The sequence below is a fragment of the Schistocerca americana genome, chromosome 10 (genome assembly GCF_021461395.2).
Source record: "Schistocerca americana isolate TAMUIC-IGC-003095 chromosome 10, iqSchAmer2.1, whole genome shotgun sequence".
Taxonomy (NCBI): Eukaryota; Metazoa; Arthropoda; class Insecta; order Orthoptera; family Acrididae; genus Schistocerca; species Schistocerca americana.
This window is the reverse complement of record NC_060128.1, coordinates 5,357,709-5,429,797: the sequence shown is the minus strand read 5'-3', so window position 1 is coordinate 5,429,797 and position 72,089 is coordinate 5,357,709.

The window sequence follows — 72,089 nt, the reverse complement described above, 5'->3', positions numbered from 1 at the left end:
ATTTCTGTGTTTCATCGTCAATAAGAAGGTCCAAGGGATACAGTAAACCTGAAGTGAAGCCTCGGCAACAAAAACTGGACTCTCAGGAGAGGTTCAAATCAGAGAAAGTTAGAGTGTCAGTCCTCTTGTACTTAAGTCGGCATTGTTCCTTTTTTATTAAAATCGGATGCAATTTCTGTGCTTCATCGTCAATAAGAAGGTCCAAGGGGTACAGTAAACCTGAAGTGAAGCATCGGTATATAAAACTGGACTCACAGGAGAGGTTCAAATCAGAGAAAGTTAGAGTGTCAGTCCTCTTGTACTTAAGACGGCATTGTGCCTTTTGTATTAAAATCGGATGCAATTTCTGTGTTTCATCGTCAATAAGAAAGTCCAAGGGATACAGTAAACCTGAAGTGAAGCATCGGAATCTAAAACTGGACTCACAGGTGAGGTTCAAATCATAGAAAGTTAGAGTGTCGGTCATCTTGTACTTAAATCGGCATTGTGCATTTTGTATTAAATTCGGATGCAATTTCTGTGTTTCATCGTCAATAAGAAAGTCCAAGGGGTACAGTAAACCTGAAGTGAAGCATCGGAATCTAAAACAGGACTCACAGGAGAGGTTCAAATAATAAAAAGATAGAGTGTCAGTTCTCTTGTACTTAAGTCGGCATTGTGCCTTTTGTATTAAATGCGGATGCAATTTCTGTGTTTCATCGTCAATAAGAAGGTCCAAGGGATACAGTAAACCTGAAGTGAAGCATCGGAATCTAAAACTGGACTCACAAGTGAGGTTCAATTCATAGAAGGTTACAGTGTCGGTCCTCTTGTACTTATATCGGCATTGTGCATTTTGTATTAAATTCGGACGCAATTTCTGTGTTTCATCGTCAATAAGAAGGTCCAAGGGATACAGTAAACCTGAAGTGAAGCATCGGAATCTAAAACTGGACTCACAGGAGAGGTTCAAATAATAGAAAGTTAGAGTGTCAGATCTCTTGTACTTAAGTCGGCATTGTGCCTTTTGTATTAAATGCGGATGCAATTTCTGTGTTTCATCGTCAATAAGAAGGTCCAAGGGAAACACAAAACCTGAAGTGAAGCATCGGAATCTAAAACTGGAATCATAGGAGAGGTTCAAATCAATGGACGTTAGAGTGTCAGTCCACTTGTACTTAAGACGGCATTGTGCCTTTTGTATTGAATTCGGATGCAATTTCTGTGTTTCATCGTCAATACGAAGGTCCAAGGGATACAGTAAACCTGAAGTGAAGCATCGGAATCTAAAACTGGACTCACAGGAGAGGTTCAAATCATAAAAAGTTAGGGTGTCAGTCCTCATGTACTTAAGTCGGCATTGTGATTTTTGTATTAAATATGGATGCAATTTCTGTGTTTCATCGTCAATAAGAAGGTCCAGGGGATACAGCAAAGCTGAAGTGAAGCATCGGAATCTTAAACTGGACTCACAGGAGTGGTTCAAATCATAGAAAGTTAGAGTGTCAGTCCTCTTGTACTTAAGTCGGCACTGTGCCTTTTGTATTAAATTCGTATGCAATTTCTGTGTTTCATTGTCAATAAGAAGGTCCAAGGGATACAGTAAATCTGAAGTGAAGCATCGGAATCTAAAACTGGACTCACAGGAGAGGTTCAAATCATAGAAAGTTAGAGTGTCAGTCCTCTTGTACTTAAGTCGGCATTGTGCCTTTTATATTAAAATCGGATGCAATTTCTGTGTTTCATCGTCAATAAGAAGGTCCAAGGGGTACAGTAAACCTGAAGTGAAGCATCGGTATCTAAAACTGGACTCACAGCAGTGGTTCAAATCAGAGAAAGTTAGAGTGTCAGTCCTCTTGTACTTAAGTCGGCATTGTGCCTTTTGTATTAAAAACGGATGCAATTTCTGTGTTTCATCGTCAATAAGAAAGTCCAAGGGATACAGTAAACCTGAAGTGAAGCATCGGAATCTAAAACTGGACTCACAGGAGAGGTTCAAATAATAGAAAATTAGAGTGTCAGTTCTCTTGTACTTAAGTCGGCATTGTGCCTTTTGTATTAAATGCGGATGCAATTTCTGTGTTTCATCGTCAATAAGAAGTTCCAAGGGAAACAGAAAACCTGAAGTGAAGCATCGGAATCTAAAACTGGACTCACAGGAGAGGTTCAAATCATAAAAAGTTAGGGTGTCATTCCTCATGTACTTAAGTCGGCATTGTGCCTTTTGTATTAAATACGGATGCAATTTCTGTGTTTCATCGTCGATAAGAAGGTCCAAGGGATACAGTAAACCTGAAGTGAAGCATCGGAATCTAAAACTGGACTCGCAGGAGAGGTTCAAATAATAGAAAGTTAGGGTGTCAGTCCTCTTGTACTTAAGTCGGCATTGTGCCTTTTGTATTAAATTCGGATGCAATTTCTGTGTTTCATCGTCAATAAGAAGGTCCAAGGGATACAGAAAACCTGAAGTGAAGCATCGGAATCTAAATCTGGAATCTCAGGAGAGGTTCAATTCAAAGAAAGTTAGAGTGTCAGTCCTCGTGTACTTAAGTCGTCATTGTTCCTTTTGTATTAAATTCGGATTCAATTTCGGTGTTTCATCGTCAATAAGAAGGTCCAAGGGATACAGTAAACCTGAAGTGAAGCATCAGAATCTAAAACGGGACTCACAGGAGAGGTTCAAATCATAGAAAGTTAGAGTGTCAGTCCTCTTGTACTTACCTCGGCATTGTGCCTTTTGTATTAATTTCGGATGTAATTTCTGTGTTTCATCGTCAATAAGAAGGTCCAAGGCATATAGTAAACCTGAAGTGAAGCCTCGTCAACAAAAACTGGACTCACAGGATAGGTTAAAATCATAGAAAGTTAGAGTGTCAGTCCTCTTTTACTTAAGTCGGCATTGTGCCTTTTGTATTAAATTCGGATGCAATTTCTGTGTTTCATCGTCAATATGAAGGTCCAAGGTATACAGTAAATCTGAAGTGAAGCATCGGAATCCAAAACTGGACTCACAGGTGTGGTTCAAATCATAGAAAGTTAGAGTGTCAGTCCTCTTGTACTTAAGTCGGCATAGTGCCTTTTGTATTAAATTCAGATGCAATTTCTGTGTTTCATCGTCAATAAGAAGGTCCAAGGGATACAGTAAACCTGAAGTGAAGCATCAGAATCTGAAACTGGACTCACAGGAGAGGTTCAAATAATAGAAAGTTAGATTGTCAGTCCTCTTGTACATAAGTCGGCATTGTGCCTTTTGTATTAAATTCGGATGCAATTTCTGTGCTTCATCGTCAATAAGAAGGTCCAAGGGGTACAGTAAACCTGAAGTGAAGCATCGGTATCTAAAACTGGACTCACAGGAGAGGTTCAAATCAGAGAAAGTTAGAGTGTCTGTCCTCTTGTACTTAAGTCGGCATTGTGCCTTTTGTATTAAAATCGGATGCAATTTCTGTGTTTCATCGTCAATAAGAAAGTCCAAGGGATACAGTAAACCTGAAGTGAAGCATCGGAATCTAAAACTGGACTCACAGGTGAGGTTCAAATCATAGAAAGTTAGAGTGTCGGTCCTCTTGTACTTAAATCGGCATTGTGCATTTTGTATTAAATTCGGATGCAATTTCTGTGTTTCATCGTCAATAAGAAGGTCCAAGGGATACAGTAAACCTGAAGTGAAGCATCGGAATCTAAAACTAGACTCGCAGGAGATGTTCAAATAATAGAAAGTTAGAGTGTCAGTTCTCTTAAACTTAAGTCGGCATTGTGGCTTTTGTATTAAATGCGGATGCAATTTCTGTGTTTCATCGTCAATAAGAAGGTCCAAGGGATACAGTAAACCTGAAGTGAAGCATCGGCATCTAAAACTGGACTCACAAGTGAGGTTCAATTCATAGAAAGTTACAGTGTCGGTCCTCTTGTACTTAAATCGGCATTGTGCATTTTGTATTAAATTCGGACGTAATTTCTGTGTTTCATCGTCAATAAGAAGGTCCAAGGGATACAGTAAACCTGAAGTGAAGCATCGGAATCTAAAACTGGACTCACAGGAGAGGTTCAAATAATAGAAAGTTAGAGTGTCAGTTCTCTTGTACTTAAGTCGGCATTGTGCCTTTTGTATTAAATGCGGATGCAATTTCTGTGTTCATCGTCAATAAGAAGGTCCAAGGGAAGCAGAAAACCTGAAGTGAAGCATCGGAATCTAAAACTGGAATCATAGGAGAGGTTCAATTCAAAGAAAGTTAGAGTGTCAGTCCACTTGTACTTAAGTCGGCATTGTGTCTTTTGTATTGAATTCGGGTGCAATTTCTGTGTTTCATCGTCAATAAGAAGGTCCAAGGGATACAGTAAACCTGAAGTGAAGCATCGGAATCTAAAACTCGACTCACAGGAGATGTTCAAATCATAAAAATTTAGGGTGTCATTCCACATGTACTTAAGTCGGAATTGTGCCTTTTGTATTAAATACGGATGCAATTTCTGTGTTTCATCGTTAATAAGAAGGTCCAAGGGATACAGTAAACCTGAAGTGAAGCATCGGAATCTAAAACTGAACTCACAGGAGTGGTTCAAATCATAGAAAGTTAGAGTAACAGTCCTCTTGTTTTTAAGTCGGCACTGTGCCTTTTGTATTAAATTCGTATGCAATTTCTGTGTTTCATTGTCAATAAGAAGTTCCAAGGAATACAGTAAATCTGAAGTGAAGCATCGGAATCTAAAACTGGACTCACAGGAGAGATTCAAATAATAGAAAGTTAGAGTGTCAGTCCTCTTGTACTTAAGTCGGCATTGTGCCTTTTGTATTAAATTCGGATGCAATTTCTGTGTTTCATCGTCAATAAGAAGGTCCAAGGGATACAGAAAACCTGAAGTTAAGCATCGGAATCTAAATCTGGAATCACAGGAGAGGTTCAATTCAAAGAAAGTTAGAGTGTTAGTCCTCGTGTACTTAAGTCGCATTGTTCCTTTTGTATTAAATTCGGATTCAGTTTCTGTGTTTCATCGTCAATAAGAAGGTCCAAGGGATACAGTAAACCTGAAGTGAAGCATCAGAATCTAAAACTGGACTCACAGGAGAGGTTCAAATCATAGAAAGTTAGAGTGTCAGTCCTCTTGTACTTACGTCGGCATTGTGCCTTTTGTATTAATTTCGGATGTAATTTCTGTGTTTCATCGTCAATAAGAAGGTCCAAGGCATACAGTAAACCTGAAGTGAAGCCTCGTCAACAAAAACTGGACTCACAGGAGAGGTTAAAATCATAGAAAGTTAGAGTGTCAGACCTCCTGTACTTAAGTCGGCATTGTGCCTTTTGTATTAAATTCGGACGCAATTTCTGTGTTTCACCGTCAATAAGAAGGTCCAAGGGATACAGAAAACCTGAAGTGAAGCATCGGAATCTAAATCTGGAATCACAGGAGAGGTACAAATCAGAGACACTTAGAGTGTCATTCCTCTTGTACTTAAGTCGGCATTGTGCCTTTTGTATTAACTTCGGATGCAATTTCTGTGTTTCATCGTCAATAAGAAGGTCCAAGGGATACAGTAAACCTGAAGTGAAGCATCGGAATCTAAAACTGGACTCACAGGAGAGGTTCAAATCATAGAAAATCAGAGTGTCAGTCCTCTTGTACTTAAGTCGGCATTGTGCGTTTTGTATTAATTTCGGATGCAATTTCTGTGTTTCATCGTCAATAAGAAGGTCCAAGGGATAAAGTAAACCTGAAGTGAAGCCTCGGCAACAAAAACTGGACTCTCAGGAGAGGTTCAAATCAGAGAAAGTTAGAGTGTCAGTCCTCTTTTACTTATGTCGGCATTGTTCCTTTTTTATTAAAATCGGATGCAATTTCTGTGCTTCATCGTCAATAAGAAGGTCCAAGAGGTACAGTAAACATGAAGTGAAGCATCGGTATCTAAAACTGGACTCACAGGAGAGGTTCAAATCAGAGAAAGTTAGAGTGTCAGTCCTCTTGTACTTAAGTCGGCGTTGTGCCTTTTGTATTAAAATCGGATGCAATTTCTGTGTTTCATCGTCATTAAGAAAGTCCAAGGGATACAGTAAACCTGAAGTGAAGCATCGGAATCGAAAACTGGACTCACAGGTGAGGTTCAAATCATAGAAAGTTAGAGTGTCGGTCCTCTTGTACTTAAATCGGCATTGTGCATTTTGTATTAAATTCGGATGCTATTTCTGTGTTTCATCGTCAATAAGAAGGTCCAAGGGATACAGTAAACCTGAAGTGAAGCATCGGAATCTAAAACTGGACTCACAGGAGAGGTTCAAATAATAGAAAGTTAGAGTGTCAGTTCTCTTGTACTTAAGTCGGCATTGTGCCTTTTGTATTAAATGCGGATGCAATTTCTGTGTTTCATCGTCAATAAGAAGGTCCAAGGGATACAGTAAACCTGAAGTGAAGCATCGGAATCTAAAACTGGACTCACAGGTGAGGTTCAATTAATAGAAAGTCACAGTGTCGGTCCTCCTGTACTTAAATCGGCATTGTGCATTTTGCATTAAATTCGGACGCAGTTTCTGTGTTTCATCGTCAATAAGAAGGTCCAAGGGATACAGTAAACCTGAAGTGAAGCATCGGAATCTAAAACTGGACTCACAGGAGAGGTTCAAATAATAGAAAGTTAGAGTGTCAGTTCTCTTGTACTTAAGTCGGCATTGTGCCTATTGTATTAAATGCGGATGCAATTTCTGTGTTTCATCGTCAATAAGAAGGTCCAAGGGAAACAGAAAACCTGAAGTGAAGCATCGGTATCTAAAACTGGAATCATAGGAGAATTTCATATCAAAGAAAGTTAGAGTGTCAGTCCACTTGTACTTAAGTCGGCATTGTGCCTTTTGTATTGAATTCGGATGCAATTTCTGTGTTTCATCGTCAATAAGAAGGTCCAAGGGATACAGAAATCCTGAAGTGAAGCATCGGAATCTAAATCTGGAATCACAGGAGAGGTTCAATCAAAGAAAGTTAGAGTGTCTGTCCTCTTGTACTTAAGTCTTCATTGTGCCCTTTGTATTAAATTCGGATGCAATTTCTGTGTTTCATCGTCAATAAGAAGGTCCAAGGGATACAGTAAACCTGAAGTGAAGCATCGGAATCTAAAACTGGAATCACAGGAGAGGTTCAATCAAAGAAAGTTAGAGTGTCTGTCCTCTTGTACTTAAGTCTTCATTGTGCCCTTTGTATTAAATTCGGATGCAATTTCTGTGTTTCATCGTCAATAAGAAGGTCCAAGGGATACAGTAAACCTGAAGTGAAGCATCGGAATCTAAAACTGGACTCACAGGAGAGGTTCAAATCATAGAAAGTTAGAGTGTCAGTCCTCTTGTACTTAAGTCAGCATTGTGCCTTTTGTATTAAATTCGGATGCAATTTCTGTGTTTCATCGTCAATAAGAAAATCCAAGGGATACAGTAAACCTGAAGTGAAGCATCGGAATCTAAAACTGGACTCACAGGAATTGTTCAAATCATAGAAAGTTAAAGTGTCAGTCCTCTTGTACTTAAGTCGGCACTGTGCCTATTGTATTAAATTCGTATGCTATTTCTGTGTTTCATTGTCAATAAGAAAGTCCAAGGGATTCAGTAAAACTGAAGTGAAGCATCGGAAACTAAAACCTGACTCACAGGAGAGGTTCAAATCATAGAAACTTAGAGTTTAATTCCTCTTGTAGTTAACTCGGCATTGTGCCTTTTGTATTAATTTCGGATGCAATTTCTGTGTTTAATCGTCAATTAGAAGGTCCAAGGGATACAGTAAACCTGAAGTGAAGCCTCGGCAACAAACACTGGACTCTCAGGAGTGGTTCAAATCAGAGAAATTTAAAGTGTCAGTCCTCTTGTACTTAAGTCGGCGTTGTTCCGTTTTTATTAAAATAGGATGCACATTCTGTGCTTCGTCGTCAATAAGAAGGTCCAAGGGGTACAGTAAACCTGAAGTGAAGCATCGGAATCTAAAACTGGACTCACAGGAGAGGTTCAAATCAGAGAAAGTTAGAGTGTCAGTCCTCTTGTACTTAAGTCGGCATTGTGCCTTTTGTATTAAATGCGGATGCAATTACTGTGTTTCATCGTCAATAAGAAGGTCCAAGGGAACAGAAAACCTGAAGTGAAGAATCGGAATCTAAAACTGGAATCACTGGAGAGGTTCAAATAAAAGAAAGTTAGAGTGTCAGTCCACTTGTACTTAAGTCGGCATTGTGCCTTTTGTATTAAATTCGGATGCAATTTCTGTGTTTCATCGTCAATAAGAAGGTCCAAGGGATACAGTAAACCTGAAGTGAAGCATCGGAATCTAAAACTGGACTCACAGGAGAGGTTCGAATCATAGAAAGTTAGGGTGTCAGTCCTCTTGTACTTAAGTCGGCATTGTGCCTTTTGTATTAAATTCGGATGCAATTTCTGTGTTTCATCGTCAATACGAAGGTCCAAGGGATACAGTAAACCTGAAGTGAAGCATCGGAATCTAAAACTTAAATCACAGGAGAGGTTCAAATCAAAGAAAGTTAGAGTGTCAGTCCACTTGTACTTAAGTCGGCATTGCGCCTTTTGTATTGAATTCGGATGCAATTTCTGTGTTTCATCGTCAATAAGAAGGTCCAAGGTATACAGTAAACCTGAAGTGAAGCATCGGAATCTAAAACTGGACTCACAGGAGAGGTTCAAATCATAGAAAGTTAGAGTGTCAGTCCTCTTGTACTTAAGTCGGCATTGTGCCTTTTGTATTAGATTCGGATGCAATTTCTGTGTTTCATCGTCAATAAGAAGGTCCAAGAGATACAGTAAACCTGAAGTGAAGCATCGGAATCTAAAACTGGACTCACAGGAGAGGTTCAAATCATAGAAAGTCAGAGTGTCAGTCCTCTTGTACTTAAGTCGGCATTGTGCGTTTTGTATTAATTTCGGATGCAATTTCTGTGTTTCATCGTCAATAAGAAGGTCCAAGGGATACAGTAAACCTGAAGTGAAACAACGGCAACAAAAACTGGACTCTCAGGAGAGGTTCAAATCAGAGAAAGTTAGAGTGTCAGTCCTCTTGTACTTAAGTCGGCATTGTTCCTTTTTTATTAAAATCGGATGCAATTTCTGTGCTTCATCGTCAATAAGAAGGTCCAAAGGGTACAGTAAACCTGAAGTGAAGCATCGGTATCTAAAACTGGACTCACATGAGAGGTTCAAATCAGAGAAAGTTAAGTGTCAGTCCTCTTGTACTTAAGTCGGCATTGTGCCTTTTGTATTAAAATCGGATGCAATTTCTGTGTTTCATCGTCCATAAGAATGTCCAAGGGATACAGTAAACCTGAAGTGAAGCATCGGAACCTAAAACTGGACTCACTGGTGAGGTTCAAATCATAGAAAGTTAGAGTGTCGGTCCTCTTGTACTTAAATCGGCATTGTGCATTTTGTATTAAATTCGGATGCAATTTCTGTGTTTCATCGTCAATAAGAAGGTCCAAGGGATACAGTAAACCTGAAGTGGAGCATCGGAATCTAAAACTGGACTCACAGGAGAGGTTCAAATAATAGAAAGTTAGAGTGTCAGTTCTCTTGTACTTAAGTCGGCATTGTGCCTTTAGTATTAAATGCGGATGCAATTTCTGTGTTTCATCGTCAATAAGAAGGTCCAAGGGATACAGTAAACCTGAAGTGAAGCATCGGAAGCTAAAACTGGACTCAAAGGTGAGGTTCAATTCATAGAAAGTTACAGTGTCGGTCCTCTTGTACTGAAATCGGCATTGGGCATTTTGTATTAAATTCGGACGCAATTTCTGTGTTTCATCGTCAATAAGAAGGTCGAAGGGATACAGTAAACCTGAAGTGAAGCATCGGAATCTAAAACTGGACTCACAGGAGAGGTTCAAATAATAGAAAGTTAGAGTGTCAGTTCTCTTGTACTTAAGTCGGCATTGTGCCTTTTGTATTAAATGCGGATGCAATTTCTGTGTTTCATCGTCAATAAGAAGGTCCAAGGGAAACAGAAAACCTGAAGTGAAGCATCGGAATCTAAAACTGGAATCATAGGAAAGGTTCAAATCAATGAAAGTTAGAGTGTCAGTCCACTTGTACTTAAGTCGGCATTGTGCCTTTTGTATTGAATTCGGATGCAATTTCTGTGTTTCATCGTCAATAAGAAGGTCCAAGGGATACAGTAAACCTGAAGTGAAGCATCGGAATCTAAAACTGGACTCACAGGAGAGGTTCAGATCTTAAAAAGTTAGGGTGTCAGTCCTCATGTACTTAAGTCGGCATTGTGCCTTTTGTATTAAATACGGATGCAATTTCTGTGTTTGATCGTCAATAAGAAGGTCCATGGGATACAGTAAACCTGAAGTGAAGCATCGGAATCTAAAACTGGGCTCACAGGAGTGGTTCAAATCATAGAAAGTTAGAGTGTCGGTCCTCTTGTACTGAAGATGGCACTGTGACTTTTTTTTTAAATTCGTATGCAAATTCTGTGTTTCATCGTCAATAAGAAGGTCCAAGGGATACAGTAAATCTGAAGTGAAGCATCGGAATCTAAAACTGGACTCACAGGAGAGGTTCAAATAACAGAAAGTTAGAGTGTCAGTCCTCTTGTACTTAAGTCGGCATTGTGCCTTTTGTATTAAATTCGGATGCAATTTCTGTGTTTCATCGTCAATAAGAAGGTCCAAGGGATACAGAAATCCTGAAGTGAAGCATCGGAATCTAAATCTGGAATCACAGGAGAGGTTCAAATTAAAGAAAGTTAGAGTGTCAGTCCTCGTGTATTTAAGTCGTCATTGTGCCTTTTGTATTAAATTCGGATGGAATTTCTGTGTTTCATCGTCAATAAGAAGGTCCAAGGGATACAGCAAACCTGAAGTGAAGCATCGGAATCTAAAACAGGACTCACAGGAGAGGTTCAAATCATAGAAAGTTAGAGAGTCAGTCCTCTTGTACTTAAGTCGGCATTGTGCCTTTGGTATTAAATTCGGATGCAATTTCTGTGTTTCATCGTAAATAAGAAGGTCCAAGGGATACAGTAAACCTGAAGTGAAGCATCGGAATCTAAAACTGGACTCACAGGAGTTGTTCAAATCATAGAAAGTCAGAGTGTCAGTCCTCTTGTACTTACGTCGGCACTGTGCCTATTGAATTAAATTCGTATGCAATTTCTGTGTTTCATTGTCAATAAGAAGGTCCAAGGGATTCAGTAAACCTGAAGTGAAGCATCGGAAACTAAAACCTGACTCACAGGAGAGGTTCAAATCATAGAAACTTAGAGTGTCAGTCCTCTTGTAGTTAACTCGGCATTGTGCATTTTGTATTAATTTCGGATGCAATTTCTGTGTTTAATCGTCAATACGAAGGTCCAAGGGATACAGTAAACCTGAAGTGAAGCTTCGGCTACAAACACTGGACTCTCAGGAGAGGTTCAAACCAGAGAAAGTTAAAGTGTCAGTCTTCTTGTACTTAAGTCGGCATTGTTCCCTTTTTATTAAAATCGGATGCAAATTCTGTGCTTCATCGTCAATAAGAAGGTCCAAGGGGTACAGTAAACCCGAAGTGAAGCATCGGAAATTAAAACTGGACTCACAGAAGAGGTTCAAATCAGAGAAAGTTAGAGTGTCGGTCCTCTTGTACTTATGTCGGCATTGTGCCTTTTGTATTAAATTCCAATGCAATTTCTGTGTTTCATAGTCAATAAGAAGGTCCAAGGGATACAGTAAACCTGAGTGAAGCATCGGAATCTAAAACTGGACTCACAGGTGAGGTTCAATTCATAGAAAGTTAGGGTGTCGGTCCTCTTGTACTTAAATCGGCATTGTGCATTTTGTATTAAATTCGGATGCAATATCTGTGTTTCATCGTCAATAACAAGGTCCAAGGGATACAGTAAACATGAAGTGAAGCATCGGAATCTAAAACTGGTCTCACAGGAGAGGTTCAAATAATAGAAAGTTAGAGTGTCAGTTCTCTTTTACTTAAGTCGGCATTGTGCCTTTTGTATTAAATGCGGATGCATTTTCTGTGTTTCATCGTCAATAACAAGGTCCAAGGGAAACAGAAAACCTGAAGTGAAGCATCGGAATCTAAAACTGGAATCACAGGAGAGGTTCAAATCAAAGAAAGTTAGAGTGTCAGTCCACTTGTACTTAAGTCGGCATTGCGCCTTTTGTATTGAATTCGGATGCAATTTCTGTGTTTCATCGTCAATAAGAAGGACCAAGGGATACAGTAAACCTGAAGTGAAGCATCGGAATCTAAAACTGGACTCACAGGAGAGGTTCAAATCATAGTAAGTTAGAGTGTCAGTCCTCTTGTACTTAAGTCGGCATTGTGCCTTTTGTATTAAATACGGATGCAATTTCTGTGTTTCATCGTCAATAAGAAGGTCCAAGGGATACAGAAAACCTGAAGTGAAGCATCGGAATCTAAATCTGGAATCACAGGAGAGGTTCAATCAAAGAAAGTTAGAGTGTCAGTCCTCTTGTACTTAAGTCGTCATTGTGCCTTTTGTATTAAATTCGGATGCAATTTCTGTGTTTCATCGTCAATAAGAAAATCCAAGGGATACAGTAAACCTGAAGTGAAGCATCGGAATCTAAAACTGGACTCACAGGAGTTGTTCAAATAATAGAAAGTTAGAGTGTCAGTCCTCTTGTACTTAAGTCGGCACTGTGCCTATTGTATTAAATTCGTATGCAATTTCTGTGTTTCATTGTCAATAAGAAAGTCCAAGGGATTCAGTAAAACTGATGTGAAGCATCGGAAACTAAAACGTGACTCACAGGAGAGGTTCAAATCATAGAAACTTAGAGTGTCAGTCCTCTTGTAGTTAACTCGGCATTGTGCCTTTTGTATTAATTTCGGATGCAATTTCTGTGTTTAATCGTCAATAAGAAGGTCCAAGGGATACAGTAAACCTGAAGTGAAGCCTCGGCAACAAACACTGGACTCTCAGGAGTGGTTCAAATCAGAGAAATTTAAAGTGTCAGTCCTCTTGTACTTAAGTCGGCGTTGTTCCTTTTTTATTAAAATAGGATGCAAATTCTGTGCTTCATCGTCAATAAGAAGGTCCAAGGGGTACAGTAAACCTGAAGTGAAGCATCGGAATCTAAAACTGGACTCACAGGAGAGGTTCAAATAATAGAAACTTAGAGTGTCAGTTCTCTTGTACTTAACCCAGCATTGTGCCTTTCGTATTACATGCGGATGCAATTTCGGTGTTTCATCGTGAAATAGGAAGGTCCAAAAGAAACAGAAAACCTGAAGTGAAGCATCGGAATCTAAAACTGGACTCACAGGAGATGTTCAAATCATAGAAAATTAGAGTGTCAGTCCTCTTGTACTTAAGTCGGCATTGTGCCTTTTGTATTAAATTCGGATGCAATTTCTGTGTATCATCGTCAATACGAAGGTCCAAGGGATACAGTAAACCTGAAGTGAAGCACCGGAATCTAAAACTGGACTCACAGGAGAGGTTCAAATCATAGAAAGTCAGAGTGTCAGTCCTCTTGTACTTAGGTCGGCATTGTGCGTTTTGTATTAATTTCGGATGCAATTTCTGTGTTTCATCGTCAATAAGAAGGTCCAAGGGATTCAGTAAACCTGAAGTGAAGCCACGGCAACAAAAACTGGACTCTCAGGAGAGGTTCAAATCAGAGAAAGTTAGAGTGTCAGTCCTCTTCTACTTAAGTCGGCATTGTGCCTTTTGTATTAAAATCGGATGCAATTTCTGTGTTTCATCGTCAATAAGAATGTCCAAGGGATACAGTAAACCTGAAGTGAAGCATCGGAATCTAAAACTGGACTCACAGGTGAGGTTCAAATCATAGAAAGTTAGAGTGTCGGTCTTCTTGTACTTAAATCGGCATTGTGCATTTTGTATTAAATTCGGATGCAATTTCTGTGTTTCATCGTCAATAAGAAGATCCAAGGGAATCAGTAAACCTGAAGTGAAGCATCGGAATCTAAAACTGGACTCACAGGAGAGGTTCAAATAATAGAAAGTTAGAGTGTCAGTTCTCTTGTACTTAAGTCGGCATTTTGCCTTTAGTATTAAATGCGGATGCAATTTCTGTGTTTCATCGTCAATAAGAAGGTCCAAGGGGTACAGTAAAACTGAAGTGAAGCATCGGAATCTAAAACTGTACTCACAGGTGAGGTTCAATTCAAAGAAAGTTACAGTGTCGGTCCTCTTGTACTTAAATCGCCATTGTGCATGTTGTATTAAATTCGGACGCAATTTTTGTGTTTCATCGTCAATAAGATGGTCGAAGGGATACAGTAAACCTGAAGTGAAGCATCGGAATCTAAAACTGGACACACAGGAGAGGTTCAAATAATAGAAAGTTAGTGTGTCAGTTCTCTTGTACTTAAGTCGGCATGGTGCCTTTTGTATTAAATGCGGATGCAATTTCTGTGTTTCGTCGTCTATAAGAAGGTCCAAGGGAACAGAAAACCTGAAGTGAAGCATCGGAATCCATAACTGGAATCATAGGAGAGGTTCAAATCAAAGAAAGTTAGAGTGTCAGTCCTCATGTACTTAAGTCGGCATTGTGCCTTTTGTATTAAATACGGATGCAATTTCTGTGTTTCATCGTCAATAAGAAGGTCCATGGGATACAGTAAACCTGAAGTGAAGCATCGGAATCTAAAACTGGACTCACAGGAGTGGTTCAAATCATAGAAAGTTAGAGTGTCGGTTCTCTTGTACTTAAGTCGGCACTGTGCCTTTTTTTTTTAAATTCGTATGCAATTTCTGTGTTTCATTGTCAATAAGAAGGTCCAAGGGATACAGTAAATCTGAAGTGAAGCATCGGAATCTAAAACTGGACTCACAGGAGAGGTTCAAATAATAGAAAGTTAGAGTCTCAGTCCTCTTGTACTTAAGTCGGCATTGTGCCTTTTGTATTAAATTCGGATGCAATTTCTGTGTTTCATCGTCAATAAGAAGGTCCAAGGGATACAGAAATCCTGAAGTGAAGCATCGGAATCTAAATCTGGAATCACAGGAGAGGTTCAAATCAAAGAAAGTTAGAGTGTCAGTCCTCTTGTACTTAAGTCGTCATTGTGCCTTTTGTATTAAATTCGGATGCAATTTCTGTGTTTCATCGTCAATAAGATGGTCCAAGGGATACAGTAAACCTGAAGTGAAGCATCGGAATCCAAAACAGGACTCACAGGAGAGGTTCAAATCATAGAAAGTTAGAGTGTCAGTCCTCTTGTACTTAAGTCGGCATTGTGCCTTTTGTATTAAATTCGGATGCAATTTCTTTGTTTCATCGCCAATAAGAAGGTCGAAGGGATACAGTAAACCTGAAGTGAAGCATCGGAATCTAAAACTGGACTCACAGGAGTTGTTCAAATCATAGAAAGTCAGAGTGTCAGTCCTCTTGTACTTAAGTCGGCACTGTGCCTATTGTATTAAATTCGTATGCAATTTCTGTGTTTCATTGTCAATAAGAAGGTCCAAGGGATTCAGTAAACCTGAAGCGAAGCGTCGGAAACTAAAACCTGACTCACAGGAGAGGTTCAAATCATAGAAACTTAGAGAGTCAGTCCTCTTGTAGTTAACTCGGCATTGTGCATTTTGTTTTAATTTCGGATGCAATTTCTGTGTTTAATCGTCAATACGAAGGTCCAAGGGATACAGTAAACCTGATGTGAAGCCTCGGCTACAAACACTGGACTCTCAGGAGAGGTTCAAACCAGAGAAAGTTAAAGTGTCAGTCTTCTTGTACTTAAGTCGGCGTTGTTCCTTTTTTATTAAAATCGGATGCATATTCTGTGCTTCATCGTCAATAAGAATGTCCAAGGGGTACAGTAAACCTGAAGTGAAGCATCGGAAACTAAAACTGGACTCACAGAAGAGGTTCAAATCAGAGAAAGTTAGAGTGTCGGTCCTCTTGTACTTATGTCGGCATTGTGCCTTTTGTATTAAATTCGGATGCAATTTCTGTGTTTCATCGTCAATAAGAAGGTCCAAGGGATACAGTAAACCTGAAGTGAAGCATCGGAATCTAAAACTGGACTCACAGGAGAGGTTCAAATCATCGTAAGTTAGAGTGTTAGTCCTCTTGTACTTATGTCGGCATTGTGCATTTTGTATTACATTCGGATGCAATTTCTGTGTTTTATCGTCAATAAGAAGGTCCAAGGGATACAGTAAACCTGAAGTGAAGCATCGGAATCAAAAACTGGACTCACAGGTGAGGTTCAATTCATAGAAAGTTAGAGTGTCGGTCCTCTTGTTCTTAAATCGGCATTGTGCATTTTGTATTAAATTCGGATGCAATATCTGTGTTTCATCGTCAATAACAAGGTCCAAGGGATACAGTAAACCTGTAGTGAAGCATCGGAATCTAAAACTTGACTCACAGGAGAGGTTCAAATAATAGAAAGTTAGAGTGTCAGTTCTCTTGTACTTGAGTCGGCATTGTGCCTTTTGTATTAAATGCGGATGCAATTTCTGTGTTTCATCGTCAATAGGAAGGTCCAAGGGAAACAGAAAACTTGAAGTGAAGCATCGGAATCTAAAACTGGAATCACAGGAGAGGTTCAAATCAAAGAAAGTTAGAGTGTCAGTCCACTTGTACTTAAGTCGGCATTGCGCCTTTTGTATTGAATTCGCATGCAATTTCTGTGTTTCATCGTCAATAAGAAGGTCCAAGGGATACAGTAAACCTGAAGTGAAGCATCGGAATCTAAAACTGGACTCACAGGAGAGGTTCAAATCATAGAAAGTTAGAGTGTCAGTCCTCTTGTACTTAAGTCGGCATTGTGCCTTATGTATTAAATTCGGATGCAGTTTCTGTGTTTCATCGTCAATAAGAAGGTCCAAGGCATACAGTAAACCTGAAGTGAAGCATGGGAATCTAAAACTGGACTCACAGGAGAGGTTCAAATCATAGAAAAATAGAGTGTCAGTCCTCTTGTACTTAAGTCGGCATTGTGCCTTTTGCATTAAATTCGGATGCAATTTCTGTGTTTCATCGTCAATAAAAAAATCCATGGGATACAGTAAACCTGAAGTGAAGCATCGGAATCTATAACTGGACTCACAGGAGTTGTTCAAATCATAGAAAGTTAGAGCATCAGTCCTCTTGTACTTAAGTCGGCACTGTGCCTATTGTATTAAATTCGTATGCAATTTCTGTGTTTCATTGTCAATAAGAAAGTCCAAGGGATTCAGTAAAACTGAAGTGAAGCATCGGAAACTAAAACCTGACTCACAGGAGAAGTTCCAATCATAGAAACTTAGAGTGTCAGTCCTCTTGTAGTTAATTCGGCATTGTGCCTTTTGTATTAATTTCGGATGCAAATTTTTGTGTTTAATCGTCAATAAGAAGGTCCAAGGGATACAGTAAACCTGAAGTGAATCCTCGGCGACAAACACTGGACTCTCAGGAGAGGTTCAAATCAGAGAAATTTAAAGTGTCAGTTCTCTTGTACTTAAGTCGGCATTGTGCCTTTTGTATTAAATGCGGATGCAATTTCTGTGTTTCATCGTCAATAAGAAGGTCCAAGGGAAACAGAAAACCTGAAGTGAAGAATTGGAATCTAAAACTGGAATCACAGGAGAGGTTCAAATCAAAGAAAGTTACAGTGTCAGTCCACTTGTACTTAAGTCGGCATTGTGCCTTTTGTATTAAATTCGGATGCAATTTCTGTGTTTCATCGTCAATAAGAAGGTCCTAGGGGTACAGTAAACCTGAAGTGAAGCATCGGAATCTAAGCTGGACTCACAGGAGAGGTTCAAATCATAGAAAGTTAGGGTGTCAGTCCTCTTGTACTTAAGCCGGCATTGTGCCTTTTGTATTAATTTCGGATGCAATTTCTGTGTTTCATCGTCAATAAGAAGGTCCAAGGGATACAGTAAACCTGAAGTGAAGCATCGGAATCTAAAACTGGACTCACAGGAGTGGTTCAAATCATAGAAAGTTAGAGTGTCAGTCCTCATGTACTTAAGTCGGCACTGTGCCTTTTGTATTAAATTCGTATGCAATTTCTGTGTTTCATTGTCAATAAGAAGGTCCAAGGGATTCAGTAAACCTGTAGTGAAGCATCGGAAACTAAAACCTGACTCACAGGAGAGGTTCAAATCATAGAAACTTAGAGTGTCAGTCCTCTTGTACTTATGTCGGCATTGTGCCTTTTGTATTAATTTCGGATGCAATTTCTGTGTTTTATCGTCAATAAGAAATTCCAAGGGATACAGTAAACTTGAAGTGAAGTCTCGGCAACAAAAACTGGACTCACAGGAGAGGTTCAAATCATAGAAAGAGTGTCAGACCTCTTGTACTTAAGTTGGCATTGTGCCTTTTGTATTAAATTCGGACGCAATTTCTGTGTTTCATCGTCAACAAGAAGGTCCAAAGGATACAGTAAATCTGAAGTGAAGCATCGAAATCTAAAACTGGACTCACAGTAGTGGTTCAAATAATAGAAAGTTAGAGTGTCAGTGCTCTTGTACTTAAGTCGGCATTGTGCCTTTTGTATTAAATTCGGATGCAATTTCTATGTTTCATCGTCAATGAGAAGGTCCAAGGGATACATAAAACCTGAAGTGAAGCATCGGAATCTAAAACTGGACTCACAGGTGAGGTTCAAATCATAGAAAGTTAGAGTGTCGGTCCTCTTGTACTTAAATCGGCATTGTGCATTTTGTATTACATTCGGATGCAATTTCTGTGTTTTATCGTCAATAAGAAGGTCCAAGGGATACAGTAAACCTGAAGTGAAGCATCGGAATCAAAAACTGGACTCACAGGACAGGTTCAAATAATAGAAAGTTAGAGTGTCAGTTCTCTTGTACTTAAGTCGGCATTGTGCCTATTGTATTAAATGCGGATTCAATTTCTGTGTTTCATCGTCAATAAGAAGGTCAAAGGGAAACAGAAAACCTGAAGTGAAGCATCGGAATCTAAAACTGGAATCACAGGAGAGGTTCAAATCAAAGAAAGTTAGAGTGTCAGTCCACTTGTACTTAAGTCGGCATTGTGCCTTTTGTATTAAATTCGGACGCAATTTCTGTGTTTCATCGTCAATAAGAAGGTCCAAGGGATACAGTAAACCTGAAGTGAAGCATCGGAATCTGAATCTGGAATCACAGGAGAGGTTCAAATCATAGAAAGTTAGAGTGTCAGTCCTCTTGTACTTAAGTCGGCATTGTGCCTTTTGTATTAAATTCGGATGCAATTTCTGTGTTTCATCGTCAATAAGAAGGTCCAAGGGATACAGTAAACCTGAAGTGAAGCGTCGGAATCTAAAACTGGACTCACAGGAGTGGTTCAAATCATAGAAAGTTAGAGTGTCAGTCCTCTTGTACTTAAGTCGGCACTGTGCCTTTTGTATTAAATTCGTATGCAATTTCTGTGTTTCATTGTCAATAAGAAGGTCCAGGGGATTCAGTAAATCTGAAGTGAAGCATCGGAAACTGAAACCTGACTTACAGGAGAGATTCAAATCATAGAAACTTAGAGTGTCAGTCCTCTTGTACTTACGTCAGCATTGTGCCTTTTGTATTAATTTCGGATGCAATTTCTGTTTTTCATCGTCAATAAGAAGTTCCAAGGGATACAGTAAACCTGAAGTGAAGCCTCGGCAACAAAAACTGGACTCACAGGAGAGGTTCAAATCATAGAAAGTTAGAGTGTCAGACCTCTTGTACTTAAGTCGGCATTGTGCATTTTGTATTAATTTCGGATGCAATTTCTGTGTTTAATCGTCAATAAGAAGGTCCAAGGGATACAGTAAACCTGAAGTGAAGCCCCGGCAACAAACACTGGACTCACAGGAGAGGTTCAAATCATAGAAACTTAGAGTGTCAGTCCTCTTGTAGTTAACTCGGCATTGTGCCTTTTGTATTAATTTCGGATGCAATTTCTGTGTTTAATCGTCAATAAGATGGTCCAATGGATACAGTAAACATGAAGTGAAGCCTCGGCAACAAACACTGGACTCTCAGGAGAGGTTCAAATCAGAGAAATTTAAAGTGTCAGTTCTCTTGTACTTAAGTCGGCATTGTGCGTTTTGTATTAAAAGCGGATGCAATTTTTGTGTTTCATCGTCAATAAGAAGGTCCAAGGGAAACAGAAAACCTGAAGTGAAGAATCGGAATCTAAAACTGGAATCACAGGAGAGGTTGAAATCAAAGAAAGTTAGAGTGTCAGTCCACTTGTACTTAAGTCGGCATTGTGCCTTTTGTATTAAATTCGGATGCAATTTCTGTGTTTCATCGTCAATAAGAAGGTCCAAGGGATACAGTAAACCTGAAGTGAAGCATCGGAATCTAAGCTGGACTCACAGGAGAGGTTCAAATCATAGAAACTTAGAGTGTCAGTCCTCTTGTACTTAAGTCGGCATTGAGCCTTCTGTATTAATTTCTGATGCAATTTCTGTGTTTTATCGTCAATAAGAAAGTCCAAGGGATACAGTAAACCTGAAGTGAAGCCTCGGCAACAAAAACTGGACTCACAGGAGAGGTTCTAATCATAGAAAGTTAGAGTGTCAGACCTCTTGTACTTAAGTTGGCATTGTGCCTTTTGTATTAAATCCGGACGCAATTTCTGTGTTTCATCGTCAACAAGAAGGTCCAAGGGATACAGTAAATCTGAAGTGAAGCATCGTAATCTAAAACTAGACTCACAGTAGAGGTTCCAATAATAGAAATTTAGAGTGTCAGTCCTCTTGTACTTAAATCGGCATTGTGCATTTTGTATTACATTCGGATGCAATTTCTGTGTTTTATCGTCAATAAGAAGGTCCAAGGGATACAGTAAACCTGAAGTGAAGCATGGGAATCTAAAACTCGACTCACAGAAAGGTTCAAATCAGAGAAATTTAGAGTGTCAGTCCTCTTGTAGTTAATTCGGCATTGTGCCTTTTGTATTAATTTCGGATGCAATTTCTGTGTTTAATCGTCAATAAGAAGGTCCAAGGGATACAGTAAACCTGAAGTGAATCCTCGGCGACAAACACTGGACTCTCAGGAGAGGTTCAAATCAGAGAAATTTAAAGTGTCAGTTCTCTTGTACTTAAGTCGGCATTGTGCCTTTTGTATTAAATGCGGATGCAATTTCTGTGTTTCATCCTCAATAAGAAGGTCCAAGGGAAACAGAAAACCTGAAGTGAAGAATCGGAATCTAAAACTGGAATCACAGGAGAGGTTCATATCAAAGAAAGTTACAGTGTCAGTCCACTTGTACTTAAGTCGGCATTGTGCCTTTTGTATTAAATTCGGATGCAATTTCTGTGTTTCATCGTCAATAAGAAGGTCCTAGGGGTACAGTAAACCTGAAGTGAAGCATCGGAATCTAAGCTGGACTCACAGGAGAGGTTCAAATCATAGAAAGTTGGGGTGTCAGTCCTCTTGTACTTAAGCCGGCATTGTGCCTTTTGTATTAATTTCGGATGCAATTTCTGTGTTTCATCGTCAATAAGAAGGTCCAAGGGATACAGTAAACCTGAAGTGAAGCATCGGAATCTAAAACTGGACTCACAGGAGTGGTTCAAATCATAGAAAGTTAGAGTGTCAGTCCTCATGTACTTAAGTCGGCACTGTGCCTTTTGTATTAAATTCGTATGCAATTTCTGTGTTTCATTGTCAATAAGAAGGTCCAAGGGATTCAGTAAACCTGTAGTGAAGCATCGGAAACTAAAACCTGACTCACAGGAGAGGTTCAAATCATAGAAACTTAGAGTGTCAGTCCTCTTGTACTTATGTCGGCATTGTGCCTTTTGTATTAATTTCGGATGCAATTTCTGTGTTTTATCGTCAATAAGAAATTCCAAGGGATACAGTAAACTTGAAGTGAAGTCTCGGCAACAAAAACTGGACTCACAGGAGAGGTTCAAATCATAGAAAGAGTGTCAGACCTCTTGTACTTAAGTTGGCATTGTGCCTTTTGTATTAAATTCGGACGCAATTTCTGTGTTTCATCGTCAACAAGAAGGTCCAAAGGATACAGTAAATCTGAAGTGAAGCATCGAAATCTAAAACTGGACTCACAGTAGTGGTTCAAATAATAGAAAGTTAGAGTGTCAGTGCTCTTGTACTTAAGTCGGCATTGTGCCTTTTGTATTAAATTCGGATGCAATTTCTATGTTTCATCGTCAATAAGAAGGTCCAAGGGATACATAAAACCTGAAGTGAAGCATCGGAATCTAAAACTGGACTCACAGGTGAGGTTCAAATCATAGAAAGTTAGAGTGTCGGTCCTCTTGTACTTAAATCGGCATTGTGCATTTTGTATTACATTCGGATGCAATTTCTGTGTTTTATCGTCAATAAGAAGGTCCAAGGGATACAGTAAACCTGAAGTGAAGCATCGGAATCAAAAACTGGACTCACAGGAGATGTTCAAATAATAGAAAGTTAGAGTGTCAGTTCTCTTGTACTTAAGTCGGCATTGTGCCTATTGTATTAAATGCGGATTCAATTTCTGTGTTTCATCGTCAATAAGAAGGTCAAAGGGAAACAGAAAACCTGAAGTGAAGCATCGGAATCTAAAACTGGAATCACAGGAGAGGTTCAAATCAAAGAAAGTTAGAGTGTCAGTCCACTTGTACTTAAGTCAGCATTGTGCCTTTTGCATTAAATTCGGATGCAGTTTATGTGTTTCATCGTGAATAAGAAGGTCCAAGGGATACAGAAACCTGACGTAAAGTATCGGAATCTAAAACTGGCCTTACAGGAGTGGTTCAAATCATAGAAAAATAGAGTGTCGTTCCTCTTGTACTTAAATCGGCATTGTGCATTTTGTATTAAATTCGGATGCAATTTCAGTGTTTCAACGTCAATAAGAAGGTCCAAGGGATACAGTAAACCTTAAGTGAAGCATCGGAATCTAAAACTGGACTCACAGGAGAGGATCAAATAATAGAAAGTAAGAGTGTCAGTTCTCTTGTACTTAAGTCGGCATTGTGCTTTTTGTATTAAATTCGGATGCGATTTCTGTGTTTCATCGTCAATAAGAAGGTCCAAGGGAAACAGAAAACCTGAAGTGAAGCATGGGAATCTAAATTTGGACTCACAGAAGAGGTTCAAATCAGAGAAAGTTAGAGTGTCAGTCCTCTTGTAGTTAACTCGGCATTGTGCCTTTTGTATTAATTTCGGATGCAATTTCTGTGTTTAATCGTCAATAAGATGGTCCAATGGATACAGTAAACATGAAGTGAAGCCTCGGCAACAAACACTGGACTCTCAGGAGAGGTTCAAATCAGAGAAATTTAAAGTGTCAGTCCACTTGTACTTAAGTCGGCATTGTGCCTTTTGTATTAAATTCGGATGCAATTTCTCTGTTTCATCGTCAATAAGAAGGTCCAAGGGATACAGTAAACCTGAAGTGAAGCATCGGAATCTAAGCTGGACTCACAGGAGAGGTTCAAATCATAGAAACTTAGAGTGTCAGTCCTCTTGTACTTAAGTCGGCATTGTGCCTTTTGTATTAATTTCTGATGCAATTTCTGTGTTTTATCGTCAATAAGAAAGTCCAAGGGATACAGTAAACCTGAAGTGAAGCCTCGGCAACAAAAACTGGACTCACAGGAGAGGTTCAAATCATAGAAAGTTAGAGTGTCAGACCTCTTGTACTTAAGTTGGCATTGTGCCTTTTGTATTAAATCCGGACGCAATTTCTGTGTTTCATCGTCAACAAGAAGGTCCAAGGGATACAGTAAATCTGAAGTGAAGCATCGTAATCTAAAACTAGACTCACAGTAGAGGTTCCAATAATAGAAATTTAGAGTGTCAGTCCTCTTGTACTTAAATCGGCATTGTGCATTTTGCATTACATTCGGATGCAATTTCTGTGTTTTATCGTCAATAAGAAGGTCCAAGGGATACAGTAAACCTGAAGTGAAGCATGGGAATCTAAAACTCGACTCACAGAAAGGTTCAAATCAGAGAAATTTAGAGTGTCGGTCCTCTCATACTTAAATCGGCATTGTGCATTTTGTATTAAATTCGGATGCAATTTCAGCGTTTCATCGTCAATAAGAAGGTCCAAGGGATACAGTAAACCTGAAGTGACGCATCGGAATCTAAAACTGGACTCACAGGAGAGGTTCAAATAATAGAAAGTAAGTGTGTCAGTTCTCTTGTACTTAAGTCGGCATTGTGCCTTTTGTATTAAATGCGGATGCAATTTCTGTGTTTCATCGTCAATAAGAAGGTCCCAGGGAAACAGAAAACCTGAAGTGAAGCATCGGAATCTAAAACTGGAATCACGGGAGAGGTTCAAATCAAAGAAAGTTAGAGTGTCAGTTCACTTGTACTTAAGTCGGCATTGTGACTTTTGTATTAAATTCGGATGCAATTTCTGTGTATCATCGTCAATAAGAAGGTCCAAGGGATACAGTAAACCTGAAGTGAAGCATCGGAATCTAAAACTGGACTCACAGGAGAGGTTCAAATCATAGAAAGTTAGGGTGTCAGTCCTCTTGTACATAAGTCGGCATTGTGCCTTTTGTATTAAATTCGGATGCAATTTCTGTGTTTCATCGTCAATAAGATGGTCCAAGGGATACTGTAAACCTGAAGTGAAGCATCGGAATCTAAAACTGGACTCACAGGAGTGGTTCAAATCAAGAAAATTAGAGTGTCAGTCCTCTTGTACTTAAGTCGGCACTGTGCCTTTTGTATCAAATTCGTATGCAATTTCTGTGTTTCATTGTCAATAAGAAGGTCCAAGGGATTCAGTAAACCTGAAGTGAAGCATCGGAATCTAAAAGTGGACTAACAGAAGAGGTTCAAATCAGAGAAGGTTAGAGTGTCAGTCCTGTTGTACTTAAATCGGCATTGTGCCTTTTGTATTAAATTCGGGTGCAATTTCTGTGTTTCATCGTCAATAAGAAGGTCCAAGGGATACCGTAAACTTGAAGTGAAGCATCGGAATCTAAAACTGGAATCACAGGAGTGATTCAAATCATAGAATGTTAGAGTGTCTTTCCTCTTCTACTTAAGTCGGCATTGTGCCTTTTGTATTAATTTCGGATGCAATTTCTGTGTTTCATCGTTAATAAGAAGGTCCAAGGGATACAGTAAACCTGAAGTGAAGCATCGGAATCTAAAACTGGACTAACAGAAGAGGTTCAAATCAGAGAAGGTTAGAGTGTCAGTCCTGTTGTACTTAAGTCGGCATTGTGCCTTTTGTATTAAATTCGGGTGCAATTTCTGTGTTTCATCGTCAATAAGAAGGTCCAAGGGATACCGTAAACTTGAAGTGAAGCATCGGAATTTAAACTGGAATCACAGGAGAGGTTCAAATCATAGAAAGTTAGAGTGTCAGTCCTCTTGTACTTAAGCCGGCATTGTGTCTTTTGTATTAAATTCAGATGCAATTTCTGTGTTTCATCGTCAATAAGAAGGTCCAAGGGATACAGTAAACCTGAAGTGAAGCATCGGAATCTAAAACTTTCCTCACAGGAGTGGTTCAAATCATAGAAAGTTAGAGTGTCTACCCTCTTGTACTTAAGTCGGCACTGTGCCTTTTGTATAAAATTCGTATGCAATTTCTGTGTTTCATTGTCAATAAGAAAGTCCAAGGGATTCAGTTAACCTGAAGTGAAGCATCGGAAACTAAAACCTGACTCACAGGAGAGGTTCAATTCATAGAAACTTAGAGTGTCAGTCCTCATGTACTTAAGTCGGCATTGTGAATCTTGTATTAATTTCGGATGCAATTTCTGTGTTTCATCGTCAATAAGAAGGTTCGAGGGATACAGTAAACCAGTGAAGCCTCGGCAACAAAAACTGTACTCACAGACGAGGTTCAAATCATAGAAAGTTAGAGTGTCAGACCTCTTGTACTTTAGTCGGCATTGTGCCTTTTGTATTAAATTCGGACGCAATTTCTGTGTTTCATCGTCAATAAGAAGGTCCAAGAGATACTGTAAATCTGAAGTGAAGCATCGGAATCTAAAACTGTTCTCACAGGAGAGGTTCAAATCATAGAAAGTTTGAGTGTCAGTCCTCTTGTACTTAAGTCGGCATTGTGCCTTTTGTATTAAATTCAGATGTAATTTCTGTGTTTCATCGTCAATAAGAAGGTCCAAGGGATACAGTAAACTTGAAGTGAAGCATCGGAATCTAAAACTGGAATCAAAGGGGAGGTTCAAATCGTTGAAAGTTAGAGTGTCTGTCCACTTGTACTTAAGCCGGCATCGTGCCTTCTGTATTAAATTCGGATGCAATTTCTGTGTTTCATCGTCAATAAGAAGGTCCAAGGGATACAGTAAACCTGAAGTGAATGATCGGAATCTAAAACTGGACTCACAGGAGAGGTTCAAATCATAGAAAGTAAGAGTGTCAGTCCCCTTGTACTTAAGTCGGCATTGTGCCTTTTGTATTAAATTCGGATGCAATTTCTGTGTTTCATCGTCAATAAGAAGGTCCAAGGGATACAGTAAACCTGAAGTGAAGCATCGGTATCTAAAACTGCCCTCACAGGAGTGATTCAAATCATAGAATGTTAGAGTGTCTTTCCACTTCTACTTAAGTCGGCATTGGGACTTTTGTATTAATTTCGGATGCAATTTCTGTGTTTCATCGTCAATAAGAAGGTCCAAGGGATACAGTAAACCTGAAGTGAAGCATCGGAATCTAAAACTGGACTAACAGAAAAGGTTCAAATCAGAGAAGGTTAGAGTGTCAGTCCTCTTGTACTTAAGCCGGCATTGTGTCTTTTGTATTAAATTCAGACGCAATTTCTGTGTTTCATCGTCAATAAGAAGGTCCAAGGGATACAAAAAACCTGAAGTGAAGCATCAAAATCTAAAACTTTCCTCACAGGAGTGGTTCAAATCATAGAAAGTTAGAGTGTCAGTCCTCCTGTACTTAAGTCGGCATTGTGCCTTTTGTATTAATTTCGTTTGCAATTTCTGTGTTTCATCGTCAATAAGAAGGTCCAAGGGATACAGTAAATCTGAAGTGAAGCATCGGAATCTAAAACTGGAATCACAGGAGAGGTTCAAATCATAGAAAGTTAGAGTGTCAGTCCTCTTGTACTTAAGCCGGCATTGTGTCTTTTGTATTAAATTCAGATGCAATTTCTGTCTTTCATCGTCAATAGGAAGGTCCAAGGGATACAGTAAACCTGAAGTGAAGCACCGGAATCTAAAACTGGCCTCACAGGAGTGGTTCAAATCATAGAAAGTTAGAGTGTCTACGCTCTCGTACTTAAGTCGGCATTGCGCCTTTTGTATTAATTTCGGATGCAATTTCTGTGTTTCATCGTCAATAAGAAGGTCCAAGAGATACAGTAAACCTGAAGTGAAGCATCGGAATCTAAAACTGGACTCGCAGGACAGGTTCAAATCGGAGAAACTTAGAGTGTCAGTCCTCTTGTACTTAAGTCGGCATTGTGCCTTTTGTATTAATTTCGTTTGCAATTTCTGTGTTTCATCGTCAATAAGAAGGTCCAAGGGATACAGTAAACCTGAGGTGAAGCCTCGGCAACAAAAACTGGACTCACAGGAGAGGTTCAAATCATAGAACGTTAGAGTGTCAGTCCTCTTGTACTTCAGTCGGCATTGTGCCTTTTGTATTAAATTCGGACGCAATTTCTGTGTTTCATCGTCAATAAGAAGGTCCAAGGGATACAGTAAATCTGAAGTGAAGCATCGGAATCTAAAACTGGACTCACAGGAGAGGTTCAAATCATAGAAAGTTAGAGTGTCAGTCCACTTGTACTTAAGTCAGCATTGTGCCTTTTGCATTAAATTCGGATGCAGTTTATGTGTTTCATCGTGAATAAGAAGGTCCAAGGGATACAGAAACCTGACGTAAAGCATCGGAATCTAAAACTGGCCTCACAGGAGTGGTTCAAATCATAGAAAAATAGAGTGTCGGTCCTCTTGTACTTAAATCGGCATTGTGCATTTTGTATTAAATTCGGATGCAATTTCAGTGTTTCAACGTCAATAAGAAGGTCCAAGGGATACAGTAAACCTTAAGTGAAGCATCGGAATCTAAAACTGGACTCACAGGAGAGGATCAAATAATAGAAAGTAAGAGTGTCAGTTCTCTTGTACTTAAGTCGGCATTGTGCTTTTTGTATTAAATTCGGATGCGATTTCTGTGTTTCATCGTCAATAAGAAGGTCCAAGGGAAACAGAAAACCTGAAGTGAAGCATGGGAATCTAAATTTGGACTCACAGAAGAGGTTCAAATCAGAGAAAGTTAGAGTGTCAGTCCTCTTGTACTTATGTCGGCATTGGGCCTTTTGTATTAAACTCGGATGCAATTTTTGTGTTTCATCGTCAATAAGAAGGTCGAAGGGATACAGTGAACCTGAAGTGAAGCATCGGAATCTAAAACTGGCCTCACAGGAGTGGTTGAAATCATTGAAATTTAGTGTCTGTCCTCTTGTACTTAAGTCGGCATTGTCCCTTTTGTATTATATTCAGATGTAATTTCTGTTTTTCATCGTCAATAAGAAGGTCCAAGGATACAGTAAACCTGAAGTGAAGCATCGGAATCTAAAACTGGACTCACAGGTGAGGTTCAAATCATAGAAAGTTAGAGTGTCGGTCCTCTTGTACTTAAGTCGGCATTGTGCATTTTGTATTAAATTCGGATGCAATTTCTGTGTTTCATCGTCAATAAGAAGGTCCAAGGGATACAGTAAACCTGAAGTGAAGCATCGGAATCTAAAACTGGACTCACAGGAGAGGTTCAAATCATAGAAAGTTAGAGTGTCAGTCCTCTTGTACTTAAGTCGGCACTGTGCCTTTTGTATAAAATTCGTATGCAATTTCTGTGTTTCATTGTCAATAAGAAGGTCCAAGGGATTCAGTTAACCTGAAGTGAAGCATCGGAAACTAATACCTGACTCACAGGAGAGGTTCAAATCATAGAAACTTAGAGTGTCAGTCCTCATGTACTTAAGTCGGCATTGTGCCTCTTGTATTAATTTCGGATGGAATTTCTGTGTTTCATCGTCAATAAGAAGGTCCAAGGGATACAGTAAATCTGAAGTGAAGCATCGGAATCTAAAACTGGAATCACAGGAGACGTTCAAATCATAGAAAGTTAGAGTGTCAGTCCTCTTGTACTTAAGCCGGCATTGTGTCTTTTGTATTAAATTCGGATGCAATTTCTGTCTTCCATCGTCAATAGGAAGGTCCAAGGGATACAGTAAACCTGAAGTGAAGCACCGGAATCTAAAACTGGCCTCACAGGAGTGGTTCAAATCATAGAAAGTTAGAGTGTCTACCCTCTCGTACTTAAGTCTGCATTGTGCCTTCTGTATTAATTTCGGATGCAATTTCTGTGTTTCATCGTCAATAAGAAGGTCCAAGAGATACAGTAAACCTGAAGTGAAGCATCGGAATCTAAAACTGGACTCGCAGGACAGGTTCAAATCGGAGAAACTTAGAGTGTCAGTCCTCTTGTACTTAAGTCGGCATTGTGCCTTTTGTATTAATTTCCTTTGCAATTTCTGTGTTTCATCGTCAATAAGAAGGTCCAAGGGATACAGTAAACCTGAAGTGAAGCCTCGGCAACAAAAACTGGACTCACAGACGAGGTTCAAATCATAGAAAGTTAGAGTGTCAGTCCTCTTGTACTTAAGTCGGCATTGTGCCTTTTGTATTAAATTCAGGTGTAATTTCTGTGTTTCATCGTCAATAAGAAGGTCCAAGGGATACAGTAAACTTGAAGTGAAGCATCGGAATCTAAAACTGGAATCACAGGGGAGGTTCAAATCATAGAAAGTAAGAGTGTCAGTCCACTTGTACTTAAGGCGGCATCGTGCCTTTTGTATTAAATTCGGATGCAATTTCTGTGTTTCATCGTCAATAAGAAGGTCAAAGGGATACAGTAAACCTGAAGTGAAGCATCGGAATCTAAAACTGGACTCACAGGAGAGGTTCAAATCATAGAAAGTAAGAGTGTCAGTCCTCTTGTACTTAAGTCGGCATTGTGCCTTTTGTATTAAATTCGGATGCAATTTCTGTGTTTCATCGTCAATTAGCAGGTCCAAGGGATACAGTAAACCTGAAGTGAAGCATCGGAATCTAAAACTGGCCTCACAGGAGTGATTCAAATCATAGAAAGTTAGAGTGTCTTTCCTCTTCTACTTAAGTCGGCATTGTGCCTTTTGTATTAATTTCGGATGCAATTTCTGTGTTTCATCGTCAATACGAAGGTCCAAGGGATACAGTAAACCTGAAGTGAAGCATCGGAATCTAAAACTGGACTAACAGAAGAGGTTCAAATCAGAGAATGTTAGAGTTTCAGTCCTGTTGTACTTAAGTCGGCATTGTGCCTTTTGTATTAAATTCGGATGCAATCTCTGTGTTTCATCGTGAATAAGAAGGTCCAAGGGATACAATAAACTTGAAGTGAAGCATCGGAATCTAAAACTGGAATCACAGGAGAGGTTCAAATCATAGAAAGTTAGAGTGTCAGTCCTCTTGTACTTAAGCCGGCATTGTGTCTTTGTATTAAATTCAGATGCAATTTCTGTGTTTCATCGTCAATAAGAAGGTCCAAGGGATACAGTAAAACTTGAAGTGAAGCATCGGAATCTAAAACTGGACTCACAGGAGAGGTTCAAATCATAGAAACTTAGAGTGTCAGTCCTCTTGTGCTTAAGTCGGCATTGTGCCTTTTGCATTAAATTCGGATGCAATTTCTGTGTTTCATCGTCAATAAGAAGGTCCAGGGGATACAGTAAACCTGAAGTGAAGCATCGGAATCTAAAACTTTTCTCACAGGAGTGGTTCAAATCATAGAAAGTTAGAGTCTCTACCCTCTTGTACTTAAGTCGGCATTGTGCCTTTTGTATTAATTTCGGATGCAATTTCTGTGTTTCATCGTCAATAAGAAGGTCCAAGGCATACAGGAAACCTGAAGTGAAGCATCGGAATCTAAAACTGGACTCGCAGGACAGGTTCAAATCATAGAAACTTAGAGTGTCAGTCCTCTTGTACTTAAGTCGGCATTGTGCCTTTTGCATTAATTTCGTTTGCAATTTCTGTGTTTCATCGTCAATAAGAAGCTCCAAGGGATACAGTAAACATGAAGTGAAGCCTCAGCAACAAAAACTGGACTCACAGGAGAGGTTCAAATCATAGAACGTTAGAGTGTCAGTCCTCTTGTACTTCAGTCGGCATTGTGCCTTTTGTATTGAATTCGGACGCAATTTCTGTGTTTCATCCTCAATAAGAAGGTCCAAGGGATACAGTAAATCTGAAGTGAAGCATCGGAATCTAAAACTGGAATCACAGGAGAGGGTCAAATCATAGAAAGTTAGAGTGTCAGTCCTCTTGTACTTAAGCCGGCATTGTGTCTTTTGTATTAAATTCAGATGCAATTTCTGTGCTTCATCGTCAATAGGAAGGTCCAAGGGATACAGTAAACCTGAAGTGAAGCATCGGAATCTAAAACTGGACTCACAGGAGAGGTTCAAATCATAGAAAGTTAGAGTGTCAGTCCTCTTGTACTTAAGTCGGCATTGTGCCTTTTGCATTAAATTCGGATGCAATTTCTGTGTTTCATCGTCAATAAGAAGGTCCAAGGGATACAGTAAACCTAAAGTGAAGCATCGGAATCTAAAACTGGCCTCACAGGAGAGGTTCAAACCATAGAAAGTTAGAGTGTCTACCCTCTTGTACTTAAGTCGGCATTGTGCCTTTTGTATTAATTTCGGATGCAATTTCTCTGTTTCATCGTCAATAAGAAAGTCCAAGGGATACAGTAAGCCTGAAGTGAAGCATCGGAATCTAAAACTGGACTCGCAGGACAGGTTCAAATCATAGAAACTTAGAGTGTCAGTCCTCTTGTACTTAAGTCGGCATTTTGCCTTTTGTATTAATTTCGTTTGCAATTTCTGTGTTTCATCGTCAATAAGAAGGTCCAAGGGATACAGTAAACCTGAAGTGAAGCCTCGGCAACAAAAACTGGACTCACAGGAGTGGTTCAAATCATAGAACGTTAGAGTGTCAGTCCTCTTGTACTTCAGTCGGCATTGTGCGTTTTGTATTAAATTCGGACGCAATTTCTGTGTTTCATCGTCAATAAGAAGGTCCAAGGATACAGTAAATCTGAAGTGAAGCATCGGAATCTAAAACTGGACTCACAGCAGAGGTTCAAATCATAGAAAGTTAGAGTGTCAGTCCACTTGTACTTAAGTCAGCATTGTGCCTTTTGCATTAAATTCGGATGCAATTAATGTGTTTCGTCGTCAATAAGAAGGTCCAAGGGATACAGTAAACCTGAAGTGAAGCATCGGAATCTAAAACTGGCCTCACAGGAGTGGTTCAAATCATAGAAAGTTACAGTGTCGGTCCTCTTGTACTTAAATCGGCATTGTGCATTTTGTATTAAATTCGGATGTAATTTCAGTGTTTCATCGTCAATAAGAAGGTCCAAGGGATACAGTAAACCTGAAGTGAAGCATCGGAATCAAAAACTGGACTCACAGGAGAGGATCAAATAATAGAAAGTAAGAGTGTCAGTTCTCTTGTACTTAAGTCGAGATTGTGCTTTTTGTATTAAATTCGGATGCGATTTCTGTGTTTCATCGTCAATAAGAAGGTCCAAGGGAAACAGAAAACCTGAAGTGAAGCATGGGAATCTAAATCTGGACTCACAGAAGAGGTTCAAATCAGAGAAAGTTAGAGTGTCAGTCCTCTTGTACTTATGCCGGCATTGTGCCTTTTGTATTAAATTCGGATGCAATTTCTGTGTTTCATCGTCAATAAGAAGGTCCAAGGGATACAGTAAACCTGAAGTGAAGCATCGGAATCTAAAACTGGAATCACAGGGGAGGTTCAAATCATAGAAAGTTAGAGTGTCAGTCCACTTGTACTTAAGCCGGCATCGTGCCTTTTGTATTAAATTCGGATGCAATTTCTGTGTTTCATCGTCAATAAGAAGGTCAAAGGGATACAGTAAACCTGAAGTGAAGCATCGGAATCTAAAACTGGACTCACAGGAGAGGTTCAAATCATAGAAAGTAAGAGTGTCAGTCCTCTTGTACTTAAGTCGGCATTGTGCATTTTGTATTAAATTCGGATGCAATTTCTGTGTTTCATCGTCAATAAGAAGGTCCAAGGGATACAGTAAACCTGAAGTGAAGCATCGGAATCTAAAACTGGCCTCACAGGAGTGATTCAAATCATAGAAAGTTAGAGTGTCTTTCCTCTTCTACTTAAGTCGGCATTGTGCCTTTTGTATTAATTTCGGATGCAATTTCTGTGTTTCTTCGTCAATAAGAAGGTCCAAGGGATACAGTAAACCTGAAGTGAAGCATCGGAATCTAAAACTTGACTAACAGAAGAGGTTCAAATCAGAGAAGGTTAGAGTTTCAGTCCTGTTGTACTTAAGTCGGCATTGTGCCTTTTGTATTAAATTCGGATGCAATTTCTGTGTTTCATCGTCAATAAGAAGGTCCAAGGGATACAGTAAACTTGAAGTGAAGCATCGGAATCTAAAACTGGAATCAGAGGAGGGGTTCAAATCATAGAAAGTTAGAGTGTCAGTCCTCTTGTACTTAAGCCGGAATTGTGTCTTTTGTATTAAATTCAGATGCAATTTCTGTGTTTCATCGTCAATAAGAAGGTCCAAGGGATACAGTAAAACTTGAAGTGAAGCATCGGAATCTAAAACTGGACTCACAGGAGAGGTTCAAATCATAGAAACTTAGAGTGTCAGTCCTCTTGTGCTTAAGTCGGCATTGTGCCTTTTGCATTATATTCGGATGCAATTTCTGTGTTTCATCGTCAATAAGAAGGTCCAAGGGATACAGTAAACCTGAAGTGAAGCATCGGAATCCAAAACTTTCCTCACAGGAGTGGTTCAAATCATAGAAAGTTAGAGTGTCTACCCTCTTGTACTTAAGTCGGCATTGTGCCTTTTGTATTAATTTCGGATGCAATTTCTGTGTTTCATCGTCAATAAGAAGGTCCAAGGGATACAGTAAACCTGAAGTGAAGCATCGGAATCTAAAACTGGACTCGCAGGACAGGTTCAAATCATAGAAACTTAGAGTGTCAGTCCTCTTGTACTTGAGTCGGCATTGTGCCTTTTGTATTAATTTCGTTTGCAATTTCTGTGTTTCATCGTCAATAAGAAGGTCCAAGGGATACAGTAAACCTGAAGTGAAGCCTCGGCAACAAAAACTGGACTCACAGGAGAGGTTCAAATCATAGAACGTTAGAGTGTCAGTCCTCTTGTACTTCAGTCGGCATTGTGCCTTTTGCATTAAATTCGGACGCAATTTCTGTGTTTCATCGTCAATAAGAATGTCCAAGGGATACAATAAATCCGAAGTGAAGCATCGGAATCTAAAACTGGAATCACAGGAGAGGTTCAAATCAAAGAAAGTTAGAGTGTCAGTCCTCTTGTACTTAAGCCGGCATTGTGTCTTTTGTATTAAATTCAGATGCAATTTCTGTGTTTCATCGTCAATAGGAAGGTCCAAGGGATACAGTAAACCTGAAGTGAAGCATCGGAATCTAAAACTGGACTCGCAGGAGAGGTTCAAATCATAGAAAGTTAGAGTGTCAGTCCTCTTGTACTTAAGTCGGCATTGTGCCGTTTGCATTAAATTCGGATGCAATTTCTGTGTTTCATCGTCAATAAGAAGGTCCAAGGGATACAGTAAACCTAAAGTGATGCATCGGAATCTAAAACTGGCCTCACAGGAGAGGTTCAAATCATAGAAAGTTAGAGTGTCTACCCTCTTGTACTTAAGTCGGCATTGTGCCTTTTGTATTAATTTCGGATGCAATTTCTCTGTTTCATCGTCAATAAGAAGGTCCAAGGGATACAGTAAGCCTGAAGTGAAGCATCGGAATCTAAAACTGGACTCGCAGGACAGGTTCAAATCATAGAAACTTAGAGTGTCAGTCCTCTTGTACTTAAGTCGGCATTGTGCCTTTTGTATTAATTTCGTTTGCAATTTCTGTGTTTCATCGTCAATAAGAAGGTCCAAGGGATACAGTAAACCTGAAGTGAAGCCTCGGCAACAAAAACTGGACTCACAGGAGTGGTTCAAATCATAGAACGTTAGAGTGTCAGTCCTCTTGTACTTCAGTCGGCATTGTGCGTTTTGTAATAAATTCGGACGCAATTTCTGTGTTTTATCGTCAATAAGAAGGTCCAAGGATACAGTAAATCTGAAGTGAAGCATCGGAATCTAAAACTGCACTCACAGCAGAGGTTCAAATCATAGAAAGTTAGAGTGTCAGTCCACTTGTACTTAAGTCAGCATAATGCCTTTTGCATTAAATTCGGATGCAATTAATGTGTTTCGTCGTCAATAAGAAGGTCCAAGGGATACAGTAAACCTGAAGTGAAGCATCGGAATCTAAAACTTGCCTCACAGGAGTGGTTCAAATCATAGAAAGTTACAGTGTCGGTCCTCTTGTACTTAAATCGGCATTGTGCATTTTGTATTAAATTCGGATGTAATTTCAGTGTTTCATCGTCAATAAGAAGGTCCAAGGGATACAGTAAACCTGAAGTGAAGCATCGGAATCAAAAACTGGACTCACAGGAGAGGATCAAATAATAGAAAGTAAGAGTGTCAGTTCTCTTGTACTTAAGTCGGCATTGTGCTTTTTGTATTAAATTCGGATGCGATTTCTGTGTTTCATCGTCAATAAGAAGGTCCAAGGGAAACAGAAAACCTGAAGTGAAGCATGGGAATGTAAATCTGGACTCACAGAAGAGGTTCAAATCAGAGAAAGTTAGAGTGTCAGTCCTCTTGTACTTATGTCGGCATTGTGCCTTTTGTATTAAATTCGGATGCAATTTCTGTGTTTCATCGTCAATAAGAAGGTCCAAGGGATACAGTAAACCTGAAGTGAAGCCTCGGCAACAAAAACTGGACTCACAGGAGAGGTTCAAATCATAGAACGTTAGAGTGTCAGTCCTCTTGTACTTCAGTCGGCATTGTGCCTTTTGCATTAAATTCGGACGCAATTTCTGTGTTTCATCGTCAATAAGAATGTCCAAGGGATACAATAAATCCGAAGTGAAGCATCGGAATCTAAAACTGGAATCACAGGAGAGGTTCAAATCAAAGAAAGTTAGAGTGTCAGTCCTCTTGTACTTAAGCCGGCATTGTGTCTTTTGTATTAAATTCAGATGCAATTTCTGTGTTTCATCGTCAAAAGGAAGGTCCAAGGGATACAGTAAACCTGAAGTGAAGCATCGGAATCTAAAACTGGACTCACAGGAGAGGTTCAAATCATAGAAAGTTAGAGTGTCAGTCCTCTTGTACTTAAGTCGGCATTGTGCCTTTTGCATTAAATTCGGATGCAATTTCTGTGTTTCATCGTCAATAAGAAGGTCCAAGGGATACAGTAAACCTGAAGTGAAGCATCGGAATCTAAAACTGGCCTCACAGGAGTGGTTCAAATCATACAAAGTTAGAGGGTCTACCCTCTTGTGCTTAAGTCGGCATTGTGCCTTTTGTATTAATTTCGGATGCAATTTCTCTGTTTCATCGTCAATAAGAAGGTCCAAGGGATACAGTAAACCTGAAGTGAAGCATCGGAATCTAAAACTGGACTCGCAGGACAGGTTCAAATCATAGAAACTTAGAGTGTCAGTCCTCTTGTACTTAAGTCGGCATTGTGCCTTTTGTATTAATTTCGTTTGCAATTTCTGTGTTTCATCGTCAATAAGAAGGTCCAAGGGATACAGTAAACCTGAAGTGAAGCCTCGGCAACAAAAACTGGACTCACAGGAGAGGTTCAATTCATAGAACGTTAGAGTGTCAGTCCTCTTGTACTTCAGTCGGCATTGTGCGTTCTGTATTCAATTCGGACGCAATTTCTGTGTTTCATCGTCAATAAGAAGGTCCAAGGGATACAGTAAATCTGAAGTGAAGCATCGGAATCCAAAACTGGACTCACAGCAGAGGTTCAAATCATAGAACGTTAGAGTGTCAGTCCTCTTGTACTTAAATCGGCATTGTGTATTTTGTATTAAATTCGGATGCAATTTCAGTGTTTCATCGTCAATAAGAAGGTCCAAGGGATACAGTAAACCTGAAGTGAAGCATCGGAATCTAAAACTGGACTCACAGGAGAGGATCAAATAATAGAAAGTAAGAGTGTCAGTTCTCTTGTACTTAAGTCGGCATTGTGCTTTTTGTATTAAATTCGAATGCGATTTCTGTGTTTCATCGTCAATAAGAAGGTCCAAGGGATACAGTAAACCTGAAGTGAAGCATCGGAATCTAAAACTGGACTCGCAGGACAGGTTCAAATCATAGAAACTTAGAGTGTCAGTCCTCTTGTACTTAAGTCGGCATTGTGCCTTTTGTATTAATTTCGTTTGCAATTTCTGTGTTTCATCGTCAATAAGAAGGTCGAAGGGATACAGTGAACCTGAAGTGAAGCATCGGAATCTAAAACTGGAGTCGCAGGAGAGGTTCAAATCATAGAAAGTTAGAGTGTCAGTCCTCTTGTACTTAAGTCGGCATTGTGCCTTTTGTATTATATTCGGATGCAATTTCTGTGTTTCATCGTCAATATATAGGTCCAAGGGATACAGTAAACCTGAAGTGAAGCATCGGAATCTAAAAGTGGCCTCACAGGAGTGATTCAAATCATAGAAAGTTAGAGTGTCTTTCCTCTTCTACTTAAGTCGGCATTGTGCCTTTTGTATTAATTTCGGATGCAATTTCTGTGTTTCATCGTCAATAAGAAGGTCCAAGGGATACAGTAAACCTGAAGTGAAGCATCGGAATCTAAAACTGGACTCACAGGAGAGGTTCAAATCAGAGAAGGTTAGAGTGTCAGTCCTGTTGTACTTAAGTCGGCATTGTGCCTTTTGTATTAAATTCGGATGCAATTTCTGTGTTTCATCGTCAATAAGAAGGTCCAAGGGATACAGTAAACTTGAAGTGAAGCATCGGAATCTAAAACTGGAATCACAGGAGAGGTTCAAATCATAGAAAGTTAGAGTGTCAGTCCTCTTGTACTTGAGCCGGCATTGTGTCTTTTGTATTAAATTCAGATGCAATTTCTGTGTTTCATCGTCAATAAGAAGGTCAAAGGGATACAGTAAATCTGAAGTGAAGCATCGGAATCTAAAACTGGACTCACAGCAGAGGTTCAAATCATAGAACGTTAGAGTGTCAGTCCTCTTGTACTGAAATCGGCATTGTGTATTTTGTATTAAATTCGGATGCAATTTCTCTGTTTCATCGTCAATAAGAAGGTCCAAGGGATACAGTAAACCTGAAGTGAAGCATCGGAATCTAAAACTGGACTCACAGGAGAGGATCAAATAATAGAAAGTAAGAGTGTCAGTTCTCTTGTACTTAAGTCGGCATTGTGCTTTTTGTATTAAATTCGAATGCGATTTCTGTGTTTCATCGTCAATAAGAAGGTCCAAGGGAAACAGAAAACCTGAAGTGAAGCATGGGAATCTAAATCTGGACTCACAGAAGAGGTTCAAATCAGAGAAAGTTAGAGTGTCAGTAATCTTGTACTTATGTCGGCATTGTGCCTTTTGTATTAAATTCGGATTCAATTTCTGTGTTTCATCGTCAATAAGAAGGTCCAAGGGATACAGTAAACCTGAAGTGAAGCATCGGAATCTAAACCTGGACTAACAGGTGAGGTTCATATCATAGAAAGTTAGAGTGGCGGTCCTCTTGTACTTAAATCGGCATTGTGCCTTTTGTATTAAATTCGGATGCAATTTCTGTGTTTCAGCGTCAATAAGAAGGTCCAAGGGAAACAAAAAACCTGAAGTGAAGCAACGGAATCTAAAACTGGAATCACAGGAGAGGTTCAAATCAAAGAAAGTTAGAGTGTCAGTCCACTTGTACTTAAGTCGGCATTGTGCCTTTTGTATTAAATTCGGATGCAATTTCTGTGTTTCATCGTCAATAAGAAGGTCCAAGGGATACAGTAAACCTGAAGTGAAGCATCGGAATCTGAAACTGGACTCACAGGAGAGGTTTAAATCATAGAAAGTTAGGGTGTGAGTCGTCTTGTACTTAAGTCGGCATTGTGCCTTTTGTATTAAATTCGAATGCAATTTCTGTGTTTCATCGTCAATAAGAAGGTCCAAGGGATACAGTAAACCTGAAATGAAGCATCGGAATCTAAAACTGGACTCACAGGAGTGGTTCAAATCATAGAAAGTTAGAGTGTCAGTCCTCTTGTACTTACGTCGGCACTGTGCCTTTAGTATTAAATTCGTATGCAATTTCTGTGTTTCATTGTCAATAAGATGGTCCAAGGGATTCAGTAAACCTGAAGTGAAGTATCGGAAAATAAAACCTGACTCACAGGAGAGGTTCAAATCATAGAAACTTAGAGTGTCAGTCCTCTTGTACTTAAGTCGGCATTGTGCCTTTTGTATTAATTTCGGATGCAATTTCTGTATTTCATCGTCAATAAGAAGGTCCAAGGGTTACAGTAAACCTGAAGTGAAGCCTCGGCAACAAAAACTGGACTCACAGGAGAGGTTCAAATCATAGAAAGTTAGAGTGTCAGTCCTCCTGTACTTAAGTCGGCATTGTGCCTTTTGTATTAAACCCGGATGCAATTTCTGTGTTTCATCGTCAATAAGAAAGTCCAAGGGATACAGTAAACCTGAAGTGAAGCATCGGATTCTAAAACTAGACTCACAGAAGAGGTTCATATCAGAGAAAGTTAGAGTGTCAGTCCTCTTGTACTTAAGTCCGCATTGTGCCTTTTGTATTAAATTCGGATGCAATTTCTGTGTTTCATCGTCAATAAGAAGGTCGAAGGGATACAGTGAACCTGAAGTGAAGCATCGGAATCTAAAACTGGACTCACAGGAGAGGTTCAAATCATAGAAAGTTAGAGTGTCAGTCCTCTTGTACTTAAGTCGGCATTGTGCCTTTTGTATTATATTCGGATGCAATTTCTGTGTTTCATCGTCAATATGTAGGTCCAAGGGATACAGTAAACCTGAAGTGAAGCATCGGAATCTAAAAGTGGCCTCACAGGAGTGATTCAAATCATAGAAAGTTAGATTGTCTTTCCTCTTCTACTTAAGTCGGCATTGTGCCTTTTGTATTAATTTCGGATGCAATTTCTGTGTTTCATCGTCAACAAGAAGGTCCAAGGGATACAGTAAACCTGAAGTAAAGCATCGGAATCTAAAACTGGACTCACAGGAGAGGTTCAAATCAGAGAAGGTTAGAGTGTCAGTCCTGTTGTACTTAAGTCGGCATTGTGCCTTTTGTATTAAATTCGGATGCAATTTCTGTGTTTCATCATCAATAAGAAGGTCCAAGGGATACAGTAAACTTGAAGTGAAGCATCGGAATCTAAAACTGGAATCACAGGAGAGGTTCAAATCATAGAAAGTTAGAGTGTCAGTCCTCTTGTACTTGAGCCGGCATTGTGTCTTTTGTATTAAATTCAGATGCAATTTCTGTGTTTCATCGTCAATAAGAAGGTCAAAGCATTACAGTAAACCTGAAGTGAAGCATCGGAATCTAAAACTGGACTCACAGGAGTGGTTCAAATCATAGAAAGTTAGAGTGTCAGTCCTCTTGTACCTAAGTCGGCACTGTGACTTTTGTATAAAATTCGTATGCAGTTTCTGTTTTTCATTGTCAATAAGAAGGTCCAAGGGATTCAGTTAACCTGAAGTGAAGCATCGGAAACTAAAACCTGACTCACAGGAGAGGTTCAAATCATAGAAACTTAGAGTGTCAGTCCTCATGTACTTAAGTCGGCATTGTGCCTCTTGTATTAATTTCGGATGCAATTTCTCTGTTTCATCGTCAATAAGAAGGTCCAAGGGATACAGTAAGCCTGAAGTGAAGCATCGGAATCTAAAACTGGACTCGCAGGACAGGTTCAAATCATAGAAACTTAGAGTGTCAGTCCTCTTGTACTTAAGTCGGCATTGTGCCTTTTGTATTAATTTCGTTTGCAATTTCTGTGTTTCATCGTCAATAAGAAGGTCCAAGGGATACAGTAAACCTGAAGTGAAGCCTCGGCAACAAAAACTGGACTCACAGGAGAGGTTCAATTCATAGAACGTTAGAGTGTCAGTCCTCTTGTACTTCAGTCGGCATTGTGCGTTCTGTATTCAATTCGGACGCAATTTCTGTGTTTCATCGTCAATAAGAAGGTCCAAGGGATACAGTAAATCTGAAGTGAAGCATCGGAATCCAAAACTGGACTCACAGCAGAGGTTCAAATCATAGAACGTTAGAGTGTCAGTCCTCTTGTACTTAAATCGGCATTGTGTATTTTGTATTAAATTCGGATGCAATTTCAGTGTTTCATCGTCAATATGAAGGTCCAAGGGATACAGTAAACCTGAAGTGAAGCATCGGAATCTAAAACTGGACTCACAGGAGAGGATCAAATAATAGAAAGTAAGAGTGTCAGTTCTCTTGTACTTAAGTCGGCATTGTGCTTTTTGTATTAAATTCGAATGCGATTTCTGTGTTTCATCGTCAATAAGAAGGTCCAAGGGAAACAGAAAACCTGAAGTGAAGCATGGGAATCTAAATCTGGACTCACAGAAGAGGTTCAAATCAGAGAAAGTTAGAGTGTCAGTCCTCTTGTACTTATGTCGGCATTGTGCCTTTTGTATTAAATTCGGATGCAATTTCTGTGTTTCATTGTCAATAAGAAGGTCCAAGGGATACAGTAAACCTGAAGTGAAGCATCGGAATCTAAACCTGGACTAACAGGTGAGGTTCATATCATAGAAAGTTAGAGTGTCGGTCCTCTTGTACTTAAATCGGCATTGTGCCTTTTGTATTAAATTCGGATGCAATTTCTGTGTTTCAGCGTCAATAAGAAGGTCCAAGGGAAACAAAAAACCTGAAGTGAAGCATCGGAATCTAAAACTGGAATCACAGGAGAGGTTCATATCAGAGAAAGTTAGAGTGTCAGTCCTCTTGTACTTAAGTCCGCATTGTGCCTTTTGTATTAAATTCGGATGCAATTTCTGTGTTTCATCGTCCATAAGAAGGTCGAAGGGATACAGTGACCTGAAGTGAAGCATCGGAATCTAAAACTGGACTCACAGGAGAGGTTCAAATCATAGAAAGTTAGAGTGTCAGTCCTCTTGTACTTAAGTCCGCATTGTGCCTTTTGTATTAAATTCGGATGCAATTTCTGTGTTTCATCGTCAATAAGAAGGTCGAAGGGATACAGTGAACCTGAAGTGAAGCATCGGAATCTAAAACTGGAGTCACAGGAGAGGTTCAAATCATAGAAAGTTAGAGTGTCAGTCCTCTTGTACTTAAGTCGGCATTGTGCCTTTTGTATTATATTCGGATGCAATTTCTGTGTTTCATCGTCAATATATAGGTCCAAGGGATACAGTAAACCTGAAGTGAAGCATCGGAATCTAAAAGTGGCCTCACAGGAGTGATTCAAATCATAGAAAGTTAGAGTGTCTTTCCTCTTCTACTTAAGTCGGCATTGTGCCTTTTGTATTAATTTCGGATGCAATTTCTGTGTTTCATCGTCAATAAGAAGGTCCAAGGGATACAGTAAACCTGAAGTGAAGCATCGGAATCTAAAACTGGACTCACAGGAGAGGTTCAAATCAGAGAAGGTTAGAGTGTCAGTCCTGTTGTACTTAAGTCGGCATTGTGCCTTTTGTATTAAATTCGGATGCAATTTCTGTGTTTCATCGTCAATAAGAAGGTCCAAGGGATACAGTAAACTTGAAGTGAAGCATCGGAATCTAAAACTGGAATCACAGGAGAGGTTCAAATCATAGAAAGTTAGAGTGTCAGTCCTCTTGTACTTGAGCCGGCATTGTGTCTTTTGTATTAAATTCAGATGCAATTTCTGTGTTTCATCGTCAATAAGAAGGTCAAAGGGATACAGTAAATCTGAAGTGAAGCATCGGAATCTAAAACTGGACTCACAGCAGAGGTTCAAATCATAGAACGTTAGAGTGTCAGTCCTCTTGTACTGAAATCGGCATTGTGTATTTTGTATTAAATTCGGAAGCAATTTCTCTGTTTCATCGTCAATAAGAAGGTCCAAGGGATACAGTAAACCTGAAGTGAAGCATCGGAATCTAAAACTGGACTCACAGGAGAGGATCAAATAATAGAAAGTAAGAGTGTCAGTTCTCTTGTACTTAAGTCGGCATTGTGCTTTTTGTATTAAATTCGAATGCGATTTCTGTGTTTCATCGTCAATAAGAAGGTCCAAGGGAAACAGAAAACCTGAAGTGAAGCATGGGAATCTAAATCTGGACTCACAGAAGAGGTTCAAATCAGAGAAAGTTAGAGTGTCAGTCCTCTTGTACTTATGTCGGCATTGTGCCTTTTGTATTAAATTCGGATGCAATTTCTGTGTTTCATCGTCAATAAGAAGGTCCAAGGGATACAGTAAACCTGAAGTGAAGCATCGGAATCTAAACCTGGACTAACAGGTGAGGTTCATATCATAGAAAGTTAGAGTGGCGGTCCTCTTGTACTTAAATCGGCATTGTGCCTTTTGTATTAAATTCGGATGCAATTTCTGTGTTTCAGCGTCAATAAGAAGGTCCAAGGGAAACAAAAAACCTGAAGTGAAGCATCGGAATCTAAAACTGGAATCACAGGAGAGGTTGAAATCAAAGAAAGTTAGAGTGTCAGTCCACTTGTACTTAAGTCGGCATTGTGCCTTTTGTATTAAATTCGGATGCAATTTCTGTGTTTCATCGTCAATAAGAAGGTCCAAGGGATACAGTAAACCTGAAGTGAAGCATCGGAATCTGAAACTGGACTCACAGGAGAGGTTTAAATCATAGAAAGTTAGGGTGTGAGTCGTCTTGTACTTAAGTCGGCATTGTGCCTTTTGTATTAAATTCGAATGCAATTTCTGTGTTTCATCGTCAATAAGAAGGTCCAAGGGATACAGTAAACCTGAAATGAAGCATCGGAATCTAAAACTGGACTCACAGGAGTGGTTCAAATCATAGAAAGTTAGAGTGTCAGACCTCTTGTACTTAAGTCGGCACTGTGCCTTTAGTATTAAATTCGTATGCAATTTCTGTGTTTCATTGTCAATAAGATGGTCCAAGGGATTCAGTAAACCTGAAGTGAAGTATCGGAAAATAAAACCTGACTCACAGGAGAGGTTCAAATCATAGAAACTTAGAGTGTCAGTCCTCTTGTACTTAAGTCGGCATTGTGCCTTTTGTATTAATTTCGGATGCAATTTCTGTATTTCATCGTCAATAAGAAGGTCCAAGGGTTACAGTAAACCTGAAGTGAAGCCTCGGCAACAAAAACTGGACTCACAGGAGAGGTTCAAATCATAGAAAGTTAGAGTGTCAGTCCTCCTGTACTTAAGTCGGCATTGTGCCTTTTGTATTAAACCCGGATGCAATTTCTGTGTTTCATCGTCAATAAGAAAGTCCAAGGGATACAGTAAACCTGAAGTGAAGCATCGGATTCTAAAACTAGACTCACAGAAGAGGTTCATATCAGAGAAAGTTAGAGTGTCAGTCCTCTTGTACTTAAGTCCGCATTGTGCCTTTTGTATTAAATTCGGATGCAATTTCTGTGTTTCATCGTCAATAAGAAGGTCGAAGGGATACAGTGAACCTGAAGTGAAGCATCGGAATCTAAAACTGGACTCACAGGAGAGGTTCAAATCATAGAAAGTTAGAGTGTCAGTCCTCTTGTACTTAAGTCGGCATTGTGCCTTTTGTATTATATTCGGATGCAATTTCTGTGTTTCATCGTCAATATGTAGGTCCAAGGGATACAGTAAACCTGAAGTGAAGCATCGGAATCTAAAAGTGGCCTCACAGGAGTGATTCAAATCATAGAAAGTTAGATTGTCTTTCCTCTTCTACTTAAGTCGGCATTGTGCCTTTTGTATTAATTTCGGATGCAATTTCTGTGTTTCATCGTCAATAAGAAGGTCCAAGGGATACAGTAAACCTGAAGTAAAGCATCGGAATCTAAAACTGGACTCACAGGAGAGGTTCAAATCAGAGAAGGTTAGAGTGTCAGTCCTGTTGTACTTAAGTCGGCATTGTGCCTCTTGTATTAATTTCGGATGCAATTTCTCTGTTTCATCGTCAATAAGAAGGTCCAAGGGATACAGTAAGCCTGAAGTGAAGCATCGGAATCTAAAACTGGACTCGCAGGACAGGTTCAAATCATAGAAACTTAGAGTGTCAGTCCTCTTGTACTTAAGTCGGCATTGTGCCTTTTGTATTAATTTCGTTTGCAATTTCTGTGTTTCATCGTCAATAAGAAGGTCCAAGGGATACAGTAAACCTGAAGTGAAGCCTCGGCAACAAAAACTGGACTCACAGGAGAGGTTCAAATCATAGAACGTAAGTGTCAGTCCTCTTGTACTTCAGTCGGCATTGTGCGTTTTGTATTAAATTCGGACGCAATTTCTGTGTTTCATCGTCAATAAGAAGGTCCAAGGGATACAGTAAATCTGAAGTGAAGCATCGGAATCTAAAACTGGACTCACAGCAGAGGTTCAAATCATAGGAAGTTAGAGTGTCAGTCCACTTGTACTTAAGTCAGCATTGTGCCTTTTGCATTAAATTCGGATGCAATTTATGTGTTTCATCGTCAATAAGAAGGTCCAAGGGATACAGTAAACCTGAAGTGAAGCATCGGAATCTAAAACTTGCCTCACAGGAGTGGTTCAAATCATAGAAAGTTACAGTGTCGGTCCTCTTGTACTTAAATCGGCATTGTGCATTTTGTATTAAATTCGGATGCAATTTCAGTGTTTCATCGTCAATAAGAAGGTCCAAGGGATACAGTAAACCTGAAGTGAAGCATCGGAATCTAAAACTGGACTCACAGGAGAGGATCAAATAATAGAAAGTAAGAGTGTCAGTTCTCTTGTACTTAAGTCGGCATTGTGCTTTTTGTATTAAATTCGGATGCGATTTCTGTGTTTCATCGTCAATAAGAAGGTCCAAGGGAAACAGAAAACCTGAAGTGAAGCATGGGAATCTAAATCTGGACTCACAGAAGAGGTTCAAATCAGAGAAAGTTAGAGTGTCAGTCCTCTTGTACTTATGTCGGCATTGTGCCTTTTGTATTAAATTCGGATGCAATATCTGTGTTTCATCGTCAATAAGAAGGTCCAAGGGATACAGTAAACCTGAAGTGAAGCATCGGAATCTAAAACTGGAATCACAGGGGAGGTTCAAATCATAGAAAGTTAGAGTGTCAGTCCACTTGTACTTAAGCCGGCATCGTGAATTTTCTATTAAATTCGGATGCAATTTCTGTGTTTCATCGTCAATAAGAAGGTCAAAGGGATACAGTAAACCTGAAGTGAAGCATCGGAATCTAAAACTGGACTCACAGGAGAGGTTCAAATCATAGAAAGTAAGAGTGTCAGTCCTCTTGTACTTAAGTCGGCATTGTGCATTTTGTATTAATTTCGGATGCAATTTCTGTGTTACATCGTCAATAAGAAGGTCCAAGGGATACAGTAAACCTGAAGTGAAGCATCGGAATCTAAAACTGGCCTCACGGGAGTGATTCAAATCATAGAAAGTTAGAGTGTCTTTCCTCTTCTACTTAAGTCGGCATTGTGCCTTTTGTATTAATTTCGGATGCAATTTCTGTGTTTCTTCGTCAATAAGAAGGTCCAAGGGATACAGTAAACCTGAAGTGAAGCATCGGAATCTAAACCTGGACTAACAGGTGAGGTTCATATCATAGAAAGTTAGAGTGTCGGTCCTCTTGTACTTAAATCGGCATTGTGCGTTTTGTTTTAAATTCGGATGCAATTGCAGTGTTTCACCGTCAATAAGAATGTCCAAGGGATACAGTAAACCTGAAGTGAAGCATCGGAATCTAAAACTGGACTCACAGGAGCGTTCAAATAATAGAAAGTAAGAGTGTCAATTCTCTTGCACTTAAGTCGGCATTGTGCCTTTTGTATTAAATTCGGATGCAATTTCTGTGTTTCATCGTCAATAAGAAGGTCCAAGGGAAACAAAAAACCTGAAGTGAAGCATCGGAATCTAAAACTGGAATCACAGGAGAGGTTCAAATCAAAGAAAGTTAGAGTGTCAGTCCACTTGTACTTAAATCGGCATTGTGCCTTTTGTATTAAATTCGGATGCAATTTCTGTGTTTCATCGTCAATAAGAAGGTCCAAGGGATACAGTAAACCTGATGTGAAGCATCGGAATCTAAAACTGGACTCACAGGAGAGGTTTAAATCATAGAAAGTTAGGGTGTCAGTCGTCTTGTACTTAAGTCGGCATTGTGCCTTTGTATTAAATTCGGATGTAATTTCTGTGTTTCATCGTCAATAAGAAGGTCCAAGGGATACAGTAGACCTGAAATGAAGCATCGGAATCTAAAACTGGACTCACAGGAGTGGTTCAAATCATAGAAAGTTAGAGTGTCAGTCCTCTTGTACTTAAGTCGGCACTGTGCCTTTAGTATTAAATTCGTATGCAATTTCTGTGTTTCATTGTCAATAAGATGGTCCAAGGGATTCAGTAAACCTGAAGTGAAGCATCGGAAAATAAAACCTGACTTACAGGAGAGGTGCAAATCATAGAAACTTAGAGTGTCAGTCCTCTTGTACTTAAGTCGGCATTGTGCCTTTTGTATTAATTTCGGATGCAATTTCTGTATTTTATCGTCAATAAGAAGGTCCAAGGGTTACAGTAAACCTGAAGTGAAGCCTCGGCAACAAAAACTGGACTCACAGGAGAGGTTCAAATCATAGAAAGTTAGAGTGTCAGTCCTCCTGTACTTAAGTCGGCATTGTGCCTTTTGTATTAAAACCGGATGCAATTTCTGTGTTTCATCGTCAATAAGAAAGTCCAAGGGATACAGTAAACCTGAAGTGAAGCATCGGATTCTAAAACTAGACTCACAGAAGAGGTTCATATCAGAGAAAGTTAGAGAGTCATTCCTCTTGTACTTAAGTCGGCATTGTGCCTTTTGTATTAATTTCGGACGCAATTTCTGTGTTTCATCGTCAATAAGAAGGTGCAAGGGATACAGTAAACCTGAAGTGAAGCATCTGAATCTAAAACTGGACTCACAGGAGAGGTTCAAATCAGAGAAGGTTAGAGTGTCAGTCCTGTTGTACTTAAGTCGGCATTGTGCCTTTTGTATTAAATTCGGATGCAATTTCTGTGTTTCATCGTCAATAAGAAGGTCCAAGGGATACAGTAAACTTGAAGTGAAGCATCGGAATCTAATACTGTTCTCACAGGAGAGATTCAAATCATAGGTAGTTGGAGTGTCAGTCCTCATGTACTTAAGTCGGCATTGTGCCTTTTGTATTAAATTCAGGTGTAATTTCTGTGTTTCATCGTCAAGAAGAGGGTCCAAGGGATACAGTAAACTTGAAGTATAGCATCGGAATCTAAAACTGGAATCACAGGGGAGTTTCAAATCATAGAAAGTTAGAGTGTCGGTCCACTTGAACTTAAGCCGGCATCGTGCCTTTTGTATTAAATTCGGATGCAATTTCTGTGTTTCATCGTCAATAAGAAGGACAAAGGGATACAGTAAACCTGAAGTGAAGCATCGGAATCTAAAACTGGAGACACAGGAGAGGTTCAAATCATAGAAAATAAGAGTGTCAGTCCTCTTGTACTTAAGTCGGCATTGTGCCTTTTGTATTAAATTCGGATGCAAGTTCTGTGTTTCATCGTCAATAAGAAGGTCCAAGGGATACAGTAAACCTGAAGTGAAGCAACGGAATCTAAAACTGGCCTCACAGGAGTGATTCAAATCATAGAAAGTTAGAGTGTCTTTCCTCTTCTACTTAAGTCGGCATTTTGCCTTTTGTATTAATTTCGGATGCAATTTCTGTGTTTCTTCGTCAATAAGAAGGTCCAAGGGATACAGTAAACCTGAAGTGAAGCATCGGAATCTAAAACTGGACTAACAGAAGAGGTTCAAATCAGAGAAGGTTAGAGTTTCAGTCCTGTTGTACATAAGTCGGCGTTGTGCCTTTTGTATTAAATTCGGATGCAATTTCTGTGTTTCATCGTTAATAAGAAGGTCCAAGGGATACAGTTAACTTGAAGTGAAGCATCGGAATCCAAAACTGGAATCACAGGAGAGGTTCAAATCATAGAAAGTTAGAGTGTCAGTCCTCTTGTACTTAAGCCGGCATTGTGTCTTTTGTATTAAATTCAGATGCAATTTCTGTGTTTCATCGTCAATAAGAAGGTCCAAGGGATACAGAAAAACTTGAAGTGAAGCGTCGGAATCTAAAACTGGACTCACAGGAGAGGTTCAAATCATAGTAACTTAGAGTGTCAGTCCTCTTGTGCTTAAGTCGGCATTGTGCCTTTTGCATTAAATTCGGATGAAATTTCTGTGTTTCATCGTCAATAAGAAGGTCCAAGGGATACAGTAAACCTGAAGTGAAGCATCGGAATCTAAAACTTTCCTCACAGGAGTGGTTCAAATCATAGAAAGTTTGAGTGTCTACCCTCTTGTACTTAAGTCGGCATTGTGCCTTTTGTATTAATTTCGGATGCAATTTCTGTGTTTCATCGTCAATAAGAAGGTCCAAGGGATACAGTAAACCTGAAGTGAAGCATCGGAATCTGAAACTGGACTCGCAGGACAGGTTCAAATCATAGAAACTTAGAGTGTCAGTCCTCTTGTACTTAAGTCGGCATTGTGCCTTTTGTATTAATTTCGTTTGCAATTTCTGTGTTTCATCGTCAATAAGAAGGTCCAAGGGATACAGTAAACCTGAAGTGAAGCCTCGGCAACAAAAACTGGACTCACAGGAGAGGTTCAAATCATAGAACGTTAGAGTGTCAGTCCTCTTGTACTTCAGTCGGCATTGTGCGTTTTGTATTAAATTCGGACGCAATTTCTGTGTTTCATCGTCAATAAGAAGGTCCAAGGGATACAGTAAATCTGAAGTGAAGCATCGGAATGTAAAACTGGACTCACAGCAGAGGTTCAAATCATAGAAAGTTAGAGTGTCAGTCCACTTGTACTTAAGTCAGCATTGTGCCTTTTGCATTAAATTCGGATGCAATTTATGTGTTTCATCGTCAATAAGAAGGTCCAAGGGATACAGTAAACCTGAAGTGAAGCATCGGAATCTAAAACTGGCCTCACAGGAGTGGTTCATATCATAGAATGTTAGAGTGTCGGTCCTCTTGTACTTAAATTGGCATTGTGCATTTTGTATTAAATTCGGATGCAATATCAGTGTTTCATCGTCAATAAGAAGGTCCAAGGGATACAGTAAACTTGAAGTGATGCATCGGAATCTAAAACTGGACTCACAGGAGAGGATCAAATAATAGAAAGTAAGAGTGTCAGTTCTCTTGTACTTAAGTCGGCATTGTGCTTTTAGTATTAAATTCGGATGCGATTTCTGTGTTTTATCGTCAATAAGAAGGTCCAAGGGAAACAGAAAACCTGAAGTGATTCATGGGAATCTAAATCTGGACTCACAGAAGAGGTTCAAATCAGAGAAATTTAGAGTGTCAGTCCTCTTGTACTTATGTCGGCATTGTGCCTTTTGTATTAAATTCGGATGCAATTTCTGTGTTTCATCGTCAATAAGAAGGTCCAAGGGATACAGTAAACCTGAAGTGAAGCATCGGAATCTAAACCTGGACTAACAGGTGAGGTTCATATCATAGAAAGTTAGAGTGTCGGTCCTCTTGTACTTAAATCGGCATTGTGCCTTTTGTATTAAATTCGGATGCAATTTCAGTGTTTCATCGTCAATAAGAATGTCCAAGGGATACAGTAAACATGAAGTGTAGCATCGGAATCTAAAATTGGACTCACAGGAGCGTTCAAATGATAGAAAGTAAGAGTGTCAGTTCTCTTGCACTTAAGTCGGCATTGTGCCTTTTGTATTAAATGCGGATGCAATTTCTCTGTTTCATCGTCAATAAGAAGGTCCAAGGGAAACAGTAAACCTGAAGTGAAGCATCGGAATCTAAAACTGGAATCACAGGAGAGGTTCAAATCAAAGAAAGTTAGAGTGTCAGTCCTCTTGTACTTAAGCCGGCATTGTGTCTTTTGTATTAAATTCAGATGCAATTTCTGTGTTTCATCGTCAATAAGAAGGTCCAAGGGATACAGTAAAACTTGAAGTGAAGCATCGGAATCTAAAACTGGACTCACAGGAGAGGTTCAAATCATAGTAACTTAGAGTGTCAGTTCTCTTGTGCTTAAGTCGGCATTGTGCCTTTTGCATTAAATTCGGATGCAATTTCTGTGTTTCATCGTCAATAAGAAGGTCCAAGGGATACAGTAAACCTGATGTGAAGCATCGGAATCTAAAACTGGAATCAGAGGAGAGGTTCAAATCAGAGAAAGTTAGAGTGTCAGTCCTCTTGTACTTAAGCCGGAATTGTGTCTTTTGTATTAAATTCAGATGCAATTTCTGTGTTTCATCGTCAATAAGAAGGTCCAAGGGATACAGTAAAACTTGAAGTGAAGCATCGGAATCTAAAACTGGACTCACAGGAGAGGTTCAAATCATAGAATCTTAGAGTGTCAGTCCTCTTGTGCTTAAGTCGGCATTGTGCCTTTTGCATTAAATTCGGATGCAATTTCTGTGTTTCATCGTCAATAAGAAGGTCCAAGGGATACAGTAAACCTGAAGTGAAGCATCGGAATCCAAAACTTTCCTCACAGGAGTGGTTCAAATCATAGAAAGTTAGAGTGTCTACCCTCTTGTACTTAAGTCGGCGTTGTGCCTTTTGTATTAATTTCGGATGCAATTTCTGTGTTTCATCGTCAATAAGAAGGTCCAAGGGATACAGTAAACCTGAAGTGAAGCATCGGAATCTAAAACTGGACTCGCAGGACAGGTTCAAATCATAGAAACTTAGAGTGTCAGTCCTCTTGTACTTAAGTCGGCATTGTGCCTTTTGTATTAATTTCGTTTGCAATTTCTGTGTTTCATCGTCAATAAGAAGGTCCAAGGGATACAGTAAACCTGAAGTGAAGCCTCGGCAACAAAAACTGGACTCACAGGAGAGGTTCAAATCATAGAACGTTAGAGTGTCAGTCCTCTTGTACTTCAGTCGGCATTGTGCCTTTTGCATTAAATTCGGACGCAATTTCTGTGTTTCATCGTCAATAAGAATGTCCAAGGGATACAATAAATCCGAAGTGAAGCATCGGAATCTAAAACTGGAATCACAGGAGAGGTTCAAATCAAAGAAAGTTAGAGTGTCAGTCCTCTTGTACTTAAGCCGGCATTGTGTCTTTTGTATTAAATTCAGATGCAATTTCTGTGTTTCATCGTCAAAAGGAAGGTCCAAGGGATACAGTAAACCTGAAGTGAAGCATCGGAATCTAAAACTGGACTCACAGGAGAGGTTCAAATCATAGAAAGTTAGAGTGTCAGTCCTCTTGTACTTAAGTCGGCATTGTGCCTTTTGCATTAAATTCGGATGCAATTTCTGTGTTTCATCGTCAATAAGAAGGTCCAAGGGATACAGTAAACCTGAAGTGAAGCATCGGAATCTAAAACTGGCCTCACAGGAGTGGTTCAAATCATACAAAGTTAGAGTGTCTACCCTCTTGTACTTAAGTCGGCATTGTGCCTTTTGTATTAATTTCGGATGCAATTTCTCTGTTTCATCGTCAATAAGAAGGTCCAAGGGATACAGTAAACCTGAAGTGAAGCATCTGAATCTAAAACTGGACTCGCAGGATAGGTTCAAATCATAGAAACTTAGAGTGTCAGTCCTCTTGTACTTAAGTCGGCATTGTGCCTTTTGTATTAATTTCGTTTGCAATTTCTGTGTTTCATCGTCAATAAGAAGGTCCAAGGGATACAGTAAACCTGAAGTGAAGCCTCGGCAACAAAAACTGGACTCACAGGAGAGGTTCAATTCATAGAACGTTAGAGTGTCAGTCCTCTTGTACTTCAGTCGGCATTGTGCGTTCTGTATTCAATTCGGACGCAATTTCTGTGTTTCATCGTCAATAAGAAGGTCCAAGGGATACAGTAAATCTGAAGTGAAGCATCGGAATCCAAAACTGGACTCACAGCAGAGGTTCAAATCATAGAACGTTAGAGTGTCAGTCCTCTTGTACTTAAATCGGCATTGTGTATTTTGTATTAAATTCGGATGCAATTTCAGTGTTTCATCGTCAATAAGAAGGTCCAAGGGATACAGTAAACCTGAAGTGAAGCATCGGAATCTAAAACTGGACTCACAGGAGAGGATCAAATAATAGAAAGTAAGAGTGTCAGTTCTCTTGTACTTAAGTCGGCATTGTGCTTTTTGTATTAAATTCGAATGCGATTTCTGTGTTTCATCGTCAATAAGAAGGTCCAAGGGAAACAGAAAACCTGAAGTGAAGCATGGGAATCTAAATCTGGACTCACAGAAGAGGTTCAAATCAGAGAAAGTTAGAGTGTCAGTCCTCTTGTACTTATGTCGGCATTGTGCCTTTTGTATTAAATTCGGATGCAATTTCTGTGTTTCATTGTCAATAAGAAGGTCCAAGGGATACAGTAAACCTGAAGTGAAGCATCGGAATCTAAACCTGGACTAACAGGTGAGGTTCATATCATAGAAAGTTAGAGTGTCGGTCCTCTTGTACTTAAATCGGCATTGTGCCTTTTGTATTAAATTCGGATGCAATTTCTGTGTTTCAGCGTCAATAAGAAGGTCCAAGGGAAACAAAAAACCTGAAGTGAAGCATCGGAATCTAAAACTGGAATCACAGGAGAGGTTCATATCAGAGAAGGTTAGTGTGTCAGTCCTCTTGTACTTAAGTCCGCATTGTGCCTTTTGTATTAAATTCGGATGCAATTTCTGTGTTTCATCGTCCATAAGAAGGTCGAAGGGATACAGTGACCTGAAGTGAAGCATCGGAATCTAAAACTGGACTCACAGGAGAGGTTCAAATCATAGAAAGTTAGAGTGTCAGTCCTCTTGTACTTAAGTCCGCATTGTGCCTTTTGTATTAAATTCAGATGCAATTTCTGTGTTTCATCGTCAATAAGAAGGTCGAAGGGATACAGTGAACCTGAAGTGAAGCATCGGAATCTAAAACTGGAGTCACAGGAGAGGTTCAAATCATAGAAAGTTAGAGTGTCAGTCCTCTTGTACTTAAGTCGGCATTGTGCCTTTTGTATTATATTCGGATGCAATTTCTGTGTTTCATCGTCAATATATAGGTCCAAGGGATACAGTAAACCTGAAGTGAAGCATCGGAATCTAAAAGTGGCCTCACAGGAGTGATTCAAATCATAGAAAGTTAGAGTGTCTTTCCTCTTCTACTTAAGTCGGCATTGTGCCTTTTGTATTAATTTCGGATGCAATTTCTGTGTTTCATCGTCAATAAGAAGGTCCAAGGGATACAGTAAACCTGAAGTGAAGCATCGGAATCTAAAACTGGACTCACAGGAGAGGTTCAAATCAGAGAAGGTTAGAGTGTCAGTCCTGTTGTACTTAAGTCGGCATTGTGCCTTTTGTATTAAATTCGTATGCAGTTTCTGTGTTTCATCGTCAATAAGAAGGTCCAAGGGATACAGTAAACTTGAAGTGAAGCATCGGAATCTAAAACTGGAATCACAGGAGAGGTTCAAATCATAGAAAGTTAGAGTGTCAGTCCTCTTGTACTTGAGCCGGCATTGTGTCTTTTGTATTAAATTCAGATGCAATTTCTGTGTTTCATCGTCAATAAGAAGGTCAAAGGGATACAGTAAATCTGAAGTGAAGCATCGGAATCTAAAACTGGACTCACAGCAGAGGTTCAAATCATAGAACGTTAGAGTGTCAGTCCTCTTGTACTGAAATCGGCATTGTGTATTTTGTATTAAATTCGGATGCAATTTCAGTGTTTCATCGTCAATAAGAAGGTCCAAGGGATACAGTAAACCTGAAGTGAAGCATCGGAATCTAAAACTGGACTCACAGGAGAGGATCAAATAATAGAAAGTAAGAGTGTCAGTTCTCTTGTACTTAAGTCGGCATTGTGCTTTTTGTATTAAATTCGAATGCAATTTCTGTGTTTCATCGTCAATAAGAAGGTCCAAGATATACAGTAAACTTGAAGTGAAGCATCGGAATCCAAAACTGGAGTCACAGGAGAGGTTCAAATCATAGAAAGTTAGAGTGTCAGTCCTCTTGTACTTAAGCCGGCATTGTGTCTTTTGTATTAAATTCAGATGCAATTTCTGTGTTTCATCGTCAATAAGAAGGTCCAAGGGATACAGTAAAACTTGAAGTGAAGCATCGGAATCTAAAACTGGACTCACAGGAGAGGTTCAAATCATAGTAACTTAGAGTGTCAGTTCTCTTGTGCTTAAGTCGGCATTGTGCCTTTTGCATTAAATTCGGATGCAATTTCTGTGTTTCATCGTCAATAAGAAGGTCCAAGGGATACAGTAAACCTGATGTGAAGCATCGGAATCTAAAACTGGAATCAGAGGAGAGGTTCAAATCATAGAAAGTTAGAGTGTCAGTCCTCTTGTACTTAAGCCGGAATTGTGTCTTTTGTATTAAATTCAGATGCAATTTCTGTGTTTCATCGTCAATAAGAAGGTCCAAGGGATACAGTAAAACTTGAAGTGAAGCATCGGAATCTAAAACTGGACTCACAGGAGAGGTTCAAATCATAGAATCTTAGAGTGTCAGTCCTCTTGTGCTTAAGTCGGCATTGTGCCTTTTGCATTAAATTCGGATGCAATTTCTGTGTTTCATCGTCAATAAGAAGGTCCAAGGGATACAGTAAACCTGAAGTGAAGCATCGGAATCCAAAACTTTCCTCACAGGAGTGGTTCAAATCATAGAAAGTTAGAGTGTCTACCCTCTTGTACTTAAGTCGGCATTGTGCCTTTTGTATTAATTTCGGATGCAATTTCTGTGTTTCATCGTCAATAAGAAGGTCCAAGGGATACAGTAAACCTGAAGTGAAGCATCGGAATCTAAAACTGGACTCGCAGGACAGGTTCAAATCATAGAAACTTAGAGTGTCAGTCCTCTTGTACTTAAGTCGGCATTGTGCCTTTTGTATTAATTTCGTTTGCAATTTCTGTGTTTCATCGTCAATAAGAAGGTCCAAGGGATACAGTAAACCTGAAGTGAAGCCTCGGCAACAAAAACTGGACTCACAGGAGAGGTTCAAATCATAGAACGTTAGAGTGTCAGTCCTCTTGTACTTCAGTCGGCATTGTGCCTTTTGCATTAAATTCGGACGCAATTTCTGTGTTTCATCGTCAATAAGAATGTCCAAGGGATACAATAAATCCGAAGTGAAGCATCGGAATCTAAAACTGGAATCACAGGAGAGGTTCAAATCAAAGAAAGTTAGAGTGTCAGTCCTCTTGTACTTAAGCCGGCATTGTGTCTTTTGTATTAAATTCAGATGCAATTTCTGTGTTTCATCGTCAAAAGGAAGGTCCAAGGGATACAGTAAACCTGAAGTGAAGCATCGGAATCTAAAACTGGACTCACAGGAGAGGTTCAAATCATAGAAAGTTAGAGTGTCAGTCCTCTTGTACTTAAGTCGGCATTGTGCCTTTTGCATTAAATTCGGATGCAATTTCTGTGTTTCATCGTCAATAAGAAGGTCCAAGGGATACAGTAAACCTGAAGTGAAGCATCGGAATCTAAAACTGGCCTCACAGGAGTGGTTCAAATCATACAAAGTTAGAGTGTCTACCCTCTTGTACTTAAGTCGGCATTGTGCCTTTTGTATTAATTTCGGATGCAATTTCTCTGTTTCATCGTCAATAAGAAGGTCCAAGGGATACAGTAAACCTGAAGTGAAGCATCGGAATCTAAAACTGGACTCGCAGGACAGGTTCAAATCATAGAAACTTAGAGTGTCAGTCCTCTTGTACTTAAGTCGGCATTGTGCCTTTTGTATTAATTTCGTTTGCAATTTCTGTGTTTCATCGTCAATAAGAAGGTCCAAGGGATACAGTAAACCTGAAGTGAAGCCTCGGCAACAAAAACTGGACTCACAGGAGAGGTTCAATTCATAGAACGTTAGAGTGTCAGTCCTCTTGTACTTCAGTCGGCATTGTGCGTTCTGTATTCAATTCGGACGCAATTTCTGTGTTTCATCGTCAATAAGAAGGTCCAAGGGATACAGTAAATCTGAAGTGAAGCATCGGAATCCAAAACTGGACTCACAGCAGAGGTTCAAATCATAGAACGTTAGAGTGTCAGTCCTCTTGTACTTAAATCGGCATTGTGTATTTTGTATTAAATTCGGATGCAATTTCAGTGTTTCATCGTCAATAAGAAGGTCCAAGGGATACAGTAAACCTGAAGTGAAGCATCGGAATCTAAAACTGGACTCACAGGAGAGGATCAAATAATAGAAAGTAAGAGTGTCAGTTCTCTTGTACTTAAGTCGGCATTGTGCTTTTTGTATTAAATTCGAATGCGATTTCTGTGTTTCATCGTCAATAAGAAGGTCCAAGGGAAACAGAAAACCTGAAGTGAAGCATGGGAATCTAAATCTGGACTCACAGAAGAGGTTCAAATCAGAGAAAGTTAGAGTGTCAGTCCTCTTGTACTTATGTCGGCATTGTGCCTTTTGTATTAAATTCGGATGCAATTTCTGTGTTTCATTGTCAATAAGAAGGTCCAAGGGATACAGTAAACCTGAAGTGAAGCATCGGAATCTAAACCTGGACTAACAGGTGAGGTTCATATCATAGAAAGTTAGAGTGTCGGTCCTCTTGTACTTAAATCGGCATTGTGCCTTTTGTATTAAATTCGGATGCAATTTCTGTGTTTCAGCGTCAATAAGAAGGTCCAAGGGAAACAAAAAACCTGAAGTGAAGCATCGGAATCTAAAACTGGAATCACAGGAGAGGTTCATATCAGAGAAAGTTAGAGTGTCAGTCCTCTTGTACTTAAGTCCGCATTGTGCCTTTTGTATTAAATTCGGATGCAATTTCTGTGTTTCATCGTCCATAAGAAGGTCGAAGGGATACAGTGACCTGAAGTGAAGCATCGGAATCTAAAACTGGACTCACAGGAGAGGTTCAAATCATAGAAAGTTAGAGTGTCAGTCCTCTTGTACTTAAGTCCGCATTGTGCCTTTTGTATTAAATTCGGATGCAATTTCTGTGTTTCATCGTCAATAAGAAGGTCGAAGGGATACAGTGAAACTGAAGTGAAGCATCGGAATCTAAAACTGGAGTCACAGGAGAGGTTCAAATCATAGAAAGTTAGAGTGTCAGTCCTCTTGTACTTAAGTCGGCATTGTGCCTTTTGTATTATATTCGGATGCAATTTCTGTGTTTCATCGTCAATATATAGGTCCAAGGGATACAGTAAACCTGAAGTGAAGCATCGGAATCTAAAAGTGGCCTCACAGGAGTGATTCAAATCATAGAAAGTTAGAGTGTCTTTCCTCTTCTACTTAAGTCGGCATTGTGCCTTTTGTATTAATTTCGGATGCAATTTCTGTGTTTCATCGTCAATAAGAAGGTCCAAGGGATACAGTAAACCTGAAGTGAAGCATCGGAATCTAAAACTGGACTCACAGGAGAGGTTCAAATCAGAGAAGGTTAGAGTGTCAGTCCTGTTGTACTTAAGTCGGCATTGTGCCTTTTGTATTAATTTCGGATGCAATTTCTGTGTTTCATCGTCAATAAGAAGGTCCAAGGGATACAGTAAACCTGAAGTGAAGCATCGGAATCTAAAACTGGACTCACAGGAGAGGTTCAAATCAGAGAAGGTTAGAGTGTCAGTCCTGTTGTACTTAAGTCGGCATTGTGCCTTTTGTATTAATTTCGGATGCAATTTCTGTGTTTCATCGTCAATAAGAAGGTCCAAGGGATACAGTAAACCTGAAGTGAAGCATCGGAATCTAAAACTGGACTCACAGGAGAGGTTCAAATCAGAGAAGGTTAGAGTGTCAGTCCTGTTGTACTTAAGTCGGCATTGTGCCTTTTGTATTAAATTCGGATGCAATTTCTGTGTTTCATCGTCAATAAGAAGGTCCAAGGGATACAGTAAACCTGAAGTGAAGCATCGGAATCTAAACCTGGACTAACAGGTGAGGTTCATATCATAGAAAGTTAGAGTGGCGGTCCTCTTGTACTTAAATCGGCATTGTGCCTTTTATATTAAATTCGGATGCAATTTCTGTGTTTCAGCGTCAATAAGAAGGTCCAAGGGAAACAAAAAACCTGAAGTGAAGCATCGGAATCTAAAACTGGAATCACAGGAGAGGTTCAAATCAAAGAAAGTTAGAGTGTCAGTCCACTTGTACTTAAGTCGGCATTGTGCCTTTTGTATTAAATTCGGATGCAATTTCTGTGTTTCATCGTCAATAAGAAGGTCCAAGGGATACAGTAAACCTGAAGTGAAGCATCGGAATCTGAAACTGGACTCACAGGAGAGGTTTAAATCATAGAAAGTTAGGGTGTGAGTCGTCTTGTACTTAAGTCGGCATTGTGCCTTTTGTATCAAATTCGAATGCAATTTCTGTGTTTCATCGTCAATAAGAAGGTCCAAGGGATACAGTAAACCTGAAATGAAGCATCGGAATCTAAAACTGGACTCACAGGAGTGGTTCAAATCATAGAAAGTTAGAGTGTCAGTCCTCTTGTACTTAAGTCGGCACTGTGCTTTTAGTATTAAATTCGTATGCAATTTCTGTGTTTCATTGTCAATAAGATGGTCCAAGGGATTCAGTAAACCTGAAGTGAAGTATCGGAAAATAAAACCTGACTCACAGGAGAGGTTCAAATCATAGAAACTTAGAGTGTCAGTCCTCTTGTACTTAAGTCGGCATTGTGCCTTTTGTATTAATTTCGGATGCAATTTCTGTATTTCATCGTCAATAAGAAGGTCCAAGGGTTACAGTAAACCTGAAGTGAAGCCTCGGCAACAAAAACTGAACTCACAGGAGAGGTTCAAATCATAGAAAGTTAGAGTGTCAGTCCTCCTGTACTTAAGACGGCATTGTGCCTTTTGTATTAAACCCGGATGCAATTTCTGTGTTTCATCGTCAATAAGAAAGTCCAAGGGATACAGTAAACCTGAAGTGAAGCATCGGATTCTAAAACTAGACTCACAGAAGAGGTTCATATCAGAGAAAGTTAGAGTGTCAGTCCTCTTGTACTTAAGTCCGCATTGTGCCTTTTGTATTAAATTCGGATGCAATTTCTGTGTTTCATCGTCAATAAGAAGGTCGAAGGGCTACAGTGAACCTGAAGTGAAGCATCGGAATCTAAAACTGGACTCACAGGAGAGGTTCAAATCATAGAAAGTTAGAGTGTCAGTCCTCTTGTACTTAAGTCGGCATTGTGCCTTTTGTATTATATTCGGATGCAATTTCTGTGTTTCATCGTCAATATGTAGGTCCAAGGGATACAGTAAACCTGAAGTGAAGCATCGGAATCTAAAAGTGGCCTCACAGGAGTGATTCAAATCATAGAAAGTTAGATTGTCTTTCCTCTTCTACTTAAGTCGGCATTGTGCCTTTTGTATTAATTTCGGATGCAATTTCTGTGTTTCATCGTCAATAAGAAGGTCCAAGGGATACAGTAAACCTGAAGTAAAGCATCGGAATCTAAAACTGGACTCACAGGAGAGGTTCAAATCAGAGAAGGTTAGAGTGTCAGTCCTGTTGTACTTAAGTCGGCATTGTGCCTTTTGTATTAAATTCGGATGCAATTTCTGTGTTTCATCATCAATAAGAAGGTCCAAGGGATACAGTAAACTTGAAGTGAAGCATCGGAATCTAAAACTGGAATCACAGGACAGGTTCAAATCATAGAAAGTTAGAGTGTCAGTCCTCTTGTACTTGAGCCGGCATTGTGTCTTTTGTATTAAATTCAGATGCAATTTCTGTGTTTCATCGTCAATAAGAAGGTCAAAGGCATACAGTAAACCTGAAGTGAAGCATCGGAATCTAAAACTGGACTCACAGGAGTGGTTCAAATCATAGAAAGTTAGAGTGTCAGTCCTCTTGTACCTAAGTCGGCACTGTGACTTTTGTATAAAATTCGTATGCAGTTTCTGTTTTTCATTGTCAATAAGAAGGTCCAAGGGATTCAGTTAACCTGAAGTGAAGCATCGGAAACTAAAACCTGACTCACAGGAGAGGTTCAAATCATAGAAACTTAGAGTGTCAGTCCTCATGTACTTAAGTCGGCATTGTGCCTCTTGTATTAATTTCGGATGCAATTTCTCTGTTTCATCGTCAATAAGAAGGTCCAAGGGATACAGTAAGCCTGAAGTGAAGCATCGGAATCTAAAACTGGACTCGCAGGACAGGTTCAAATCATAGAAACTTAGAGTGTCAGTCCTCTTGTACTTAAGTCGGCATTGTGCCTTTTGTATTAATTTCGTTTGCAATTTCTGTGTTTCATCGTCAATAAGAAGGTCCAAGGGATACAGTAAACCTGAAGTGAAGCCTCGGCAACAAAAACTGGACTCACAGGAGAGGTTAAAATCATAGAACGTCAGAGTGTCAGTCCTCTTGTACTTCAGTCGGCATTGTGCGTTTTGTATTAAATTCGGACGCAATTTCTGTGTTTCATCGTCAATAAGAAGGTCCAAGGGATACAGTAAATCTGAAGTGAAGCATCGGAATCTAAAACTGGACTCACAGCAGAGGTTCAAATCATAGGAAGTTAGAGTGTCAGTCCACTTGTACTTAAGTCAGCATTGTGCCTTTTGCATTAAATTCGGATGCAATTTATGTGTTTCGTCGTCAATAAGAAGGTCCAAGGGATACAGTAAACCTGAAGTGAAGCATCGGAATCTAAAACTTGCCTCACAGGAGTGGTTCAAATCATAGAAAGTTACAGTGTCGGTCCTCTTGTACTTAAATCGGCATTGTGCATTTTGTATTAAATTCGGATGCAATTTCAGTGTTTCATCGTCAATAAGAAGGTCCAAGGGATACAGTAAACCTGAAGTGAAGCATCGGAATCTAAAACTGGACTCACAGGAGAGGATCAAATAATAGAAAGTAAGAGTGTCAGTTCTCTTGTACTTAAGTCGGCATTGTGCTTTTTGTATTAAATTCGGATGCGATTTCTGTGTTTCATCGTCAATAAGAAGGTCCAAGGGAAACAGAAAACCTGAAGTGAAGCAAGGAAATCTAAATCTGGACTCACAGAAGAGGTTCAAATCAGAGAAAGTTAGAGTGTCAGTCCTCTTGTACTTATGTCGGCATTGTGCCTTTTGTATTAAATTCGGATGCAATATCTGTGTTTCATCGTCAATAAGAAGGTCCAAGGGATACAGTAAACCTGAAGTGAAGCATCGGAATCTAAAACTGGAATCACAGGGGAGGTTCAAATCATAGAAAGTTAGAGTGTCAGTCCACTTGTACTTAAGCCGGCATCGTGAATTTTGTATTAAATTCGGATGCAATTTCTGTGTTTCATCGTCAATAAGAAGGTCAAAGGGATACAGTAAACCTGAAGTGAAGCATCGGAATCTAAAACTGGACTCACAGGAGAGGTTCAAATCATAGAAAGTAAGAGTGTCAGTCCTCTTGTACTTAAGTCGGCATTGTGCATTTTGTATTAATTTCGGATGCAATTTCTGTGTTTCATCGTCAATAAGAAGGTCCAAGGGATACAGTAAACCTGAAGTGAAACATCGGAATCTAAAACTGGCCTCACGGGAGTGATTCAAATCATAGAAAGTTAGAGTGTCTTTCCTCTTCTACTTAAGTCGGCATTGTGCCTTTTGTATTAATTTCGGATGCAATTTCTGTGTTTCTTCGTCAATAAGAAGGTCCAAGGGATACAGTAAACCTGAAGTGAAGCATCGGAATCTAAACCTGGACTAACAGGTGAGGTTCATATCATAGAAAGTTAGAGTGTCGGTCCTCTTGTACTTAAATCGGCATTGTGCGTTTTGTTTTAAATTCGGATGCAATTGCAGTGTTTCACCGTCAATAAGAATGTCCAAGGGATACAGTAAACCTGAAGTGAAGCATCGGAATCTAAAACTGGACTCACAGGAGCGTTCAAATAATAGAAAGTAAGAGTGTCAATTCTCTTGCACTTAAGTCGGCATTGTGCCTTTTGTATTAAATTCGGATGCAATTTCTGTGTTTCATCGTCAATAAGAAGGTCCAAGGGAAACAAAAAACCTGAAGTGAAGCATCGGAATCTAAAACTGGAATCACAGGAGAGGTTCAAATCAAAGAAAGTTAGAGTGTCAGTCCACTTGTACTTAAATCGGCATTGTGCCTTTTGTATTAAATTCGGATGCAATTTCTGTGTTTCATCGTCAATAAGAAGGTCCAAGGGATACAGTAAACCTGATGTGAAGCATCGGAATCTAAAACTGGACTCACAGGAGAGGTTTAAATCATAGAAAGTTAGGGTGTCAGTCGTCTTGTACTTAAGTCGGCATTGTGCCTTTGTATTAAATTCGGATGTAATTTCTGTGTTTCATCGTCAATAAGAAGGTCCAAGGGATACAGTAGACCTGAAATGAAGCATCGGAATCTAAAACTGGACTCACAGGAGTGGTTCAAATCATAGAAAGTTAGAGTGTCAGTCCTCTTGTACTTAAGTCGGCACTGTGCCTTTAGTATTAGATTCGTATGCAATTTCTGTGTTTCATTGTCAATAAGATGGTCCAAGGGATTCAGTAAACCTGAAGTGAAGCATCGGAAAATAAAACCTGACTTACAGGAGAGGTGCAAATCATAGAAACTTAGAGTGTCAGTCCTCTTGTACTTAAGTCGGCATTGTGCCTTTTGTATTAATTTCGGATGCAATTTCTGTATTTTATCGTCAATAAGAAGGTCCAAGGGTTACAGTAAACCTGAAGTGAAGCCTCGGCAACAAAAACTGGACTCACAGGAGAGGTTCAAATCATAGAAAGTTAGAGTGTCAGTCCTCCTGTACTTAAGTCGGCATTGTGCCTTTTGTATTAAAACCGGATGCAATTTCTGTGTTTCATCGTCAATAAGAAAGTCCAAGGGATACAGTAAACCTGAAGTGAAGCATCGGATTCTAAAACTAGACTCACAGAAGAGGTTCATATCAGAGAAAGTTAGAGAGTCATTCCTCTTGTACTTAAGTCGGCATTGTGCCTTTTGTATTAATTTCGGACGCAATTTCTGTGTTTCATCGTCAATAAGAAGGTGCAAGGGATACAGTAAACCTGAAGTGAAGCATCTGAATCTAAAACTGGACTCACAGGAGAGGTTCAAATCAGAGAAGGTTAGAGTGTCAGTCCTGTTGTACTTAAGTCGGCATTGTGCCTTTTGTATTAAATTGGGAAGCAATTTCTGTGTTTCATCGTCAATAAGAAGGTCCAAGGGATACAGTAAACTTGAAGTGAAGCATCGGAATCTAATACTGTTCTCACAGGAGAGGTTCAAATCATAGGTAGTTGGAGTGTCAGTCCTCATGTACTTAAGTCGGCATTGTGCCTTTTGTATCAAATTCAGGTGTAATTTCTGTGTTTCATCGTCAAGAAGAGGGTCCAAGGGATACAGTAAACTTGAAGTATAGCATCGGAATCTAAAACTGGAATCACAGGGGAGTTTCAAATCATAGAAAGTTAGAGTGTCGGTCCACTTGAACTTAAGCCGGCATCGTGCCTTTTGTATTAAATTCGGATGCAATTTCTGTGTTTCATCGTCAATAAGAAGGACAAAGGGATACAGTAAACCTGAAGTGAAGCATCGGAATCTAAAACTGGAGACACAGGAGAGGTTCAAATCATAGAAAATAAGAGTGTCAGTCCTCTTGTACTTATGTCGGCATTGTGCCTTTTGTATTAATTTCGGATGCAATTTCTGTGTTTCATCGTCAATAAGAAGGTCCAAGGGATACAGTAAACCTGAAGTGAAGCATCGGAATCTAAAACTGGACTAACAGAAGAGGTTCAAATCAGAGAAGGTTAGAGTTTCAGTCCTGTTGTACATAAGTCGGCGTTGTGCCTTTTGTATTAAATTCGGATGCAATTTCTGTGTTTCATCGTTAATAAGAAGGTCCAAGGGATACAGTTAACTTGAAGTGAAGCATCGGAATCCAAAACTGGAATCACAGGAGAGGTTCAAATCATAGAAAGTTAGAGTGTCAGTCCTCTTGTACTTAAGCCGGCATTGTGTCTTTTGTATTAAATTCAGATGCAATTTCTGTGTTTCATCGTCAATAAGAAGGTCCAAGGGATACAGTAAAACTTGAAGTGAAGCATCGGAATCTAAAACTGGACTCACAGGAGAGGTTCAAATCATAGTAACTTAGAGTGTCAGTCCTCTTGTGCTTAAGTCGGCATTGTGCCTTTTGCATTAAATTCGGATGCAATTTCTGTGTTTCATCGTCAATAAGAAGGTCCAAGGGATACAGTAAACCTGAAGTGAAGCATCGGAATCTAAAACTTTCCTCACAGGAGTGGTTCAAATCATAGAAAGTTTGAGTGTCTACCCTCTTGTACTTAAGTCGGCATTGTGCCTTTTGTATTAATTTCGGATGCAATTTCTGTGTTTCATCGTCAATAAGAAGGTCCAAGGGATACAGTAAACCTGAAGTGAAGCATCGGAATCTGAAACTGGACTCGCAGGACAGGTTCAAATCATAGAAACTTAGAGTGTCAGTCCTCTTGTACTTAAGTCGGCATTGTGCCTTTTGTATTAATTTCGTTTGCAATTTCTGTGTTTCATCGTCAATAAGAAGGTCCAAGGGATACAGTAAACCTGAAGTGAAGCCTCGGCAACAAAAACTGGACTCACAGGAGAGGTTCAAATCATAGAACGTTAGAGTGTCAGTCCTCTTGTACTTCAGTCGGCATTGTGCGTTTTGTATTAAATTCGGACGCAATATCTGTGTTTCATCGTCAATAAGAAGGTCCAAGGGATACAGTAAATCTGAAGTGAAGCATCGGAATGTAAAACTGGACTCACAGCAGAGGTTCAAATCATAGAAAGTTAGAGTGTCAGTCCACTTGTACTTAAGTCAGCATTGTGCCTTTTGCATTAAATTCGGATGCAATTTATGTGTTTCATCGTCAATAAGAAGGTCCAAGGGATACAGTAAACCTGAAGTGAAGCATCGGAATCTAAAACTGGCCTCACAGGAGTGGTTCATATCATAGAATGTTAGAGTGTCGGTCCTCTTGTACTTAAATTGGCATTGTGCATTTTGTATTAAATTCGGATGCAATTTCAGTGTTTCATCGTCAATAAGAAGGTCCAAGGGATACAGTAAACTTGAAGTGATGCATCGGAATCTAAAACTGGACTCACAGGAGAGGATCAAATAATAGAAAGTAAGAGTGTCAGTTCTCTTGTACTTAAGTCGGCATTGTGCTTTTAGTATTAAATTCGGATGCGATTTCTGTGTTTTATCGTCAATAAGAAGGTCCAAGGGAAACAGAAAACCTGAAGTGAAGCATGGGAATCTAAATCTGGACTCACAGAAGAGGTTCAAATCAGAGAAATTTAGAGTGTCAGTCCTCTTGTACATATGTCGGCATTGTGCCTTTTGTATTAAATTCGGATGCAATTTCTGTGTTTCATCGTCAATAAGAAGGTCCAAGGGATACAGTAAACCTGAAGTGAAGCATCGGAATCTAAACCTGGACTAACAGGTGAGGTTCATATCATAGAAAGTTAGAGTGTCGGTCCTCTTGTACTTAAATCGGCATTGTGCCTTTTGTATTAAATTCGGATGCAATTTCAGTGTTTCATCGTCAATAAGAATGTCCAAGGGATACAGTAAACATGAAGTGTAGCATCGGAATCTAAAATTGGACTCACAGGAGCGTTCAAATGATAGAAAGTAAGAGTGTCAGTTCTCTTGCACTTAAGTCGGCATTGTGCCTTTTGTATTAAATGCGGATGCAATTTCTCTGTTTCATCGTCAATAAGAAGGTCCAAGGGAAACAGTAAACCTGAAGTGAAGCATCGGAATCTAAAACTGGAATCACAGGAGAGTTTCAAATCAAAGAAAGTTAGAGTGTCAGTCCACTTGTACTTAAGTCGGCATTGTGCCTTTTGTATTAAATTCGGATGCAATTTCTGTGTTTCATCGTCAATAAGAAGGTCCAAGGGATACAGTAAACTTGAAGTGAAGCATCGGAATCCAAAACTGGAATCACAGGAGAGGTTCAAATCATAGAAAGTTAGAGTGTCAGTCCTCTTGTACTTAAGCCGGCATTGTGTCTTTTGTATTAAATTCAGATGCAATTTCTGTGTTTCATCGTCAATAAGAAGGTCCAAGGGATACAGTAAAACTTGAAGTGAAGCATCGGAATCTAAAACTGCACTCACAGGAGAGGTTCAAATCATAGAAACTTAGAGTGTCAGTCCTCTTGTGCTTAAGTCGGCATTGTGCCTTTTGCATTAAATTCGGATGCAATTTCTGTGTTTCATCGTCAATAAGAAGGTCCAAGGGATACAGTAAACCTGAAGTGAAGCGTCGGAATCTAAAACTTTCCTCACAGGGGTGGTTCAAATCATAGAAAGTTAGAGTGTCTACCCTCTTGTACTTAAGTCGGCATTGTGCCTTTTGTATTGATTTCGGATGCAATTTCTGTGTTTCATCGTCAATAAGATGGTCCAAGGGATACAGTAAACCTGAAGTGAAGCATCGGAATCTAAAACTGGACTCGCAGGACAGGTTCAAATCATAGAAACTTAGAGTGTCAGTCCTCTTGTACTTAAGTCGGCATTGTGCCTTTTGTATTAATTTCGTTTGCAATTTCTGTGTTTCATCGTCAATAAGAAGGTCCAAGGGATACAGTAAACCTGAAGTGAAGCCTCGGCAACAAAAACTGGACTCACAGGAGAGGTTCAAATCATAGAACGTTAGAGTGTCAGTCCTCTTGTACTTCAGTCGGCATTGTGCCTTTTGTATTAAATTCGGATGCAATTTCTGTGTTTCATCGTCAATAAGAAGGTCCGAGGGATACAGTAAACTTGAAGTGAAGCATCGGAATCCAAAACTGGAGTCACAGGAGAGGTTCAAATCATAGAAAGTTAGAGTGTCAGTCCTCTTGTACTTAAGCCGGCATTGTGTCTTTTGTATTAAATTCAGATGCAATTTCTGTGTTTCATCGTCAATAAGAAGGTCCAAGGGATACAGTAAAACTTGAAGTGAAGCATCGGAATCTAAAACTGGACTCACAGGAGAGGTTCAAATCATAGTAACTTAGAGTGTCAGTCCTCTTGTGCTTAAGTCGGCATTGTGCCTTTTGCATTAAATTCGGATGCAATTTCTGTGTTTCATCGTCAATAAGAAGGTCCAAGGGATACAGTAAACCTGATGTGAAGCATCGGAATCTAAAACTTTCCTCACAGGAGTGGTTCAAATCATAGAAAATTAGAGTGTCTACCCTCTTGTACTTAAGTCGCCATTGTGCCTTCTGTATTAATTTCGGATGCAATTTCTGTGTTTCATCGTCAATAAGAAGGTCCAAGGGATGCAGTAAACCTGAAGTGAAGCATCGGAATCTGAAACTGGACTCGCAGAAAAGGTTCAAATCATAGAAACTTAGAGTGTCAGTCCTCTTGTACTTAAGTCGGCATTGTGCCTTTTGTATTAATTTCGTTTGCAATTTCTGTGTTTCATCGTCAATAAGAAGGTCCAAGGGATACAGTATACCTGAAGTGAAGCCTCGGCAACAAAAACTGGACTCACAGGAGAGGTTCAAATCATAGAACGTTAGAGTGTCAGTCCTCTTGTACTTCAGTCGGCATTGTGCCTTTTGTATTAAATTCGGACGCAATTTCTGTGTTTCATCGTCAATAAGAAGGTCCAAGGGATACAGTAAATCTGAAGTGAAGCATCGGAATCTAAAACTGGAATCACAGGAGAGGTTCAAATCATAGAAAGTTAGAGTGTCAGTCCTCTTGTACTTAAGCCGGCATTGTGTCTTTTGTATTAAATTCAGATGCAATATCTGTGTTTCATCGTCAATAGGAAGGTCCAAGGGATACAGTAAACCTGAAGTGAAGCATAAGGAATCTAAAACTGGACTCACAGGAGAGGTTCAAATCATAGAAAGTTAGAGTGTCAGTCCTCTTGTACTTAAGTCGGCATTGTGCCTTTTGCATTAAATTCGGATGCAATTTCTGTGTTTAATCGTCAATAAGAAGGTCCAAGGGATACAGTAAACCTGAAGTGAAGCATCGGAATCTAAAACTGGCCTCACAGGAGTGGTTCAAATCATAGAAAGTTAAAGTGTCTACCCTCTTGTACTTAAGTCGGCATTGTGCCTTTTGTATTAATTTCGGATGCAATTTCTCTGTTTCATCGTCAATAATAAGGTCCAAGGGATACAGTAAACCTGAAGTGAAGCATCGGAATCTAAAACTGGACTCGCAGGACAGGTTCAATTCATAGAAACTTAGAGTGTCAGTCCTCTTGTACTTAAGTCGGCATTGTGCCTTTTGTATTAATTTCGTTTGCAATTTCTGTGTTTCATCGTCAATAAGAAGGTCCAAGGGATAAAGTAAACCTGAAGTGAAGAATCGGCAACAAAAACTGGACTCACAGGAGAGGTTCAAATCATAGAACGTTAGAGTGTCAGTCCTCTTGTACTTCAGTCGGCATTTTGCGTTTTGTATTAAATTCGGACGCAATTTCTGTGTTTCATCGTCAATAAGAAGGTCCAAGGGATACAGTAAATCTGAAGTGAAGCATCGGAATCTAAAACTGGAATCACAGGAGAGGTTCAAATCATAGAAAGTTAGAGTGTCAGTCCTCTTGTACTTAAGCCGGCATTGTGTCTTTTGTATTAAATTCAGATGCAATTTCTGTGTTTCATCGTCAATAAGAAGGTCCAAGGGATACAGTAAATCTGAAGTGAAGCATCGGAATCTAAAACTGGACTCACAGGAGGGGTTCAAATCATAGTAACATAGAGTGTCAGTCCTCTTGTGCTTGAGTCGGCATTGTGCCTTTTGCATTAAATTCGGATGCAATTTCTGTGTTTCATCGTCAATAAGAAGGTCCAAGGGATACAGTAAACCTGAAGTGAAGCATCGGAATCTAAAACTTTCCTCACAGGAGTGGTTCAAATCATAGAAAGTTAGAGTGTCTACCCTCTTGTACTTAAGTCTGCATTGTGCCTTTTGTATTAATTTCGGATGCAATTTCTGTGTTTCATCGTCAATAAGAAGGTCCAAGGGATACAGTAAACCTGAAGTGAAGCATCGGAATCTGAAACTGGACTCGCAGGACAGGTTCAAATCATAGAAACTTAGAGTGTCAGTCCTCTTGTACTTAAGTCGGCATTGTGCCTTTTGTATTAATTTCGTTTGCAATTTCTGTGTTTCATCGTCAATAAGAAGGTCCAAGGGATACAGTAAACCTGAAGTGAAGCCTCGGCAACAAAAACTGGACTCACAGGAGAGGTTCAAATCATAGAACGTTAGAGTGTCAGTCCTCTTGTACTTCAGTCGGAATTGTGCCTTTTGTATTAAATTCGGACGCAATTTCTGTGTTTCATCGTCAATAAGAAGGTCTAAGGGATACAGTAAATCTGAAGTGAAGCATCGGAATCTAAAACTGGAATCACAGGAGAGGTTCAAATCATAGAAAGTTAGAGTGTCAGTCCTCTTGTACTTAAGCCGGCATTGTGTCTTTTGTATTAAATTCAGATGCAATTTCTGTGTTTCATTGTCAATGGGAAGGTCCAAGGGATACAGTAAACCTGAAGTGAAGCATCGGAATCTAAAACTGGACTCACAGGAGAGGTTCAAATCATAGAAAGTTAGAGTGTCAGTCCTCTTGTACTTAAGTCGGCATTGTGCCTTTTGCATTAAATTCGGATGCAATTTCTGTGTTTCATCGTCAATAAGAAGGTCCAAGGGATACAGTAAACCTGAAGTGAAGCATCGGAATCTAAAACTGGCCTCACAGGAGTGGTTCAAATCATAGAAAGTTAGAGTGTCTACCCTCTTGTACTTAAGTCGGCATTGTGCCTTTTGTATTAACTTCGGATGCAATTTCTCTGTTTCACCGTCAATAAAAAAGGTCCAAGGGATACAGTAAACCTGAAGTGAAGCATCGGAATCTAAAACTGGACTCGCAGGACAGGTTCAATTCATAGAAACTTAGAGTGTCAGTCCTCTTGTACTTAAGTCGGCATTGTGCCTTTTGTATTAATTTCGTTTGCAATTTCTGTGTTTCATCGTCAATAAGAAGGTCCAAGGGATACAGTAAACCTGAAGTGAAGCATCGGAATCTAAACCTGGACTAACAGGTGAGGTTCATATCATAGAAAGTTAGAGTGTCGGTCCTCTTGTACTTAAGTCGGCATTGTGCCTTTTGTATTAATTTCGGATGCAATTTCTGTGTTTCATCGTCAATAAGAAGGTCCAAGGGATACAGTAAACCTGAAGTGAAGCATCGGAATCTAAAACTGGACTCGCAGGAGAGGATCAAATAATAGAAAGTAAGAGTGTCAGTTCTCTTGTACTTAAGTCGGCATTGTGCTTTTTGTATTAAATTCGGATGCGATTTCTGTGTTTCATCGTCAATAAGAAGGTCCAAGGGAAACAGAAAACCTGAAGTGAAGCATCGGAATCTAAATCTGGACTCACAGAAGAGGTTCTTATCATAGAAAGTTAGAGTGTCGGTCCTCTTGTACTTAAGTCGGCATTGTGCCTTTTGTATTAATTTCGGATGCAATTTCTGTGTTTCATCGTCAATAAGAAGGTCCAAGGGATACAGTAAACCTGAAGTGAAGCATCGGAATCTAAAACTGGACTCGCAGGACAGGTTCAAATCATAGAAACTTAGAGTGTCAGTCCTCTTGTACTTAAGTCGGCATTGTGCCTTTTGTATTAATTTCGTTTGCAATTTCTGTGTTTCATCGTCAATAAGAACGTCCAAGGGATACAGTAAACCAGAAGTGAAGCCTCGGCAACAAAAACTGGACTCACAGGACAGGTTCAAATCATAGAACGTTAGAGTGTCAGTCCTCGTGTACTTCAGTCGGCATTGTGCCTTTTGTATTAAATTCGGACGCAATTTCTGTGTTTCATCGTCAATATGAAGGTCCAAAGGATACAGTAAATCTGAAGTGAAGCATCGGAATCTAAAACTGGAATCACAGGAGAGGTTCAAATCATAGAAAGTTAGAGTGTTAGTCCTCTTGTACTTAAGCCGTCATTGTGTCTTTTGTATTAAATTCAGATGCAATTTCTGTGTTTCATCGTCAATAGGAAGGTCCAAGAGATACAGTAAACCTGAAGTGAAGCAACGGAATCTAAAACTGGACTCACGGGAGAGGTTCAAATCATAGAAAGTTAGAGTGTCAGTCCTCTTGTA